The 70,247-nt window shown below is 37.1% G+C and overlaps 6 protein-coding genes across 8 annotated transcripts; 5 read left to right on the top strand and 1 right to left on the bottom strand.

The window, feature by feature from the left end:
- Positions 1–3,932: 3,932 nt before the first annotated feature.
- Positions 3,933–17,282, top strand: LOC116291180 (sushi, von Willebrand factor type A, EGF and pentraxin domain-containing protein 1-like). Its single transcript, XM_031698311.2, has 14 exons — positions 3,933–4,237; positions 7,417–7,534; positions 7,825–7,901; positions 8,394–8,597; positions 9,298–9,495; positions 10,017–10,268; positions 10,749–10,991; positions 11,451–11,696; positions 12,544–12,748; positions 13,283–13,403; positions 14,950–15,112; positions 16,109–16,270; positions 16,690–16,867; positions 17,172–17,282. The coding sequence occupies exons 1-13, from the start codon at positions 3,988–3,990 to the stop codon at positions 16,860–16,862; spliced, it is 2,412 nt and encodes an 803-aa protein (XP_031554171.1). The 5' UTR covers positions 3,933–3,987; the 3' UTR covers positions 16,863–16,867; positions 17,172–17,282.
- Positions 17,283–19,087: 1,805 nt separating this feature from the next.
- LOC116291189 (sushi, von Willebrand factor type A, EGF and pentraxin domain-containing protein 1) lies at positions 19,088–32,461 on the top strand. Its single transcript, XM_031698323.2, has 14 exons — positions 19,088–19,422; positions 22,311–22,428; positions 23,276–23,352; positions 24,283–24,486; positions 25,160–25,357; positions 25,583–25,834; positions 26,219–26,461; positions 27,143–27,379; positions 27,732–27,936; positions 28,392–28,512; positions 29,101–29,263; positions 31,066–31,227; positions 31,601–31,778; positions 32,336–32,461. The coding sequence occupies exons 1-13, from the start codon at positions 19,173–19,175 to the stop codon at positions 31,771–31,773; spliced, it is 2,403 nt and encodes an 800-aa protein (XP_031554183.1). The 5' UTR covers positions 19,088–19,172; the 3' UTR covers positions 31,774–31,778; positions 32,336–32,461.
- Positions 32,462–33,077: 616 nt separating this feature from the next.
- LOC116291195 (DBH-like monooxygenase protein 1) lies at positions 33,078–47,438 on the bottom strand. Of its 3 annotated transcripts, none has more exons than XM_031698350.2 (17): positions 47,366–47,438; positions 46,498–46,626; positions 46,170–46,293; positions 44,804–45,017; positions 43,500–43,646; positions 42,775–42,951; positions 41,817–41,900; positions 40,908–41,099; positions 40,620–40,722; positions 40,154–40,320; positions 39,692–39,764; positions 36,544–36,629; positions 35,445–35,483; positions 35,103–35,162; positions 34,612–34,745; positions 33,741–33,903; positions 33,078–33,405 (listed from the first exon to the last, which is right to left on the bottom strand). In XM_031698350.2, exons 4-17 carry the CDS (start codon positions 44,858–44,860, stop codon positions 33,241–33,243), a joined length of 1,647 nt encoding a protein of 548 aa, XP_031554210.1. In that variant the 5' UTR covers positions 44,861–45,017; positions 46,170–46,293; positions 46,498–46,626; positions 47,366–47,438; the 3' UTR covers positions 33,078–33,240. The 3 variants fall into 3 exon arrangements, with proteins under 3 accessions (XP_031554210.1, XP_031554202.1, XP_031554194.1); XM_031698342.2 differs by having other exon boundaries at positions 46,170–46,298; XM_031698334.2 differs by lacking the exons at positions 46,170–46,293; positions 46,498–46,626; positions 47,366–47,438 and having other exon boundaries at positions 44,804–45,226.
- Positions 47,439–50,161: 2,723 nt separating this feature from the next.
- LOC116291217 (protein Wnt-1) lies at positions 50,162–55,803 on the top strand. The gene is made up of 4 exons (XM_031698360.2): positions 50,162–50,438; positions 50,940–51,178; positions 53,892–54,157; positions 54,621–55,803. The coding sequence occupies exons 1-4, from the start codon at positions 50,368–50,370 to the stop codon at positions 55,107–55,109; spliced, it is 1,065 nt and encodes a 354-aa protein (XP_031554220.1). The 5' UTR covers positions 50,162–50,367; the 3' UTR covers positions 55,110–55,803.
- Positions 55,804–57,187: 1,384 nt separating this feature from the next.
- Positions 57,188–63,204, top strand: LOC116291227 (protein CNPPD1). The gene is made up of 9 exons (XM_031698372.1): positions 57,188–57,310; positions 57,386–57,500; positions 59,120–59,201; positions 59,507–59,627; positions 60,797–60,869; positions 61,255–61,310; positions 61,953–62,014; positions 62,195–62,312; positions 62,412–63,204. Exons 1-9 carry the CDS (start codon positions 57,260–57,262, stop codon positions 63,045–63,047), a joined length of 1,314 nt encoding a protein of 437 aa, XP_031554232.1. The 5' UTR covers positions 57,188–57,259; the 3' UTR covers positions 63,048–63,204.
- Positions 63,205–64,376: 1,172 nt separating this feature from the next.
- LOC116291238 (sperm-associated microtubule inner protein 10-like) lies at positions 64,377–67,367 on the top strand. The gene is made up of 4 exons (XM_031698383.1): positions 64,377–64,517; positions 65,066–65,159; positions 65,530–65,593; positions 66,806–67,367. The coding sequence occupies exons 1-4, from the start codon at positions 64,495–64,497 to the stop codon at positions 66,940–66,942; spliced, it is 318 nt and encodes a 105-aa protein (XP_031554243.1). The 5' UTR covers positions 64,377–64,494; the 3' UTR covers positions 66,943–67,367.
- The last annotated feature ends 2,880 nt before the right edge of the window (positions 67,368–70,247 follow it).

The raw sequence follows: 70,247 nt of genomic DNA on the forward strand, positions 1-70,247 counted from the left end.
TTCGCTTTCTTCATGTGAATCACGTAGAAGTTTAACATTTCTACGTATCTAACGAATCCAGGCTGTGACACGTATGCTTCTGCTTCCTCTCTGGTGCTGGCTATCTTTATGCTTACGCGCTTGCGGATGTTCTCCATTGTCTTACCAAATACGCTATTGTTCATTAGTTTAAACAGGTTCTTTTCGAAGTCATTCTTTGCCTGCGTACGCTTTTGTGTGTTAAAGTCAATGTAGGAGCGCATCCATGGTTCCTGCGTGAACTTCAAAACGCGGTGAATCTTCTTCACGCGTAAGCCGTGGCGCACATAGAACTGCAGGTTGCGGTAATGCACCACGTACTTTCGCTTGTCCATCAGGTTCATCGTTAGCTTCCTGTAGGGTTTGTAGCCAGGACACATTTCCCTCTGCAGCGGACTCAGCTGCTTAAATGGTATTTCTATTGCTTCTGGTGCTAATGGGAACTCATTGTGTGCGTCGTGCAAGTGCTCTGGGTATTCCAGGTCCACCTCCAGCACGTAACCTTTGTCGTCTTCTTTACCTACATTTAGGTAAAACTCTATGGGCTTTATGTTGTCCCATTCGAAGTCGCGTACAGGTAAGTACTGCGACATTGCCCAACCGTAGAGGTTGTTTGCGTCTAAGTAGAAGATGTATGTGGTTGGCTTCTCCGGGTCGTACTCCACCGTGGGATCGTTCGCTTTTGCGTATCGTCTGCTGGGTCCGCAAACACCGCCGCGGATACCGTCTTCCATAAAGCGGTACATGTCGTATTCCGTTAGGAGATCCAGTTGCGCGTTTGTCTTCTTTAGAAGCGCACTCCAACTAAGCCCAGGAGCCGTGTAGAAGTTCGCTGGATCCAACCCGTAGTATTCCATTGCCATCTTTCGAAAGCTTTGGAAAACACCTGCGAGCAGCACTACGTCTGAACGTAGGTAGATGTCGTGGTATTCTCCCATATTCTCACAGGAGTACTTTTCCCACACATCTAACGCATGCTGGTACTCCTCGTCCTTTATACCAGACTCGTTTAGGGTGCTGTAGAATCTCTCTTTGGGTGGTAGGGGCTCTTCGAATCGCTCCCAGGAGTCCATGTATTCGTATGGATAGACTCCTTTCCTTTCCGCGCCGTATTGACTGGAAATGGGGAACTCCGTGTTGTATTTAACCAAGTTTGCTAAGGAGTCCGCCATGAACTGCTGCGAGTCTAAGAACTTCAGCTTGCCTACGGTTACGGACATGTACCTTTCTTTGTTGTTGGGTATGCACTTTACTTCGGAGCCGTCCGTTCCTTGTAAGAGTAAGTGACTGTCGTAACCCCTTAAATTATGAAAGAATACGGGTATTTCCATTTCTGGATCTACTTTGAAGTTTATATTACATTTCCAATGAGCCGCACCTCTGTATTTACCCGTGATGTGGCAGTGATCTCTAACCTTATCCACATAGAAATCCTCAACAAATGCTTTGTGGCAGTGAATGCAATGCGTGGAGGGCTTTCCCGGCTTCTCACCCTTCTTAGCATACTTCCCGCATTTAAAATGAGCTTCTCCTAAATACTTTCCATCTTCATCCCACGCTTTCTTGGCTCGTCTTCCAAACTGGAGAAGCGTATGTTGACAAATGTGGCATTTCTTTGCCTTGGTAAAAGCCTCCTGGTTCTCTTTGGTAAATTCCATCTTCTTTGGACGTCTTAATTGTTCTCTTATCTCCCCCTCCTCTTCTCGCAATGCTTCTAGAAACTCATTAGCTGCGTTCTTACCTCGGTAAATCACAGGAGGGTTTGCTTTACCGTCTGATCTGACTACTATGTAACCAAAGGAGCAGATCTCGTGTAATCCCACCTTATTCGTGGCACCACTTTTCTGCTCTTCCTTAGTTATCAACGCTTCAAAGTCTGCATATATCACGTAAGGCACCTGCATCTGCTTTTGATGGTCTGAGTAGGATAGGTTCTTATCTGTAGGCATCTGGATCCGTTGCGCCACTTCTTCGACTCCGCGACATATTTCGTCGTGATCCTTTAGAGCTTTAACGCTGGTAAAGGATAATAAGCAGCAATCGCAGAAGTATTTCTTACCTTTGTGTTTGGTGTGTCTGTAAAATAGTCTGCTAATGTGTTTAACCCATGAGTAGTGTCCGCCGTGGTAGAAAAGGTGTATTCGTTCTCCTTTACTCTTTGACAACACTAGTGGTACTATCGTTTGGTCTCTGACTCCGTAAACGTTAATTGCTAAATCGTTTATTTCCTCAAATATGGGGATGTCTATCAACTGCATGGGAAATTCCACACCATCCCACTCTAAATCGTCTGTGGGATACTTACTTGTCCTAAAGGGATCCTTATCTACTGGATACAGTGCGGATCGTATTGCCCACATAAAGCATCGATTGTCATCATTTTTTACGTTGACTATGGCTTTCTTCCTTTCTACCCACGTTGGTAGGGGCACGTAACTTCCTCCTCGTATTGGTACGTACCTTGCCATGCTAACCTCCATACCTTCTACCTCCTCCACTGTCCAACCTGATCCTTCTTTCGTGTAGTTAGACAGCGATTCCATTATTGCTTCTAAGGCTTCGCTGAGTGACCTATCCAGATTCGTGGACTCTAATATCACTAACGACTTTGATCGCAGCATTGCTGTCGTCGTTGCCTCATCTTTTGATAAACTTACTTCTACCATTATACTCGCTTTCAGGGCTCCTAATTCTTCTATACCTTTTCGAAGCGTTCTCTTGACCTTCCTTTCTGACTGACGCCAAAACTGTCTAACATCAATCTCACCGTTACCGGGTATTGACACCGTTTCGAAATTGCTTTGGGATTCCATCTATATAATAGGAGATATCTTATACCTAATTCCAGACCCTTTTCAGATCGTCGTAGTCATACTCACAATCCTGACAATGCCAAAACAATTTAACCTTAGTCTCAAACTTCTTACCACATCCACAATCATAGCTGCTCATACATTTCGTCTTCATCTTTAAATGCTTCTTCAAGTCCACTTCTTTCTTAAAAATTCTCTTGCAATCTTCGCACTCCATATATAGACTAACATATCTCACATAAACACGGGATGCGGGTAATCGTGGTACGAATCGAGGGGGTACTTTAGACGGGTAATCCTCCGGTGGTCGTTGCGCTGGAACCCCCATCCCCTATACTACTTGATGATAATCATTATGATGAAGATGACACTGTTGATATCAATAATAAATTCTAAATGTTGATCTTGTTGGTTTGATTAGTACTGTTATATTTACTTGACAAAGATACTCAACTAAAGAATGAAAGTCTCTACTGAATTTTAATTCTTAGCCCTGAGAATCTAGGTTATCCTATCCACATATTTTCTTTCTGTTCTTTCTACAAGCCTCTTTCTTCGAATTTATTTTTTTAACTTTATTGACTCTTTACTTTATTTCATTTTTGTTTATTATAATATTCTTCACAATCTAAATTATAGACTTTAAAAGTGTTCATTGACGATATTTTTGTTTTCATCCCCAGATTGGGAATTATTAATTCAAAAGGGGTCTATAAGTGAGCAACATGGTACGTCTGCACAAAGAACAAACACCAAAATCCTCTTTCCCTCATATAGACTTTGCGCCATCATGTGATAGCTTTTTCGTCTGGGAAATTGAATTGAAATAAGGCGATGAGGGAGAGGAAATAAATGTCATGAATATGGTGAAATGTTGAAGAAAATAAGAACAAATAATTTGCTCAACTGTGAAGCAGTTTGAAGCAGCTGATGTAACATTACGCTGAGCAGGGACACCGGGTGTGAGGGAGAAGTTCTCAATTACACTTTTCCATCAATCTTTTCTGGAAAGAGTAAACATCAATTTTCAACAAACAACTAAAACCAACGTAATCAAATCCGTTTTGTTAGTTCACATAATATACCTCAAAGACTGTGAAGTGAAGGACTAACGGGGTCAGTCAGTTTGATTCACGGAAGCCAAACGGACCCCAAAATGGCGATGTTAGGCTGTTTGTTGTCCCTCATAGTCTTAGTTCAGCTTTTCCACGATGCGTTCTCCTGTCCATGCTCGTGGACAACCTGCCGTCACCAATGGCGAAATGATTGGAATCCATCCTACGCACCACAAGGAACATGTGTCTACCAATCAAGGGGAGCTCATTTTATCTATACTAGACATAGTGGTAGAGTACGTTGCCCAAGTTCCCAGGGATGCAGACCCGCGTATCAGCGGCAAAAGATTTGTAAGTTTGTGTTGACTTGAAAAAATATATAAATTGTAAATGAACTTTTATCATGTAATTCAAACTCACTGGATGGCGTGTTAAAATTAGTAATTGAAGAAAGCAATAAGTTTCAAAAATCGCAAAGATATTAATTTTCAAAAATCGAAATTTTGTATCAAAACATTCCTTGCAGGCATCTCATGAACCACTAGAAACTGGGAAATAGCTCAAAATTGCAAAGTTACGGCACTTCAAAAGCCGTAAATGAAAATTAGGCGCTGTCTTATATACTTCGTTATGTACTTGATCACATAAAGCATAAGTTTTTTGAAAACTGAAAAACAGTCGGCGAAGCAATTCTAAAAATCATAAGAGACATTGTCTTCTGTCATACAGCGCTAACTAGTCCTAATTACTCCAAAACATCTTTCATGCCATCTTTTATGACAAAGGCATAAACGGATATGTTTTATCTGCAGTTTTTCCAATTTTGTAAATAATAAAAACCAAGTACTATGTTTGTTTAGTCTTAACGACCAATAGTTTACACAGCACAAAAAAAAGTGACATTAGTCAACATCAGACTATTTTAAAGATACGAATCTTAAAATCGACACATGTTTTATCGGAAATGTAAAAACTGACTGAATTGTTTCTATAGGTTTATTCCTAGACGGGGTTTTTTAAATATCAGAATTCATTTTGCGTTGTTTAGTGCTTCATTTTCAGAGAACAACAATTCGCATAGCACAAGTATATAATAATGATGATGATGATGATGATAATAATAATAATAATGCTTTAATGGCGCTTTACAAGATCAATGGAAGACTTTACGGGCTGCATATTAAGTAGCAGCCGGTTAGTATGATTTGTTAGTATGTTAGTATTATGCCTCCACATTGGGATAGGCTGTTGAACTGGGAAGGGTTGGGAGGCATGGCCTACGGTTTTAAGTCCTTATCCGAGAAGACTTGAAGATTTACCATTTGCAGATATTATTATTACAAAGGTAGCACCTTCCCCTCAGTAATCTTAAGACCCTAAGTGTTGGTCCGACGCTATTACCAACTGAGCTACCGTGTGGCGTTGTATATACATCACACGTTATTTTCCGACAATCATTCTTATGAAAGAAGATCTTGGTAGAAAAGATATTTTGAGCAAAAGTCAAATGATATTTTTAGGATATAATCATAAAGATTAACAAAAAGACGGAAAAGATGAAAAGAAAACCGTAAATGTTTGCTCAGGTGGAAGAGGGTTAATTGAATGCAAACAACAGGCTTTTGATTACTTGAGTATTGTGGCAAAATAGTAGCCTTTAACTTTAGTTGAAAGCAAACATCATCAATGCATGGGGAAAAAATGGGTAACGTCTCGATAAGAAAATGGCATGATCGAACGACAACAATGATGACGATGATTACACTGTTGAAGATAATAACGACGACGATGGTGACAGTCAGGAGCCATGACAATGATAACAGTAAATAGACGATGACGATGACAATAATGATGAGTATAATGTTGGTAGTGATGATGAAATGATGACCACAAGGAAGCCGAGTCACAATGTCAATGATGAAAGTGATGATAAGCAATGATGAAGGCAATAAAGATGGCAGTATGATGATAGTGATTACTATAGTAATAAAGATAGTAATAATGAAGACAATAATGATGATGATGACAGTGATGACGATAACAGTGATGATAACCATGATGACAGTGATGATGATAATGACAGTGATAACCAAGATGACAGTGAAAATGATGATGACAGTGATAACCATGACAGTGATAATGATGATGACAATGATGACAGTGATGATGATGATGACAGTGATGACGATATCAGTGATGATGATGACAGTGATAACCATGATGACAGTGATGATAACCATGATGACAGTGGTAATGATGATGAAAGTGATAACCATGACAGTGATAATGATGATGACAATGAAGACAGTGATGATGATGATGACAGTGATAACCATGATGACAGTGATGATGATGATGACAATGATGACGATAACAGTGATGATAACCATGATAACAGTGATGATGATGATGACATTGTCGATGTCAGTAATGAATTCCAATGAGGAAAATTAAAAAAAATTCAAACGAAACCCAACACCATAAAGTCAATTATTTCTAAGCTGTTTTTCTTGGTAGTTTAATTTGTGTTGTTTTGTTTACTCGACGGAGATAGTTGGATGTATATTAAAAGTCTCTGTTTTTTTTTGTTTTGTTGTTGTTGTTGTTTTTTTTTGTTGTTTTTTGTTTTTAACTTGAAAGTCTAATATCTCAGGGATTATTCTATTTAACAAAAGAATGGAATGCCAATACGATATGATCTGATTTAACAAACTGTTTTGTTGATTTTTTAAAGAGTGCTTATTTTTAAATTCAAAAATATCCTTTCTGCGGGGTTAAACCAACATATTCTTTACTTTTTGTTACGTCTACGAGTTTCACATTACTTTGCTTTGTCTTGCTTTAATTATTTTATTCTACTTTATTTTTAGTATATATTGTACATATTTTATATCATCGTTTCTTTTTATTTCATTTTCTTTTAACTTTTCTTTGTCATTTCACTTATTTTATTGTTCACAACCTTAACCATATACGTTTTGAAGCAAGTAAGATACAAAGACTAATTTAAAAGGTTTTTTTAAAAAAATAAAATGAGTTCACCACCATTCAATTTGTCCCATTGATATCTATGCATTTGCTTGTACCCCTAATGTCAATTTATGCAAATAAAACAATAATGCAAACGAACTTGTTTCTCCTGTGAAGACTGAATTATTTCTTATGTAAATCAGATTGGATCAGATTTAAGTGCTCCTGTCATAGCTGCCATCACGTGATGGCACAAGGACAGGATAATTGCCTCTCATTCAATTCCCCTCGAGCAACAGACAAAATTGTGCATCAGAAAAAGGTTTTCATTTCTCGGCTCATGCCGTTTAATTCTCAAGAAAATTGTGCTTATGTGATTATGGGAATTAGTACAAGGGCCTAAAGTGTGCAAGATTGCATGTCTGTCTATAAAAGACAAATTTCCCAATCCTGCACCGTCCCCTATACCTGCTTCTCTTTCAATTCCCCTCTACAAATGAATTTGTTACTCAAGGCTTCCAATCGATTTTTTCTTCTTTTTTCTTTTTTTACATTTCCAGGTTCATGCCGTCAAGTCTACTCCTGCCCCTACAACCACTGGACCCAATGGTCTGGGAGTGTTCCCACTGGGACGTGTAGGCAGCAGTCTCGTTCAAGAAGCTACAAAGAAGCCGTCAGGTAACTCCCCTCTCCTCTTCTGCCCTCTCCCCTTTCTTCTCTTCTGTTTCCATTGTTCTCGTACTTTTTCCTCCTCTTCCTCCTCCTTTTGGGGGGGGGGGGGGGGGGGGGGGGCTGGGGGCTGGGGGAAGGGGGGGGGGGGGGGGGCATTTAATATGGTTGAAAGGTCTTGAACCTAAAACCAAGAATCTTACTCTTAAGAAATTGACAGCTAACTATTTTGAAATGGAAACTCTACTTTACTATACAGTGGAAAATGTCTATTATACGATGATCGCTGTTTGTCACAGGTATATCAATAGACATCATTCCTGTGGTGGAATACGAAGCACATGTGGAGCCACACAGTACAACTACAGAACATTTTGTGAGTATATATGTCAGGAGACTTGTATATAGGGCTTACTTCAAGGTCCAGTCATTTATTTTCATGTATTTGTATTTGAATAAAGTATTATTATTATTATATAATAATATGCGACTTTCACAACAACCGTAAGGGGAATTAGCTGGAATTTTTCAAGAATGTAATTCGAAAATGAATTAATGAGCTTTTTTTAGGAGGGAGAGAGAGCTAGTTAATGGGCGAATAAGGAAATGAAAGAGGAAGGGGGAGGGGGAGGGGGAGGGGAGGAGAAAAATAAGGAGCATGTAAGAAAGGGGAAGACGACCTAGGTAGTTGGGTGAGCAAGGTGAGGAGAGAGGGAGTGAGAAAGAAAGACGGAGGGCCGAGAAAACACATGCATGAAAAAGAAAAGTAAATGGACGAAAGAACGAGGGACTATGACTAAAGTAATGCAACATAGGTTTTTTGAATATCAAAATAAAAGAACCAATCTTGATACTGATTTCTCCCCAGGTTCCTGTAGTTATGCAGTATGTAACCTAGGTCAGTGGAGTTCCTGGACAGATCTTCCCAAACCCGTCAGTAATGATCATTGTGCGTCGCAAAAAAGGCGGCGTAGCTATAGCAGGACCTGGGCTTACATGCCCAGAAGAGACAACTGTTATGGTGTACAACCGCAAAATTGTCCCGCAGATCAGGAAGAAACAAGAGAAAAAGGTACGACTTTGTTTTACTTTACCTGTGAAAGCCCATGACAGTTAGGGAAAATAGACCTTTACATTTCATTGATACCCTAAAACAACACTTTGGGCTGATCGATGTCAGGAAATGCTTACTTAAAAATTTACCAACTTTAATTGGTTTTGACGTGATTTACTTTTCGTCCACCAAACTAGCAAGATGTTATTACAACAGCGCGAGTAATCATTTATTTTATCGAAGGTAGCCAAAAGCCTAGACATCGACCCAGTGTCGAGGTGGCAGAAATATAAAAAGCGCTAAGGAACAAGTCATTATGGATCACCTAGTGTAGTGGGGGGGGGGGGGGGGGGGGCTTGACTAAGGGTTTTTATTGCATATAGATTATAACTGATTCTCCCAAAAAAGCGCCATATTTTATGTTCCATGCTTATTAGTAGTCGCACTACTGAGTGATCCCTTCTTTGATCCCTCAATGTTTAGCTGATCCCCGTTTTGTTGGCTAAAAACCATGTGACCCCCTCCCCCTAAATCCTCCGGCCCCTGACCCCCAGGCGATGATGACCGATCCCCTAGGAAGGAAATGTGCAACAAACGAACTCAAACATAACCACCGCCTCCAATGATCAAAGTTTTGCAGATACATCCATTACTATTAGACGGATCTTATTAAATTCAATAAATTAGAACTCGATTTCATTTTTCTTTAATCAATCAGTCATTACATGTTCGCCGCTACCAAGGCCCCCTCACGGAAAGTGGGAACCTGAAGACTGTAGCGTCAACAGTCGAGTGTGCACAAGTTATTGCAGACTACAGTGCAATATCAGAAATGGTTATGAAATATCAGGGCCCGCTGCCAGACAGTGTCAAGCCAATGGAGAATGGTCTACACCTTGGAACTCCTCTTGTAAAGGTTAGCGAGAGTTATAAGAAAAATTTCCATGAATGAAGCCCTTGTGTGCGAGCGTGTATACCATTTATTTGTTATAAAAAGACGTGGAAGCAATGTATGTTGCTTGGCGGCCACATTTCAAGCTACTTCGTTCATCATGTAGTTAACTTAATCGCCCTATTTCACTATGACGTCTCTGCTTGTTTATGTAGGGGATATAATCGCCAAAAGCAATAGAAAATTACACAAAATTTGCTCCTAGCGAAACAGTTTAATCTAATATGGCCTGGTTTTCAGATATAATATGTGTTGATATGTACTAACAAATATTCTGAGCGTTTGCTGGCTATTCTACTTCTCTTCATGGATTGATACGGGTTTTAGAACAATTTTCGCTGAATTTGCGTTGATTTGACCCCCTCCGACGGCCATGATCCTTTGTGTTTAAACAATAGATTGTTTTGATGTGACGTCATAGTTAAATAGGGCAATTGACTCTTGAAAATCATTTCCATTCCAAACATTCGTTCTTGTATTACTAGACGTTCAAGCGCCTAATATAGTTTGCCCGTCCCCTCGCGTGGTGGGCAATGACATAGGTAGGAACACAACTCGCATCACTCTACCAACAGTGGTGGCAACAGACAACGACGGCAAAGTACCCAGGGTGACTCACGATGTTGGTGCAGCGGTTAAAGACTTTGAAATCAAAGACACGTACCATATTGTCAAGTATACAGCCATTGATGAAACTGGTAACAATGCATCCTGCTTTTGGCAGGTCACGGTTAAAGGTAAAGATGATTAAGGGCTCGTTGCGCCATAGTAATAAGCTCATGCTCAGATAAGGACACTAAACGGTAGGCCCGTCAGCCTCTCCTCTAACCGGTGGTATAAGGTGGCCGTTGTGGACTCACTGTAAGGATGTTAGTCCTTAGTAAAAACCTCATTGTCATTGACTGACTACATATTCTATGGGGACATTAATAAAAAAAGCACATCAATCCCCAAGCCGGACTGTAAACAGTATGGAAGCTCTAAGTACCATGAAAATTAATCCGTCTATAAAAAAAAAAAAGGTTGTTTGGAAGAATATAGAATTTTTCAAACACTTTGACTCTTCTTGTGAAATAATACGCAAAATGTGAAACTTGAACTGCAGGAAACTTGAACTGCAGGAGAGGCCCCGGGCGCATCTGTCTTTCCACTCCTTACACCACTGTGTGTAATAAAAAGTAGTCTCCAGGCGATAAAAAATCAAATTTAATTTTCAGATACAGAGCGTCCAACAGCTGTGACTTGCCCAGATGACATCAAAGTCGAAACAAGCCAGAACCAAGTTCGCGTAAATTGGAAAAACCCAACATTTGTAGACAACTACGACAAGCCCCCGCTTCGAATCAAAAGCAACAAAAACCCTGAAGTGTTGTTTCCATGGGGAAAACATAAAGTCATCTATACTGCATTTGACCGGGCTAATAACAATGCCAGCTGTGAATTCTTTGTTGAAGTAGGCCGTAAGTATCCGAGAGGAAGAGAGGAGAAAAAGCCAAGGGCAATTTCTAATATTGATTGAATGTGATTGGATGAAGCGCGAGGATACAGTGAAAAGACATTTATCACACATGAGTACGATTACCTCAGTACCGAGTCCTCAATATTCTTTAGTATTGGCCAGCTGCGATACACTCCAACTCCAATCTGCAGTTAATATCAAAATTCGAAGAATTGTTGTGCCTGTAGTTCAGTGGCGCACTCGAGAGTTTAAGATTAAGATTTAAGATTACCAGTAACTAAAAAGATCTGTAGATGGTGATGGGTTGGCAGTAGTTCCGGTTAGTGGTTGGTGGTTGGATTGCTATAGATTGTTAGACAGGTATGAAGGTAGGTTCTTAGCTGTTAAATGTCCATCTTTCCAATACCGATTAATGCACTGTTAGCTCAATACACAAAAAGTAACATCCTTCTCTTTTTAGCTGTTAAATGTCCATTGTTCGACCCACCGCAATACGGAATACGCGCGTGTAACAAAAAGGTTCAGTCACCAAACTCTGTGGACTACGAAATGTTCTGCAACGTGCAGTGCAAGAAAGGATACGCCTTTGCTAAATCGACGCCTCAACTGTATATGTGTAAATCGAATGGAATCTGGAATAAAATGGTCGACGGAGTTGCAATTCCCCTAGGTAACATCGAAAACAAGCCTTGGCCTGACTGTGCACGTAAGTCTAGGTTCACTAAAAAGTTTCCTTCTAAACAGATTGATCAAAACCGTATAAACTAGTTTAGTCTAAACCTACTAATGGTCTTTCCCAAATCCTGCGCCCTGATTGGTTGACCTACTACTAGTGATCTATTAGTGAAGACCACTATAGTAGCAAAATGTAACGGTTTTGAAAACCAATGGCAGCTAACTCGCGTTTTATACCTAATGTCAAAATTGCTTGAAACCATATATTTGACCAATCAGTAGCTTTAGACTAAAACAAATAGCTAGGGCCTTTCAACCTCATTATTTACGAATCATTTACGGCCCATTTTGCCTTTGGTCTTATGAGCTACTTACCCATAGATCATTCAGCCTTTGCATCTAATTGTTAAAAATGCTTTTTTTATTACTATCACACTCTGAAAGGGGATATTCAGTGAGGTATGCTCCACATGCACTACTACTACATTCACCATTTACTACACTCAACTCACATGTTACAACTGCCTTCACCACTACACGCTAATCTAGACAGCAAAATCAGGCAACAGACTATCGTCAATCAAACAAATTGATAGCAGTGTATTGCCCAATTTTCCTGTCCTGATTGCTGTCTTGTGATCAGTGCATAGCAAATAAAACAGGGTAATTTTAACTGAGGGAGAGAAACCAGAGAGCCCTGAGATAAACCCTTAAGGCAAAGGGAAAGAACAAAACATCAGAAACTCAATTCATGCAGTTCAATTGTCGAGTGTCAAACCTGTGACCTCGGGCATGAACTACACATTGGAGTGACAGTGGTATAGCAGTGCGTGCAACCCACAGTGACTAATAATCTTCAACTTTTTCATTACTTGCAGCCGAGCAGGCAGCTAGCGCAGCCATGAAAGAGTTCACGTTTTACACAGGAGCTTGCATAGGGGATGAAGGAGAAGCCTTAAATCAGATTCGAAATAACTTCCTCTATGCAATCAAAAAGATTCCATTGGCTAAATTCTTACTTTGTAAAATTAGCCAAGGTCTAGACTGTGTGGTCAGCAATGTTAAAGCGTACTGTGGATCGAGGTAAGTAAGCACGCAATCTATTCTCACATACAATAGCTTTGACTCTATTGGTGCCTTCTACTTTGAACTGCACAGTGGAGCTACAAGGGTGAGTCCTGGGGGAACTACTGTGGGGACTTCAAAGGTCCAGGGGGGTAGGGGAGTAGGGGGGTTATACTAGATCATCACAAACCACCTCTTCATATTATCATTCTTCCATGATTATTAATATTTTTACAATGGAAACTTTTAGCTGAAACTTTTGTTTGTTGCGAGACAAGTTTCATGAGGGTTTTACGCGGTGCAATTTTGTTCTGAAACTTGTTTGGGACACACTTTCTCCGTCATGACAAAAGTTTCACAAAGCCTAAATTGTGCCCTGTAACACCCCCATAAAAATGTTTCAAATAAAAGTTTAAACATGTAACAGGGCTTTAATGACAGACTATTGATTTGGTATACGTTTTTCCACTCTCCCCTTTAAAATCCAATATCACCATACATCAGTATCAGGAATTCCTTTGAAAAGTCAAATTTTGTATGCTTTATTATTAGATCTAAGCGGAGTGGAGGGTCAGAGACGCAGAGAATCATCACTTTAGATTTTATCGTGAACAACACACATCCAAGCACTGACCGTAAACTTTTGGCTAAAAAGCTTCACAAAATGCTCAAGGTGAATTGTAGATTTGAATTCATAACATTTTTTAAAATGTTTAAAAACCTACTTTTTTTCGTTATAGTTTCTGCTGTGGTGGTTCTTGTTATTGTCAGTAATAAATGTTGTTACTGTAATTTTATTCCACATAATTTTCTAAATATGTGGAATAAAATTATCATATTTTAGGGACAAAAGAAAGACACTAATAGCAGTTGCGTAGGAGACTAACTGGTCTAGTAAATATGTTAAATAATCTTCGATATACTGAAGTATTCAAAGCAGAACATAATATAACTTATTATCATAATCAACTTTTTCAATATTATCCAAAATGTTTTTTATTATGCTCCAACATCCAAAGCAAGGCAAAAGCTTTTAACAGTTTTGCATTATAATATAGTCAAGTAAATCCGCGCGATCTGATTGGTTGAAAAGCATGAACCATTTGCCCATGGGTTGCACGCTCACGTCAGCTTTTTTTGCTTCGGCGAAAAAAAAAACTTTTTGCTGACAATTTATCTAGAAAAGATAACTGAAAATGATTGAAAAAACGTCACTCCAAAAAGACAAAGCAAACCACAAACTGTCGGTGTCTAAATTCAAAGGGTTTTTAGCAATGATTAAACAAATACAAAAATATTATTATCGTGTATTTATTCAACAAAAGTACTTCCAAAGTAATTAACTATAAATATCTTGCTCACCATCTACTTCGCAGCTTCACAACTGCAGTGAAGTCCTTTCTGAAGCTTTACATGGGAGTGAAAGCCGACATACTACCCAGAGAAAATTAATCCAGTTCAGTCAGTTAGTTTTGATCCGTGTACAAGAAGCTTTCCATTGCTAAGTCATTGTAAGATAACAAACTTGAACATTGTCAACAACAACAAAGACAGCCACTGTGTTTTTCACTGATTTTCTCGGGCATTACTGTACTAAGATATGTCAACATTTGAAATGTACTTCTTACAGTTGAAAATCATTTTCTCCTTAGTTTTGGACATTTTTGATTCACTTGTAAGCTAAATTTTTTGCCATTATTTTAGTCATAACAGTCTTCAGTGTAAAGCTGCCATTTTCAAAACGACTGTTTTCTGTTTTTAGCGCCTTTGTGCTTTTCATACACGCAAGGTGCGTAAGGAGAATTTAGGGCATGATCAACAAATACAGTCTATAATTTGTATTTATTTCTTGTTTGTTGACTTGACTATATTATAAAAGCAATGGATCATAAGTAGCTGTGCGTCCATCGAGTTATGGATGCACTTGGGAGGTTGAGTTAAGCACTCAAAAAAGCTAGAGTTGCTTACGCTTACGCTCTTACGCTTACGCTCTTACGCTTTTCTTCGTGCTTAGCAACCTCCCGCGTGTATCCATAACTCGATGGACGCACAGCTACTTATGGTCCCTTGCTTAATTTTAAACTAATGATGCATCCGATAATTAAGGCTGAAGGCACATATTCATATAGGGAATATGTAAGGAATATATATATACTCCCGCACCATAACCTATCCCTCATTATCACCATCATCAACTTTTTCAATATTATCTATAATAGGAACTTGGTGATCTGGAGGCTTACCTGAAGAAAAAGCTTCCATCACTCTCTGACATGCCAAACCTTACAGTAGAGGCTAAACAGGCCACAGCATTTTGTCCAGCACCAAAAGTGAAGAGGATTTTGGATGGTCAGGGCTCTGAGATTGAAAGATCAATTTGTGGTAAGCACTTGATATCAATGCATGGTGGGTTTAGAATTTTGAATTGGGAAAAAGAATTGACCAATCAGGATGTAAGATAATTTCTTCCTTCTTGGATACAACTTCTGTTTGCGTGACCACATAGGACACACAAATTATGTAACCACACCAAATTCTTATTTTTACTGGTATCCATCAATTGAAATTGGGGTTTGTTCAAGATTCAATACTGAATCACCATAGCTTCGCCTACAGCCTCTAGATTTACCACAAACTTTCCCAAAGAAATTCACTTGAGTGAACAGAAAAAAAGTCGACGTTGGACTTGAAAATAAAGTTAATTTGTATGAACACACTAAGTCCAACCTCGACTTGGAACACTATCCTACTGTATCAGACACAATTGATTCCCTTACATGTAAATATTTTTCCCTTGAGGTTACAACTGATGAATGAGATTCAGCTATTTAGATGCAGCTTTTTTTGTGTTTATATTGGCAAACAAGTACAATAACGCCAAGACAAGGCTTCATGGTCTGAATTAGGAAAGCAGTTCTTGGGTTCACAGCTTAGCTCTTGCTTTTCACATATTTTATTATAGAAAAGTTTGCTGTATACACCTACTTGCAAGAACGTTGTCATACGATATTAGAACATTAGTAATTTAGTGAGAAAGGAATACATTAAAAGACAAAAGAAAAAGTGCAGCTTCAGTGATCTTAATGTAATTCCTATCACACTAAATCACTAATGCTCTATTTTCGTATGACAACGTTCTTACAAGTAGGTGTATATTTACTTCGGCTACTCTGGGCATTAAATCCTATTTAACGTTTTTTTAGTTTTTGTTTTTTTGTTTTTTTGTTTGTTTGTTTGTTTGTTTGGTTTTTTTTGTGTGTGTACGTGTAAATGATTGAAAAGAAGCTTGTTATCTAAAATTCCATGGGTGCATATTTAAACATATAACAAAACCTCACGTTTAAATTGACTGCAAACTCCATTTTCCAATTTCTCTAGTCGAATGCCCAATAGGGACACACTACAGCAACAACACACAATCCTGTAATCTCTGTGAAGTTGGGAGCTACCAGGATAACATTGGCCAGATCTCTTGTAAGCCTTGTCCACCAGGAAAACTTTCGATAGAACAAGGAGCCACGAACGTTACTCAGTGTTATGGTAAGTTCTACGGATTTCTGTCAAGGGATTTACGTAATCATGCATATGTCATGTTTTGATGCCGTATCAAATTTCTAAGGTTGGACATGTAAAATTGTAATGTTCTTGATTGGTTAGTAAGTGACAAGACATTCTACAAAAAAACTTTACAATGTTACAATTGTTATAACGGTGAGCAAAACGTAGGCTGGGTATATGGGATTTAGTCAAAATCGGGGCTGGGAAATGGATTTAGGACCCCACCCTTCAGAACCCTCTACATTGTGTACCTTGTCATCAACCCCAGAGACCTGTTGAAACGTTCGGTACTGGGTGTCAGTACATTTCTTTCTGCGAATTAACTTTATATTTTAGAGAATTGGTGAGAAACTATTTAGGATTACTCATAATATGTAGTATCAATAACCGTTGCTTTTTAGATGCGTGCAAGCCAGGGGAATATGCACACGTTACAACAGGAGGTGCCATTACTTGCCTAGCATGTCCAATAGGAAGCTACCAACCGAAAGCACTTTCCAAATCTTGTCTCAAGTGTCCTCAAGGAAAAACAACTAGTCGGGTTGGGGCGGTTGCTCTGGAGGACTGCAAATAAACAAGGTATGATTGTCAACTGATGGTTTTGCTTTCAGTTAGTAAAAAAATTTGAACTGCATGCGAACTTTTATGTACAACTGACCAATTTCCCATGCATAAGATATACTGGAAAAGTAATTACGCGTCGAAAGAATAAAGCAGTTTAATTTTCAGGTGATTGGGGAAGTAGCAACGTAGGGTTAAATGCAATCTCCTCCATCTTACTTATTTTTTGCTGCTAGTATTGAGCTCCCCTAGATCAGTAATGAAATGATGGACTCTATATAGCACTCTTTATAATTCCTGGAACTCTTCTTTTTCTTTACAGAAAGATGTGGATTTAACGCCTCAAGTACATCAGAGACTAAAAACAAATTAGAATGATTAGACACGTATTATCTGGACCGTTTATTCAATAAAATATGGACGCAGCTATTAACATGTATTAAAAGCCTCTACGTTTTGATTTTACTGACACTACAAGTGTACTCAAATCGCTAAAACTATATACAGCCACGACTGCCCTCGTCCGAAATAGCGTTACCGCTTTCATTGTAACCAGTATCAAGGTAAATCCTCGGTACTTATCCCATTTCAAACCTGTCGTCCGAATCCCAAACTTTTTCTTTCAAATCTCTTTTCCCGTTCCCATTTGTTATTGCTTGTTTGTTTATTTTTGGGATTTTTTTTCATTCCCAGTGTGGCGTAAATTCAATTTTTTCTAGGGTGAACATGATAGACAAATCCTTGTTCGCTTTTTAACCCCTCAGGACACTAAGAAAGGATGTAACGAACTATCGAACAAAGAAAGGATGGAAGAAAGGAAGGAGGAAACGAATAAACAAATGAACAACAAAACAAAGGATCAGGAATTAACGTGGGAATGAAGGCGGCGAGGGGAGGAGGGGGGGGGGGGGGGGGGTGTGTGCGGGAATATGCAATGGAGACCTTCGGAATATATATATTATATATTATATATCATATGTTATATATTATATATCATATATTATATATTATATATTATATATCATATATTATATATTATATATCATATACTATATATTATATATCATATATTATATATTATATATCATATATTATATATTATATATTATATAGAGGATATTACATGGGCGCGCGGAGATACGAAATTTATCTTCGAGTGTTGAAAAGTTCTCTCACGAGTGAGCGCAGCGAACGAGTGAGAGATTTTCAACACGAGAAGGTAAATTTTGTATCTCCAAGCGGCCATGTAATATTCTTTTTATTATATAATTATCCATAAAATCAACTTAATAAGCTTTTTATTATTATAAAAAGTTTTTATTTATAAACTGATAGCTTAAATAAACAGATTGAACGATATTTTCACATGTGAAAATAACATGTTATTTTCACATGTGAAAATATCAGTTTTTCGAAAAGGCGAAATATAGGTATTTTACGGATAATTATATGATAAAATAATTTCTTAAATTAATTTATTAAACATTTACTAATTGTCGCTTAGTGTTTTGTTTTCAGTACTTCACACTTCGTGTCAACAAAACTTCAAATATTCGTTCTACTTTGAGTAAGGGACGGACCATTAGATAGTTGATGGGGGAATTGCGTAAATCCCCCAAAAAATATCGAGCAAGCACTTAAACCTCAAAAAAATATCATGCAACCTCTTCTGCTAGAAAAAAAATGTCTAACTGTACGCAGAAAATAACGTGCAAGAGTTGAGCCAAAAAAATAAATATCATGCAACCAAGATTCGTGCAACCACCCCCCTCCCCCCCTGCCCATCAATCATTTAATGGTCCATCCCTAAAACAATCGTCTTTACTTTAAATAATATAGCTTTTCGTATGGAATACAATTTTACCATGCTTTTGGTACGAAATTATCAAAAATCAGAGTAGTAAACATTTACTGAAGAACTTTGTGTTTGGTAAATTTTCATGAGTAATATTAACTATCTTCCTAGCAGCAAATTCAAAATAATCGACCAGCCACATATTCATTGCTTCCTTAAGAATTATCAAATTTATGAGTACATGGTCAGTAGTACTACAAGTCAGTATATAATAAATGCTGCAATTAGAACGAAAAATTAAAAATATATATTTGTTCAACTGTGACTGAGATAAAATGGTTGAAAGTTTGAGGCAGCTGATTTAACATAAAGCTGAGTAAACAGAAATCTTCAGCAAATAACTGAAACCAATGTAATCAACTCTTAAACGAGACTTTTGTTAGTTCACATAATATACCTCAAAGACTGTGAAAGTGAAGGACTAACGGGGTCATTCAGTTTGATCCACAGTAGCCAACGAACAACTAAATGGCGATGTTAGGCTGTTTGGTCTCCCTCATAGTCTTAGTTCAGCTTTTCCAAGTTGCATTCTCATGTCCATGCTCGTGGACAACCTGCCGTCACCAATGGCGAAATGATTGGAGGCCATCCAACCCACCACAAGGAGCATGTGTCAACCAAAGAAGGGACGCCCATTTTATCTATACTAGGCATAAAAGTACAGGAAGCTGCCCAAGTTCCCGGGGATGCAGTCACTCGAGTCAGTGGAAAAAGCTTTGTAAGTTTGTGTTCATATGTTCCTTGCACGGTTTCTCATATTTGAAATAAAAAATGAAAAACAAAATGCGATGACTTTAAAGCATTCCTCCTTCCACAAAAATCAATTCCTAAATTTTGGAGGACGCTTATGAGCCTGTGGCACGGGTTGCTAAGCAATGCGTTATCGACCAAAATTCAAGTTGCATTGTAAAAGTTACTAAAAAAATAGGCGTTATTCTATATAGTTTAGTATATCACTTCATCACATCCATAAGAGAACATTGCTTATTTTTAAGTAAGATTCTGGAAAACTGGATAAACAGTCGTGAAGCAATTAAAAAACATTTTCTGTCATTAAGGAGGTTTTACTACTTTACCAGTATTCAGTATTGCTCCTAAAAACCTTTCTTCTCAGTGACAAAGGCATAAAGTTCACCATATTTTATTTCCCAAAAGTACCTTTTAATTTACTCCTAGCTAAGCTTTGGTTTTCTGATTTCGTAAAAATTAAAAACCAAGTATTTACACAGCCATAACACTGGCAAGTGGAATTAGTCAACATCATAATCACACCATTTAAAGAAATGAAATTTTAGATGGAAAATTGTAAAGAAATTGTCTGATGTAAATTGTAAAGAAATTCTCTTGTTTTTATTGGTTTATTCCCATGGCCTTCTTTTTTCCTTTACTTTAACAATTATTCGCCGAAGGCGAATTGAATATCGGGGAATATTTACCGAGACGCAAGTCTTCGAGCGGCGAGGTAAACATTTTCCGATATTCACTGAGGCTGAGGCAAATAATTGTTTTAGTATAAATACACAGGTGTTCTTTCAAAAAAAGAAGAAAAAAAAAAAAAAAAAGAAGATAAAAGACACATTTAAAATTAGAAAATTGTAAAAAAATTAGAAAATTGATTAGAAAATTAAAAATTTGAATTGAAGTGACAAACGCGGCTTTCAATTACAACACAGGCGAACTCCGACTTTAGGAATCAAAACAGTTTTTTTGAGCTTATTTGTTATTTGATTGTTTCAAGTCCTTTTTTAACTTTGAACAAAGTTAGTGCAAATTTGTTAGCCTCTTTAGTCTTTTTGGGGACAGCATTTTCTTTCATTATTTCTAATTCCTTTCCGGGTAACAGCAGCAATGCGGCTGGCCGCCATTTTGGATTATCGCTGGAGGTGATTATCGTGTGATAGTGTGAGTTTCTCGACCAATCAGCGCGCGAGATTTTCAATAATCACCTGTGTATTTTTACTAAATTTATTTATTCTTGAGAGATCAACAATTCGCATAGCGCAAAGAACTTTAAATCGACAAATTATGTCCAACGATTAATTTTGTCGAAAAAGATTTTTTTGTACATGAAAAAGTTGTTTGAGTCAAGTAATAGCCAAGAGATTTTTTTATGATATGATTATAAAGATTAACAAAAAAAGATAGAAAATGAAAAAAAAGACCGTAAATGTTTGCTCAGTTGGAAGTGGGTTGATTGAAAGCAAAGGCAGGTGCGCAAACAACATTTTTTCGATACTTGAGTTTGTCGGCAAATCGTGCGAGCAGCGAGCGTCATGGATATCAGTAAAAATAGGAAATACTTGTCGATAATAAAACTTGATGACGACAACAATGGCGGTGAAAATAATTACAGTGTTGAAGATAATGACGACAATGATGCAACATGACAATAATGACAATGTCGATCACAATGATGATGATGATAGTAATGATAACAATGAATGATGACGACAATAACGATGACAATGACGATGCCAATAATGATGACCATGATGAGAGTGACGATGATGATGACAACGTTGTTGTCAGTAATAAATTCCAGAGAGGAAAATTAAATATAAGAAAACCCAAGACAGTCAATTGCTTCTTTTTCTTGGTGGTTTGATTTGTGTTACGTTCGTTTTGTTTATTCGACAAGATGCTTAGTTGAAGACTGAAAACCTCTGTTTGTTCATTGAAATGTTTTGTTAATTTTAACTACATTTCTGAGCTTATCAACATAAAGGATAAGGCGAGTTATAACTTACGGATCTAGCAAAAGTTTATTACTTGCCCCATTTAATCGCAAGACCAGGAAAACAATGGGGGACAGGTAATTTGCTGTGCGGCACCCGTTCTCTGGAATGCACTTCCCGCAGACCTTCGCGCCATTAAAGATGTTAGTTTGTTTAAGTGCCATCTTAAAACCCACCTTTTTAAATCAGCATTTTGATAGTTTTGTTTCAGTATATATCAATATATATTTATTCATTTTATTTGTAAATAGTTACATAGTTACATATATTATTATTGTCATGCGCGCATGATCATTGTATGGAATGCGCGCACAATAAGTGATTAAATTATTATCATTATCATTATCATTATTATTATTATTATTATTATTTTATTATTTCTATTTATTTTTAATTCAAAAGTGAATAAAATATTATTTCTACTGGGCTTAACCTCGTTGTTTTCTTCCTTATTTGTCTACGAATTCCTTTCCTCTAAGTTAAACTTGCTTTTTTTAATCATATTTTATCATATTTAAAGACAAATTTAAAAGAAGATTTACCACCGTTATATTTGTCGCTTTGATCATATCCATTTCTACCGTGAAGTTCACAGCCTTATGCGATAAGACACCTGGTGAACGAAGATTACCCTTTAGATCCCAAGCGGACCTAATCACTACCTACAATGAAGAATATCAACAATTAAAAAATATTTCGATTTTCAACCCTCAAGAAAATTATGGGTTTTTATTTTTATTTTTAACCCTTTAATTGGGAAGTAGTAAAAGGGGTCTGTAGTGGACAAGATGTCTGTCTGTCTAGAAAAAGACAAATACCCCAATGAATTTGTTACATCAACTTTGCAATCTTTTTTTTTTTCCATTTCCAGGTTCATGCCGTGAAGTCTACTCCTGCCCCTACAACCACTGGACACGATGGACTGGGAATGTCCCCAGTGGGACGTGTAGAAAGCAGTCTCGTTTAAGAAGCTACAATGAAGCTGTCAGGTAACTGGATTTTGCCCTACCCTCTACTCTCCTGTTGTTGTTTTTTTCTACTTAGTTTCAGCTTGGTCTTCCTTTTTTTTTTTTGCTTTTGGGGGGAGGCCCGAGGGGGATTTGATTTGGTTGGTTGTTTGAAATGAAATATGTGGTGTCATGATCTTTTTTTAACAGTTATTCCACTCACTCTCGTCGTATATGAGCTCATAGCCAACGAGGCCTCCTGGCAGGGGCTATGAGCTCATGTACGACGAGAGCGAGTGGAATAACTGATTTATTATGCAGACAATCAATGGATCATTAGAAAATGGAATTCAACCATGTTGTAGTTTTGTAACTGAGCCATCTTGTTGTCGACCGATGTGTTAAGTTGCTTTAGACAGGTATTTTTAAATTCGATTTAGTCATCTTAGCTATGGATTTGCCAAACTTTGAAATGCTTTTCAGCTGGTCTAAAAACAAAAAAAGGGGTTATTAATTTTTAAAAATATGATTTGTTTTATTGGTGTTTTCGTTTTTGTTTGTTCGTCTTTTCACGATTTTCGTTTCGCGAGAAAAGTAGAAATTTCTCTAGTAAAATAAAAAAACATTAGCCTTTACCACCAAATACTATTAAGCTATTATAAGTTCCCTTCGTGTGTGTGTGATTTTTTTCTTTCCTTTTCTTTCTTTCTTTTCTTTTTTTTTTTTTTTTGGTGGTGTTTTTTCTCACAGAAGGTTGAGAAATTGGTCGGTGAACAATTTAACATTTTCTCTACTACTGGTATGAGCCGATAGCCTAGTACCGAGTGCGCGATTGTTCATGTCCAGTGGTTGTCCATATAATAATATATGATTATCCTTTTTGTCGCAGGTATGTCATTAGACAGAATTCCTGTGGTGGAATAAAAAGCAGATGTGGAGCTGCACAGTATGACTACAGAACATTCTGTGAGTATAATATGCGACGTTTACCACAACCGTAAGGGGAAGATTCACAGGAATGTATCTGAAAATATCTAAATTGAATTTCCAAATAATATCCCTAAAACATAGGTAAGATATTACGCGCTCTCATATTGGTTGATTAGCTTAATGTGCACGCACATCGTGGGCTCAAATAATGGCGTCGTCGTTGCGTCGGAGTGTGCGCAGTAGCTTCATCTTTCTATATTACCCACCTTAAGCGTAAAAAAAGGAACAATAACCAAGAAAAAAAATAACACGAGATCTGAATTGGGGGGGGGGATCGCATAGGTTTATTAAACACACATATCATAGAAAACGAACAAATAAATCAATTAATTTCCTAACCTTTTCTCACTTGAATATCATGGGCTCTCATCTCGATCCCTCTTTCCTGTAATTCTCTGCAAGCTTGATGATAATATACTGACTACTGACTTGTAGTTTCATTCACTATTAAAAGCAAATCCTTTTTGAAGCTCACCGCAATCGTAGTAGTTCTTTACGTCCCGCAAACATAAATGTTGCGTGCCTAATGGAACAAAATTCTTGTTATATTAAGATAAAACCTTTCAAAACATTTAATTAAAGAAAGAAATTAAAGAATGAGTTACATAGGAAAGATGAGTAATAGAGAGGTATTGGTTAAGCGAGTGAGGAAATAAATAAGGAAGGAGGAGAGAGGAGGAGAAAGAGGGCACTGTTAAGGGAGCAAGGAAGAAAGGAATTGAATTAGTAGTTGGCTGAGAGAGGAATTGAGGGGGGGGGGGGGGGGGGGGGAGGCCCGAGAAAACGCATGTATGGACGAAGGAACGAAGGACTATGAAAGAAAGAAGGACTATGACTAAAGTAATGCAACATGGACTTCTTGAATATCAAAATAAATGAAAAATCTTGATAATGATTTCCCCCCAGGTGCCTGTCGTTTTGCAGTATGTAGCCTAGGTCAGTGGAGTTCCTGGACAGATCTTTCCAAACCCGTCAGTAATGATCATTGTGCATCGCAAAAGAGGCGACGTAGCTATACTTTTACTTGGGCTTACATGCCCAGAAGAGACAACTGTAATGGCGTTGAACCGCAAAGTTGTCCCAGAGATCAGGAAGAAACGAGAGAAAAAGGTGAGACTTGTTTTACTTTATCCAATGATCTTTTTTTAAATATGCCCAGGAAGGTAAGGGGAAATAAACTTTCTAATTTTATGGATACCCGGCTGAAAATTATAATTTTGCGTGTCAGTTACGTTTTGCGGAGGGAAGAATCAAGAGAAAAACCGAGAATTAGGGAGACTCAACAACCTTTATTCACGTGTGATGCCAAGTCCAGGAATCGAAACCGACACCCCACTGGTGAGGGGCAAATGCATTACCGCTACGCCACCCTTTATTCGCTATAAAATACTAGCTTATGATCTAAACCAGCCTCACTGAAAAAAAAGGAGAGTAAGTTGTAGCGCTTATAGCAAAGGAATGTTCAACAAACCGACTTGACCGACCGGTAACCGACCGACCCAATCTATAACTATCAGACGGATACTGTGGGATTGTCTCCCGGTTCAACAGCCTATTCCAATTTGGAGGCATAATGCTAATCTACTAACAATTCACACTCATGATTGTAAGCTGCAATATAGTATAATAAGCCTTAATATGCAGCCCGTAAAGTCCTCCACTGGTCATGAATGTAAAGCTCATTGAGATATTTGAAATGCGCTATATAAGAAACTCCCATTATTATTATTATTATACTAAATTTATTCTATTTGACTGAATTTCATTTTGCTTAATCAATCAGTCGTTACGTGTTCGCCGCTACCAAGGCCCCCTAACGGAAAGTGGGACCGCGAAGACTGTGTCGTCAACAGTCAAGTGTGCACAAGTTATTGCAGACTACAGTGCAATATCAGAAATGGTTATGAAATATCAGGAACCGATGCCAGACGATGTCAAACCAATGGTCAATGGTCTACGCCTTGGAACTCCTACTGTAAAGGTTTGAGAGATTTATTAGTAATTGCCATGAATGAGGCCTTTGCGTGCGTGCGTGCGTGCGTGCGTGCGTGCGTGGTTTTTTTCCCCACTAGAAAAAAGGTCAAATTTTTAAAAAATGTGGAAGAAAAACATATTGCATGATACTCTCTACTCCGTTCATCATGTAGTTAACTTAAATGATATAATAAATCTTTGCCATTCCAAACTTTCGTTCTTGTATCACCAGACGTTCAAGCACCTACAATAGTTTGCCCGTCCCCTCGGGTGGTCGGCAACGACATAGGCAAAAACAAAGCTCGAATCACTCTACCAACAGTGGTGGCAACAGACAACGACGGCAAAGTACCAAGGGTGACTAACGATGTTGGTGCAGCGGTTAAAGACTTTGAAATCAAAGACACGTACCACATTGTCAAATATACAGCCATTGATGAAACTGGTAACAATGCATCCTGCTTTTGGCAAGTCACGGTTAAAGGTAAAGATGATGAAGGGCTTGTTGCGCATTAGTTAGTATAAGTATATATAAGTAAGTTCTCTCTCATACTCGGTTAATGACACTTTATACACTTTAAGCACTCTTTGCTTTCCCTTTAACCCGCACTATAAGGTGGACTCGCTAAGGACGCCTGGCCCTAGTAACCAGCACCAGCCTCAACAAAAGGCGTGGGAGCCGTAAGCGCCATCAAATTAATTTAGAACTTCCGCAATATACACTAACACTTTGAGGGTCAAAAGTAATACACAAAATGGAAACCAGAATTGCAAGCCGGAGAAGGCGCGTCTGTTCCCCCCTTCCTTATACAACACTGCGTACAATGAAATGACGCCTCCAAGTGATAACATTGAATTCCATTTACAGATACGGAGCGTCCAACAGCTGTGACTTGCCCAGATGACATCAAAGTCGAAACAAACCAGAACCTAATACGCGTAAATTGGAAATACCCAACATTTGTAGACAACTACGACAAACCACCGCTTCGAATCTCAAGTAACAAAAACCCTGGGGTATTGTTTCCATGGGGAAAACATAAAGTCATCTATACAGCATTTGACCGGGCTAATAACAATGGTAGTTGTGAATTCTTTGTTGAAGTAGGCCGTAAGTATCCGCAGGGTGCAGAGGGGGATAGGTTTACTCAAGCTAAACACCAATTCATAGATAATTCCAATTCTTGTATCGATGTAGATAGGTTAGCTTTGTCGAGATATACTATTGTTGTTTCTGTGGTTCAGTGGATGATTTATGAAACTAGTGGTGCACTCGTGTGTTGTAGTTCGCCCCTAAGTTTAAAAGATCAGTAGACGGCTGGGTGTGAGGCTTGTTAATAGGTACGTGGGTACGTTAGTAGATACGGTTGTTGCTGGTTGGAATTGGTATAGATTGTTAAACGGATGAGAAGGTAGGTTTTATTATAGCTGCTAAATTAGAGTTTTACTATTTATTTGATCTATGTATTGCTGGGTTAATAATTAGTGAGGTAACTTTGTTATCAAACTTGTTTGTTAAAAGCTTTCTGATGCGCTGATACAGCATTTGCATTGTAGACATTATGGCGTCATAAACCATGAATTTTAATTTAAGAAATCGCAAAGCATTATGGCATAATAAAATAACGCCATCATGCAAAAGTTCTATTAATGCACTGTTACTTTCCACAAAAAAATAATAGCATTCTCTTCTTAGCTGTTAAATGTCTATTCCATTCGTTTGGCCCACCGCTACACCGAACAGGCGCGTGTAACAACGTTTAATGAGAAAAATAACAACCTTCTTTTTTAGCTGTTAAGTGTCCATTGTTCGACCCACCGCAACATGGAACACGAGCGTGTAACAAAAACGTTCAGTCATCGAACTATGAAATGTTCTGCAACGTGCAGTGCAAGAAAGGATATGCCTTTGCTGATTCGACACCTCAACTGTATATGTGTGAATCAAATGGAATTTGGAAAACAATGACTAATGGAGTTGCAACTCCTCTGGCTAACAGCGAAAAGAAACCTTGGCCTGACTGCGCACGTAAGTCTAGTCTCAGTTCGAAGTCTAGTCTCCTTCCTAAACCCGTATATATAATTACTTGGCATATACCAATTCGTGTACTTCCTAAGAACGCGCGCGCTCATTGGTTAATTGGAGGTGAATATTGTACGATATTCACCTCTGAATCTCGAAATATTGAGTCGGCAACAAAATGGCATCTGCCGGCAATCGTTTTGCTACAATTTCCGATCAGGAAATCGAAAAAATGAAAGTAAATGCCATTCCTGTCAATACTAAAAAGGCAACGAAGTATGCAAACCGCGGCAGAGTAGCAAGACATGCCACCCATATCACCCACCGTGACTAATATTCATTACTTTCTCATTACCAGCCGAGGAGGCAGCGAGCGCAGCTAAGAAGGAGTTCACGTTTTACACAGGAGCTTGCATAGGGGACGAAGGCCAAGCCTTGAATCAGATTCGAAATAACTTCCTCATTGCAATTAGAAATACTCCATTGGCTAAATTCTTACTTTGTGATATTAGCCAAGGTCTAGATTGTGTGGTCAACAATGTTAAAGTGTACTGTGGATCGCGGTAAGGAGGCCAGCATTCTATTCCAACATATGATAGATTTCACTCTGTTGGGTTATAACCTTACAGAGGGTCTAATGGCACTAACAAATAATGAGCGGGAATAATATCAATAATGATCCAAACGTGATGAACCAAATGATAAAGGACGGGACATGAACGAGGACCAGGAGCACTCGTTATACAATGTTGCCAAACCACCTTGCTCAAATTAAGCATTTTTAGTGCCAAAATAATAACCCAAGTGTGGGCATCAAGGATCCAGAGGGAAGTTCTACAAGAACATCACACACACCCTCTTAATTCTCCTCTTATAATAATTATTCATGTTTTACAACGGCATATCGATTCAGTATATATATCTACACTCTCTCGTTTGAAACCCTATGACAGTCACATCAGGATCAGGATTTTCTTTGAAAACTTAAATCTTTGGTATTTTTTTATGATATCATTAGATCTAAGCGGAGTGGAGGGTCAGAGACGCAGAGAATCATCACTTTTGATTTTATCATGAGCGACACACATCCAAGCGCTGACCATCAAATTTTGGTTGAAAAGCTACAAAAAATGCTGAAGGTAGATTGTCATGAAGTTGTAACATTTTGATCTTCCTTTTATTGCTATAAAGGCTTTGCACCATAACGAATCAGGTCCGTAATCTGGTTTCAGTTTCTTAGGGAAAACGACTCTTTTGTTGTGTTTCCTGTCATCAGGGCTGCCATCACGTGATGATGCAAATCCTCTATAGTATCTTCTGTAGTGGTGGTTGTTATTAAAATAAATGTTATTGCGATGCATATGATTTTATTCTACACTGATTTTCAATCAATCAACCAACCAATCAACCAATCCTTGATCATAATGTAAATCCAGGGACTAAAGAAAGAGAGAGCCTGCGGACCATATCCACCCCTTTCTGTTTTGTTATAATTTATATTAGTCTAGTGTTTTCATATCAAAGTCTACACAGTATTTGAAATCTCCATTATAACCCAACATCCAAAGCAAGGCAATAGCTTCTAACAATTTTGCATGTTTGGCTGACGATGCATCCCAAGGCTGAAGGCATATATTCATTCGCGGAAGACATATTCACTCCACCATGACCTATCCCTCATTATCACCATCATCAACTTTTTTCGACATTATTGATCTAAACTATAGGAGCTTGGGGATCTAGAGATCTACCTGAAGACAAAACTTCCATCACTCTCCAATATGCCAAGCCTTACAGTAGAGGCTAAACAGGCCACAGCATTTTGTCCAGCACCAAAAGTGAAGAGGATTTTGGATGGTCAGGGCTCTGAGATTGAAAGATCAATTTGTGGTAAGCACACTTGGTGTCAGTCTTATATATATGGCGGATCTAATTTGACTAAAAATTGTAAATTTTCCATTTTTCCTATTTTGTTGGGCTACCTGTGGATTTGGCAGAAATGTTCGCGCCAAAACGCGAGTGCTCGCCTCTCCAACTCTGCATCATTAGCTTTATATAATTTACATTATCTGTATATTATCTTTATATAATTTATATTGTCTTTATATTATCTTAATATATAGCAGTGGTGTAGTGAGAATACCGTGTACTGTCGCTACGCCACTGCAATTATATAAAGATAAGATGAAAGTTAATAAAAACTAAAACCAGCTTTGCGAGCTTTCATGCACGTTGACTATTTCGTTCGTTCAATTATCACTTTAATATTATATCTATTTTGAAATATATTTAAAAAAGTCTTTTTGATAAAGAAAACCGTGTTAAATACATGCCATACAATCAGAAAGACAAGCAGTCGTTTCGACAAGCCGTCAGGAGGAGGACTAGTAATTTTGTGATGATCAAGCCATTGTAATTTTTTAAAACAAACATTTTCGCCTCAAAACTATTTATAACCGCCTATTTAAACGAACTAGTAGCTTTGAACTAATCTAAAAACAAATTACTTACGCATAGCTTACATTTAATCACACTTTAAAAAATAGCTGTCCAAAAAGGTTTGAGCTGTAAACGAACAGTCGTCAAGAAGCCAACATGGAAAGATGCCGAATCTTATTTTCCCTCGGTTTTTCGCATAAATATCTTCAACTTACTTGAGCAGCTAGTAGCAAAAAGTATTTTTAATAACTTCAACTGCTGTTTTAAATCTAATCGACGCTAGAATTGATCCAGAAACTCTTTCAAAAATTTTTGATGGCTGCTTTTTTTTTTTTTCAAGAAACGGCGAGTTCAAAAAGTTGAACACTTAAATGGATTCCTTGTTGTGAATTGCTAGAAAATTACATGTTTCTCTTGCGATTGGTTCAAATTAGATGATTTGCAAAATGGCGTAGCTAAAAAGCTGAAAAAAGCTTAAGGTCCCAATGACCGTCCACCTCAATGTCACAAAGAAAAAAATATGAAGCGTTGTTTATAAAACTGCTTTTCGTTTTAGACTCGTAAGTCATTTGCCGTTGAGGTCACATGAAAAAAGCTAAAAAGCTAAAAAGGTTGGGGGGGGGGGGGGGGGGGGCAGCACTATGAAATCAGTGCTGTAGGAAACTAACAAAATGCAAGAAAAGGGCATGTCCCTGAAGGCTTGTGTGAGGCCCTAAAAGCGGTTGCTTAGGAGACTACTAGTAAACACGATAAATATCAAGGGAAAATTATGTGGTTTGAATACATGTTATTACAGTTGAGCCCACAAGTGAGCTATCGTTTTTGTTTTAAGAATCATACAAGTGAGGCTATCGAGCCAATACAATACTCGTTGTCTCATTTGCATGCATCCATAATATCTGCTACAGTATTAGGAAAGCGCTTTTTGGATTTTAACTTCGTTGTTTGATATTAAATTCTACAAAGAGCCGACAGACCACCATGTTGCACTAAATCCCTGGTTGAACTCAGAACACGAAGAAGCCCACCAGCTCTTGCTTCTAAAATTTCGTGTAATTTGTATGAAATATTTCTCAAACTTTATCGAAGTAAATTTACTCCAACTAATCCATGAGTATATTTTAAAAATTTGTTGTGTAAAAAACTTTAAAGCCGGGGTCGTGGAAGATATATATTGTTATCTATATATATAGTATATTGTTCTAAAAAGAACAAAACCATTGACTGCAGACTCCATTTTTCAATTTCTCTAGTCGAATGCCCAATAGGGACACACTACAGCAACAACACACAATCCTGTAATCTGTGTGAAGTTGGGAACTACCAGGATAACATAGGCCAAACCTCTTGTAAGCCTTGTCCACCAGGAAAACTTTCGATAGAACAAGGAGCCACGAATGTTACTCAGTGTTATGGTAAGTTCTACGGATTTCTGTCAAGGGATTTACGTAATCATCGTAAAAATCGTAACGTTTTTGATTGGTTAATAAGTGACAAGTCATTCTACTAAAACTTTACAATGTTATGACCGTTATAACGGTGAGCAAAACGTAGGCTGGATATGTGGGAATTAGTCAAAATCGGGGCTGGGAAATGGATTTAGTACCCCACCCTTCAGGACCCTCTACATTGTGTACCTTGTCATCAACCCCATAGACCTGTTGAAACGTTAGGTACTGGGTGTCAGTACATCTCTTTCTGCGAAATAAATTTTTTTTTTTAGAGAATTAGTTAGAAAATATTTAGGATTACTGATAATATGTACTATCCATAACTGTTGCTTTGAAGATGCGTGCAAGCCAGGGGAATATGCACACGTTACAACAGGAGGTGCCGTTACTTGTCTAGCATGTCCAATAGGAAGCTACCAACCGAAAGCACTTTCCAAATCTTGTCTCAAGTGTCCTCAAGGAAAAACAACCAGTCGGGTTGGGGCGTCTGCTTTGGAGGACTGCTCATAAACAAGGTAAGATAGCCAAAGGTCTTGTCGTCGGCTAACACAGAACTGTATGACAAATGCACCCTTTTCTTATCAACTGATGTCTTGAGCATAAAAATAATAAAAGGAAAGCAGTAGAGGGGAGCAGTGGAACTTGGTTAGTACGAAATGCTGTAAGAGTATAAAATGGTTTCCCATTAGTCTTAGCTACGTTTACCATACAACTAGCACGGACTAAATATCGCCGCAAGCTAAAACTGCAATCTCTGTTTTGCCAACTGATTTTTCTTTTAAAAAATGCATAAAGTATTACTAGTATTGGAGCCCCTTAAAGGAAGAAATCGAATTTCGCGCAAAGCAACAACAACGTAAGGGACAGATTTGAATGTACAATTATGGACTCCTGGGCCCAGTTGCATAAAGCTTTCTTAAGATAAAAAAGCTTAAAAACACTCGTAAGTATTGTCTTAGTACAATGGCCTATTGTTTTGGAACAATACTTACGGATGCTCTTATCTTAAGAGAGCTTTATGCAACCGGGCCCAGGAATCTTTCTGAATTCCGAAGAATATTTTTTCCCCCAGGAAGATGTGGATTCAACTCTTCAAGTATACCATTAGAAGACTGATAAAATGACTAGACTATATTGTTAAATCCCTGATTGTACTTGACCCTTTATACCAATAAAGTATATGTACGCAGCTCTAGAAGGTCTCCAGGTAGTAATTTTTACTGACAGCGCAAGTGATCTCAACCTTGTAATATATTGTAATGTAAACTTTAGTTAACCAGGGTGACCAGATTCCTTTCCAAGTTGATTTACCGCCTAAAACTACTCAACTTCAATAATGATATTTTTTAAACTATTCATAATAAATTCAGGTCCATACCTCCAGACATCGCGTGCTGGAACGCCGTATGCCAGCGCAAAGCATTTGCGAGTATGCAGGAGTTTTTCCCCCCTTAGACTAAGGTCAAATGTCGAACCCCACGAGTCGAACCTAATGACATAGAAGAAGACCGCCTTTTTATCCATTGAATTGTTTTCAATTCGTACCGCTTATGTGAAGTTCGACGTTTGACCTAAGCCTAACACTGCTCATCAAATAGCAGTTATTATGGATGCATGCAAATGAGATGCAAATGAGACAAGCATTAAATTAGCCCGATAGCCTCACTTGTATGATTCTTAAAACAAAAGAATTATTCATTGAGGGTTCAACTGTGATAACAGCTATTGAAAGAAATTAACTTGCCTAGAAGAGAAGAAAGAAAGAGGACAAGAGAGGAATTGAAAATTAAGTACCACGTAATAATAAAAAAATCCTAGGTAAAAAAAAAACTTTAATCACAATTTAACAACAAAAAACAAAAAACAAAAATCAAAATCAAAAACCAAAAATGAAAAGTCAAGTTCGTCTCAGTAATTTTTCGTACGATGTAACATGGTGTTACATATGTAACATGGTGTTACATGTGTAACGCCGGATTACCACTGAGTGAGGATGATGAAGGTGACGGTCAGTATCTGGTACAACAAGTAGCCAGAGGTACATACTGCAGAGCTATAGACATCACATTGGTCCTTTGGTGCGGGTAACGGAGTCGTTATTTTTACTTTAGGACCTTGATAATCCGCGTCATTCAGCGAATCCTAAATTTAAAAAATTCAGTCAGCGCCAGAATTTGGATAATCTTTGTGGGTAGAATTGGAGAAATTAGCTGGGATCGTTTTCTTGGGGAAAAGGGGTCAAAGGAACAAATATCATTGGATAAGAGAAGAAGAAAAAGAAAGGACAAAAAAGAAAAGAAAGAAAAAAAGAAAAGAGAAAAAAAAAAAAAAAAAAAAAAAGAAAAGAAAAGAAAAGAAAAGAAAGGGAGGAACGAAGAATCAACGAGCAAAGGCGTCAATATCTCCTTACCAATGATTTTGCATTCAGAAGATTTATTTTAGCTGATCATGAACCCACAAATAAAAGGAATACTCACGCGAAGTGTATTATTGAATACGGTTTTCATAGAACAAAAGGGTCTAAACAACTGGTTATCATCGGCAATCAGTTGTTTGTATTCATCGGTCATTTTTGGCGTCCAGATTACGTGGCTTCTTTTGATAGGGTTGTATACTAGCGATGCATTTTTCCCATCCTCGCTTTCAAGGAAAAATCAAATCAAATCAAAATAATCTAGTAAGATTTTTAAGATTCCCCCAAGTTAAATAATCAATTAATACCAATCGCTAATTCAGCCATATTCAGTAGCCATCTGAAGGTCGGTAATCTTGAAATTAAATAGCCAGAACATGGCTAACTAATTATTGTATATGCGCGTTCACAAAGAATAGAATATCGAAAATAACATAAGGATTTTTGGTATTCTAAAACAACTTCTTTTCGATTTAAAGTTGTTGTATGATGACATAATTGACGTTGTGAGTGAGCGTGAGGTGGAATTCAAGTAAGACATACATATAGAGGCTTTCCACCTTCACGTGCCGGCGCCCATAATACAGCTCGGATAGCCTGTGGTTAGACGTTATAACAATAAAATCCCTTTGCTCTCGGAAATTGAATGTAAAACGATTGTATTGTTATTGCCATCCTCGTGGCTGTCGTTACGCGATGGTGCAAAGCCTCTATTGGAGTAGACCTCTCTTTTGTTTTAAGGGTTTTTTCTTGAGTTTCCGTCCGGCGCAAAACTTCTAAAATCCAATTCCATTTGGCGTTGAGTGCTTCAAACTAGGCTCAGGCAACAAAGCAATTACTCCCTTAAGCTCGTGGCGTAATCAGTAAACGCAAAAAAGGTCCAAACTTAACTTCTTTTTTTATCTTTGTATCAAATGGACAATAATGTTACTTACGCTGGGTAATGTTTATCCATCATGGCCACTCCTGCCTTCAGGTCTAAAGCGGTACAAATACGCGGTAACTTTGGTAGGAATGGGTAGTAAAACACGAAGTTCAGACACATCTCATCTCTCGTCGAGTCTCCGCCCTAAAAAAACGGAACCTCCGTGTTCATAAATTATCTTATTTAGTCCTCTTCATTCAAGCTCCCCTCTGATCCTCCCTATGCTACGATTCTAAATTGTTGCTGCCTGCATTAGAGGAAATATTTTGAACTGGATTTTACTTCCGCCGAAAATCTAGACTGCGAAAAGTCCCACTTGCCCAATCTCCGCGCGTCAACAGGAATCCTGAAACTCGATATTCTAAAAAATCGTCTTTACTGAATCTAGAGGGAAAGTCTACCAACAATCGGGATATTAATCTTCTTCTCCAAATACGTCGGATATTTCTTATTAATTCTTCCAATGATAAGATTCGGAAGCATTACCCAACTATCACTTACAAATGTCAGCTTGGTGCGATCCATTGTGTTGTACACGCAGTTATGGATGATTTCGTCTCCCTAGAATTTGAGCAAATGTCAAAGTAAGCCAGTTATAACTAATGCATATAATCATAGGTCTGTTGCGTAAATGAATTTGTACTGATCTTCTTCAAAAGCGACATCCTTAATAATCGATCAAGGACACAGCTAATGACAAAATTGTAAATTGTATGTTGTTACCATATATTGATATTTGGATAATATTATACGCGAGGAAGTGTGACGTAGATTTTCGACACATACATACATACACACCCTTGATTCCCACAATATTTTTTGTCGTATTAACTTTTCACTTACTGGTTTTAAATGCACTTCATTTCGCAAGAACTGGATGTCCTACAAGTAAATGATACAAATATTGCTCATTCTCAGCGGTTTTAGTCTTACATATATCGCTAGTGAGCAGTGGGTCGCAATCAAACCAAGTTTAAAACTCTTTAGTAAAAACGTGAACATTGTTTGCATGACGCTTGCACTTTCATGACTTCCATGGTATGGAAGTGCTGACTTCCATTATATTTCCATGGTTTTTTTAACTTCCATAGTATGGAAATATGTTGGAAGTCGAAACTTCCAACATATTTCCAACATCTCAAATCGATAAATTTTTCCAGTGATCAGACTGTGTGTTTTAACCCCAAAGGAAAGTTACCCTTTTCAAGAATTATACTTCTCCGTCTCCTTTTCCTTCTGGTTTTGTTTCTTTCCTTTTCTTTCCTTTCTTTCCTCTCTATTCTAATCTAAATTTCACTTTGTCCTCTTTTTTTTTTGAGTCAAAAATTTGCTTTTTTTTGCAAAACTCGACCTAAATTGTGAGTTTTCGAACATTTCGTGACCCCATTTTTTGTTTCGCATATTGACTTACAAGACCATAAAGCATCCACCTACGAAATATGGAAAAAATGATATTTCCCGAAGGTATATATTTATTGGTAAGAATAGCTGAAAGATTCGATCTCAGGACGACTCTCTAGAGCGCACGTAGTTCCATATTTCAACTATAAGGCATTTGTACAATATAACTTAAACATAATTAAATGCTTAGCTTAGCTAGTGTAATTAAGATTACCTTTAAAAGGTTGCTTAAAACACGTACATTTTGCATTGCATTTGGAATTGTGCTATTTTTATTTGACCTCGGATTACTGTCATATCCGTAATCGAGGCCGTCTTTTGTCACATCTTGAGATCAGGTAGCATGAAAACGAGAATGGTCACCTCCCGTTTTTTATTGCGCACTTGAAATGTCCATGATGCGTTGAACGACTATACAAAGTTTAGGGAAAATAGCATTTTTCCTTCTATTTTTTACCTCCGTACGGTAAAAAGGTACAATACAGTACATTGTCGTATTCCCAAGAGGTTTACTCTATCTACAGTTTCGTACGTTACATACCTGGAAGTTAAAGTCATAGTTGTCGTCACGTGCTATCTCAGGAAGTTCTTTACCATCCCTAGTGTGTTGAGTCCATGCTGCACGACCTGCATCAACAAGGAATCGATGTTATTCAACAGAGTAACGCTCGGTCACACCGCGGAACTGTTATGTGCTCTGTTGCTGATAACAGAAAACGTGAGTGATATGTCGTCCCAGCCGCCATATTGGTGTACCAGCTTTGGCAATAATTTTGTTAGTTTCTTTTGTTAGGAACACACATATGGCTCTATCTTGAGACTGAGTTAAAACGCTCTATGCACCACGTCGCAGATTTCTTGAAAACAGTATATTATACAGAAGCGTCAAATTTAATTGGCAGGTGTTTAACGCGTGCACAACGTAATTTAAGAACTAAAATTCGCAGCCTGAAGTAGCTCCGTACTTTATTTCTCTTAGCTCGTTCTTTTAGTTGTTTAGAGCAACAATTCGAGCAACGCGGTAATTTATTCAATTTTGCATTCAATGTTGTGCGCAACAGTAGAACAGTGTGCTCTCTAACTGTTTTTCGTACTCTGAGACATCTGGCTATCACCACCAGTCTCAGACGCATTCTTTTAAAGAAACACCCATTTCAATAAATAGCTCTTATTAACCGAGTGCGAGGTCCGTACCGTAAGTTATGGACCGAGTTTTTTCCACTGCCTTATGGCCCAAGCGCGTAGCGCGCGGGCCATAAAAAAGTGAAAAAAACGAGGATCCATAACTTACGGTACGGACCGAGCAAACGAGGTTAATAAGATATTTATTATATGGCAAGGCATTGAGATCAAAAAGAGGCGAAGCAACAAAAAGTAAAGTTGACAGCGCATGTCAAACAAGAACTGCATTGGAAGGGCTTCCTGTAACGTGCCAAAAGTCATGTAGTGTTTGAGTCGCTCAAAAGGCGAAGTTTTAGTTTACTTTGAAAGAATTTAGCTAAAGTTTAAAGTTTTCTGAAATACTAGTTAACAAAAGTGAGGCTTTCTTTTGCAAAACATGGAAATGCAAAGCAAAAAAGGCCTCAAAAGAAGACCTCAAGAACTCAACATGAGATTGAGAAGAAAACTGTCGTACTTCAAACTTCAAGATATTCACAACCAAGATGAAAAATACTACCGTCATCTTCCGTTTGTTTTCCTGCCTTTTATTGGGGGAAAAACTCAAAAACTGTCTCCAGAAATGAATGAGAAGCTTTGGAAAATTACGGCTGGCTGAACATGGATAGTTTTCGTCAATTTTCAACGTTTTGACTGTTTGAAGCAGGCCGCCATATGTACAATGGCTGAAGTCATAAAGAAGGCACACTTTCGACTCAATTAAAAAAGGTACTGCCAACTCTCCTGTCTAAAAATACATTCAAATTCAAGTGGGGGTGAAATATTACTGAAATATGGAAATACTTCAAGAACACTTTAAGAATACTTAAAACGTTTACGAAAGAAACTACTGGCTTCTTCACCCGATCGATTCAGATAAGTTCAAACTGGACGTTGTTAACTCACTGAAATAACAAATTTACGTTAATTCTACTTGTAAACCTATCTTTATTTCATTTACTGAATTAGCCGCTGTTCACCACCCTTTAGTTCGTAGTTTGACATAGTTTTAGCTTTAATATAGTTAGTTTTTCTAGTTTTTTTCTAGTCGTACAAAATCACTCAACTAGTGCCGTGTAGAGCCTTGATCGAAAGAGTTTCGCTTGTATGAAAGAGTTGTCGCTTGTTTGATAAGTTTTACATTAAATGCCAGTGACTTTCAGTTATCTTTAATTATTTATTGAAGGTTTTCCGACGATTTTTATCCAGAAATATATTTTTTTGATAAAGATTTGAATGTTTTAAAAGATCATAAGTACGTACACTCAGTGAACCATTTCATTTTTCGGTCCGTACCGTAAGTTATGGACAGCAAATTGACCAATCATAGCGCGTGAAATTACCTTACCATATAATAAAAAGCAGAAACATAAGTCAGTAAATGAAATAAAGATAGGTTTACAAGTAGAATTAACGTAAATTTGTTATTTCAGTGAGTTAACAACGTCCAGTTTGAACTTATCTGAATCGATCGGGTGAAGAAGCCAGTAGTTTCTTTCGTAAACGTTTTAAGCAGTGTTCTAGGCTCATCCGCTCTTGAAGTATTTCCATATTTCAGTAATATTTCACCCCCACTTGAATTTGAATGTATTTTTAGACAGGAGAGTTGGCAGTACCTTTTTTAATTGAGTCGAAAGTGTGCCTTCTTCATGACTTCAGCCATTGTACATATGGCGGCCTGCTTCAAACAGTCAAAACGTTGAAAATTGACGAAAACTATCCATGTTCAGCCAGCCGTAATTTTCCAAAGCTTCTCATTCATTTCTGGAGACAGTTTTTGAGTTTTTCCCCCAATAAAAGGCAGGAAAACAAACGGAAGATGACGGTAGTATTTTTCATCTTGGTTGTGAATATCTTGAAGTTTGAAGTACGACAGTTTTCTTCTCAATCTCATGTTGAGTTCTTGAGGTCTTCTTTTGAGGCCTTTTTTGCTTTGCATTTCCATGTTTTGCAAAAGAAAGCCTCACTTTTGTTAACTAGTATTTCAGAAAACTTTAAACTTTAGCTAAATTCTTTCAAAGTAAACTAAAACTTCGCCTTTTGAGCGACTCAAACACTACATGACTTTTGGCACGTTACAGGAAGCCCTTCCAATGCAGTTCTTGTTTGACATGCGCTGTCAACTTTACTTTTTGTTGCTTCGCCTCTTTTTGATCTCAATGCCTTGCCATATAATAAATATCTTATTAACCTCGTTTGCTCGGTCCGTACCGTAAGTTATGGATCCTCGTTTTTTTCACTTTTTTATGGCCCGCGCGCTACGCGCTTGGGCCATAAGGCAGTGGAAAAAACTCGGTCCATAACTTACGGTACGGACCTCGCACTCGGTTAATAAGAGCTATTTATTCTCGTTAAGAACACGGACCTTAGTGTTGAGACTGATTCGATGCCTTTGTATTTAACGAAACCATTACCATGTCGGAATGGCCTATCGCCTATCGCCTTTGACGATGACGACGTTTTTTGAAATAGGTGTATGAATAAAGTATGTTAAACCCTATTAAACTTGACCATTTTACTACTTCACTTACCGCTCAGATGTGTGTGCAGAAACGCGGAAAAGATCTTAATGCCTGTTTCAGGCAAAGAAGAATTCTTAAGATGCTGAAAGCAATCATATTGAAACCAGTTGAAGTTGATTGATCACATTTAAAATATATTGCGCGCTCTTGTTTTAAAATTATTTTTAAAATGCATCTTATTTGGATGATTAGGCACTGATTTTCGGCAAGAGTGCATTGCGGGGGTATTACATGTTAATAATCAGTTAAAGGTAGCGAATGAATCTTATTACTATAGAATGAATGAATCTTATTACTAGAATGAATGGAAAAGAACCGCCTTCCATAAAATGCCCAATCAGCAGATGTATTCTGAGCTGGTAAAAATTCGACAATTGGCCCGAAAATGTTGCCTATTGATTATATATAACCTATTGCGCGAAATCGGAGAAGCGTTCAAGAAAGATGCCAGACGTTCAAGTTTCTTTTTACCTTTTCTGTGCAGCTTCTGGAACAAGAACTTGTAGTCAGCCACTTCCTTTGCTTAGGTGGGACCATGAGCCAAGGAGAGACAGAGCTGCCTACTGTAAATACACCAGCATCGTATTTACGTAGGTTAGGAGTGTAGAAAAATCGTACGCCTGAGTTATCTATAATGCCTGGAAAAAAAGACGCAAAGAAGACTTTGATGTAAAACGAAATCAAGAGACTATAATGATGAAGAGATGATGTAAACGGTATACGAATAAGGGCAATAGCGATTTTATTTGTTACTTAAACTTTTAGGTTTAAAACTGTACGTAGGTAATTTTTAAAATTAAAAAGGTTTCCTATATTTAACTTCGCGCCATTATCTTGTTAATTGAGAGACCTTTAGTACTACTTTTTGCTAGGTACCGCAAACCTCAGACTGCAGTTCGATGTCAGAATGAGAACAGAATTGACTTCCTTTTAATACCTGATTTGTGGTCTGGGTTGTCATAGTGTACTTCCATTACAAAGTACCTCCCAATGTGCTCTGCATCGATAGGGAATCCAACGTGTTGTGGATAAACGAATGGCTGAAGTAAAAGAAAATAAACTTTGTAAAACACTAACACTTGGCATGTATTGACTAGAGATGAGCAGAACGAAAATACAAACACAATATAGAAATAAAAAAATAGAAAAAGAAAACATTCTGCCCAAGGTAGAGAGGTCTGAGTCAATGTGCAGAACCAAATCAACAATCAAGTAACATACATACCCCACCCCCGACACCCCAAGCGGCAGCCAAGACCCCCAATCCACGGCACTTCATAACCTCAGCAGGCATATTGGCATAGTCATCGCAGTCAACACTGGCATTAAGATGTACACCTGGGAAATCCTTGTCACAGGCCATAACTATGAAGTGATGGACAACGCCTTCGTTTCCTTGCTGGACTACAGGATCAAACTGGAGATGTAAAATAAACAGGTAAGATTTGTGCTATATACTTAGGTTTGGGAGGTGAAAGTTCTGCTTGACTTGAGTTAGGAGGAAAAGCGCGTTCTAGCCGGGCCAGAAAACTCCCGACGCTGAAATCCACATATAACAGTATAAGCCACGACAAGAAGTATTTAGTATTATAATGTAACCGCATTCTCATATCCAGACCCTTCTCAGCTTTCTTTCTTTCTTTTTTGTTTGTTAATAATGATGTTTATTGATAATGAAAAAACTGTTACAAAACTCGCTTTCTATTTGGATGGCGGTGCATGCTTTATGAGAACACACAGCACGTGCGTACACATTCTATTTCGTCATTCGTCTATCCAAAGTAACGGCTGTTCTAAATTGAACTTAATAAAATATATTTTAAAAAACTTGCTTGTAGCGCTGTGTGGAGTTGTAAAGCATTTGGGAATTGACAAAATACTCAAGAAGTGTTGAGAAGTACGTTATATGCGTCTTGCTTCACCTAACATTTCTTTCGCGTTCTGCCACTCCCCGCATGCTTCGCAACTGGACACATGATCACGCACGCGTTTTCTTTCTTTTCAACCAAAGGCCCCCTTAATAGCACCCAGAACGAGAAGTTCCCCACTGACAACAAATTGAATAAAAATTTTTATTTATTTTTACGTATTTTGATGCATTAGGAAAGAACATATAAGAATATTTTACACTTACTCGAATGACATGGTTCTTTTTTGGGAAGTCAGGAATCTTATGCACGGAGCAGTGGTAAGTGGTGTGCTTGGAAGGAACCTCGTACTGTGAAGAAATTATAAAAGTTCTGTTTAATATTTATTATGAGCAATAAAAAGAAGACCCAAATTCGCATTAAAGTGGAATAATGTTGCGCAAATATGTTCTTGTGAAACGTGGCGCACGGTCATAATCTATAACGATGTTTTGTTGCTGCAAGATGTTGCAGGTTTTTTGAACGACCTTCAAAACTTACAACATTGTTGCATACATTAAAAACCCGCTTATAAGACCTAGATTTTTCCAAGCTGGACGTTAAAACGTTCTTATATAAATGGCGTTTGCTGCAAGGTTTGGCTTTTTGGGTTCTTAAACAGGTTCTTATTTTCTTAAGGAAAAAGCGACTGGTTTTTGGCAGGCGTGGTCTATTAATGATAAACATTATGCAAGAGCTTCTTTAAATGACTGCAATCTAAGCCAATAGAGGTTTTGCACCATCACGTGCCGGCGCCCATAATCCAGCTTGGACTGCCTGTGGTTAGATAGTAGAACAATAAAATCCCTTTGCTCTCGGGAATTGAGTTCTTTCTCATGTAAAACGATTGTCACTTGTTCCTGCCATCTAACATGGCTGCCGTCACGTGGTGACTCTATACAAACCCTATTTGCAGTTTAAACCTCATTATAAGTAATTTACAACTTACCGTGTGTACAATCTTTGTACAGTTTATTTTTTGATTTATATGTTTTTTAGTTTAGTTTTGACTCTATTTGATAAAATATGAACCTGCTTTAAAACTTTAGCCTAAAACAGGTTCTTATGTAAAGGGGGACTAAATGGAAAATCTTAGCATAACAGGTTCTTGAATTAGACGAGGTCAACTTTTGACACAAAAAAGTTGCGCTAAAAATCGTCTAGTGTAACATCGCCTTAACGTACATTTTTGTTGAGTATATTAAATGATGACCAGGATGGATCGGGTTTGTCCCTGTTTCCTTGAGAGTTCAGCAACAAGATGCTACGCGCATTTCTGTCGCTGGGTGTGTGTCCCTTCATCTGCGTGGGAGACACTGGATCCTCGTCGTTCAGTGCAAAGATCACTTTGGTGGTTCCTTCCTATAGTGAGGAAAATATTGGGAATAAGTTATCGTAATTATATCATTAAATATAATCCTATATAACATCACGGTATCACATGTTACTTTAGTAGGGATGGTTTCTTTCTCTTCATAAAACCCAACACCCTAAATACCATTTCAAAATATCATTTAACCGTGGAACCGTACCTTGAAATTTAAGGTTCCACTAAACAAATTTCGAACAGAAAAGCCGGGTTTTTCTTTCAAGTCCCGTTTACACTGGTGATTTTTGCGGCGATTTTTGTGGCAATTTTCGGAAATATGAAATCTTTTGTCTCATCCTTCAAAAGAGACATTCGTCTAGGAAAATATTGGTATCCTGAAAAAAACTTTACAAGTAAATTCTTTTCCATTATTTGTTATGGACAAAATCACAAAAAAATCGCTGTTGTAAACGGGGCTTCAGAGGAAGAAAAGAAAGAAGAAAAAGAAAAAGAAACAAACAAACAAAAAACAAAACAAAACAAAACAAAACAAAAAACAAAAAAAAACACAGATAAACAAAAATAATTTGTTTGCTGTTACCGTCAACTTTATATCTTTTTTATCACATGTATCGATTTTTCTGTAAAACTTGAGAATGGTTTTGCCATTTTTCTCTTCACCAAAAGTCAAATGGTAGTCGTTGTGTTCGTCTATTTCTGGCATCCATTGTCCTTCGGCGTAGCGATCCTGTGAATAAGGAAAGGAAGGGGATCATACTAATAATCCAAAATAGGAGCCCAATTTTATTGATTTTATCATATGTTTTGTTTCAAGTTTATTATAGCTAAGGTTGCGAATATCTTGAAGTGCGTCCTGTCATTTTGTTTATCAAAAGTGATGACACATAAAAACAAGCTTTAATAGAAATTTTGAATTCTTCCACTAGAGTTCAGGGGGGTCCTCTGACACACATGTGACTTTAGTAATTTGAACTTTATTGACATTGTCAAGTAACCTGACCCAAGGTAATTTAATAAGTGAATGGTGGCGAAAGGCGTCCAGAAAACTCAGGAGTCTGGAAAAATATACCCTACCAGCTAGGATCCAGGGTAAATTTAGCTGATTTCATGTTATTATTATTATTATTATATTATTATTTAGCCGGTCTCATGTTATTTCTTTTTTTCTCGGTAGCGCCTTGTTTCATCTTTTTATCGTTGGCGCATCAAGGGCCAGTAGTTGTACGGTGTCATGTTGCGCTTGGGCTGTACTGATCAAACTGCATACGGCGATTATTTAGTGGGTAAAGCGGTGCTACAAACGTTACTTTCTGGGATTTTATCAAAGAATTCACCACCACTGAGCTTCTTTGATTTGAGCACATTCAAAACGCGAAATCTATGTAAATACTAGTTAATTAAAAAATATAACTTTTTGGGGGTAATTTCATTAACAAAGCTCTATTTAAAGAACATTTATCAAAATTGGCGTAAATTTCGTGGAGCGTTTTAAAATTCCCTATAATAATAACCAAGAATCTTGAGAGAATCTTGAGGAATTCGTAGCTTTCAAAACATTTCTTGCTCACCTGGGGTATTCAGGAATGTGAGTCAGCACAAATGTGTTCCGTCTCACTTAACTTATAAGTTGAGTCAAATCAGGAATTCAAGAACGATAGAAGTAGTAGAAGCTGCAAAGTATGACCTTCTATTTACAGTTCAATATAATGTACCTTTGATACATATAGAAATAAAAACTCTTCATTGCAGAACTTCACAAATTTTTAACCGTTGTCGTACAACTGGAGTTTCGGTTGATGCTGATATTTTAAAAGCACATTGAGCAAGATCATTTTGTGACTAGTCATTCAGTGATTATCTTTTCATTAGATTTATGAATCTTACCGTCAAGAAAGGTTTGTCATCCTTTACCCATCCTATGACTATGTCTGCCCCAGTCATCCGACCCGACCCAGAAGATATTCCAAAACCAACCCAGCCTGTCGTAGCAGCCTCAAGAGCGAAGGAAACGCTCTGGTTCGACTGATGGATGGTCCAGTACAGCTTAACTTTTTCTGCAGGATCTAGGGCAGCGAAGTGGGCATAGTCATCAGACAGACTTGCAGAGGAAACAGAAAACAACGAGAGAATAGTTAAGAGGAGCATTGGCGCCATTTTGCTTTCCAGCAAAGATCAATTGCACTTTGTGCTTGTACAGCGTAATCCACTCAAAATAAACCGGGTGCACCTGACAGCTGTCAATGTTGTGAGTAATATAACACTGTTGCACTCTCTCTTTTAAGCAGCTGCTGAGCAAAAAGTCAACAGCGATACTTCATGTGACGTAATTAGCCTTTGTTTTGCATGCAGACCTAGCAACTCGCACAAAGTGACACAAAGCAACTCGCATTGTGAAAAGCTTTTTTCGTAGAAATTCGAATCCCATCGCAGATTAATCCCATCGCAATCTGCCTTGCCAGGGCTGGAAAGGATAACCTACTGGAATTCGTCATTATTTTAAAAAGAATCATGTTAACTATAATGCGCTGTTGTACCCCAAAAACAATGCAATGCAATACGCCATTTTGTGTAGGCGAACGAAAATAATATTAGAAAACAAAAACAAAAGCTTGATCACTATCCTGACATCTTCACACAAATCGAATATTTGGCCAACTGGGATGAAGTTAATCGAATAAATTATGATCGAGTGAAAATTTTTATCCTACTGTCAAGATATAACTTCGACGATGGAGATAAATTTATTTTAGCATAACCAAAATACAAAGATCACTCGGACTTTCTATTCAGTGCAGTGCGACAAATCGGTTATTTGAATCAATTTTTTTTCAGTGCCGATGAAACACTGACACCACTGAGCAAGTCTGACCAAGTGTCATCTGCATTACTTCAGTCGGCAGCATCGAAATGTATTTTATTTTATTACTAATGAAAAAATACTTCATTTATTCTACAGAAGAAAATAATAAAAATAAAGCTAACTAAGTGTACTTCAGTTATTTCAAGAGGGCAGCATTCTAGCAGTGCTTAGAGGTTGTTGTCAAACCTCATTCTATAATCAAAATGGAAATCAAAAAAGAACCAACAAAAATTTCTGCTTACAGAAGCTTGGCAGCGCATATCTATCCCGTGCTTAACTGGCTACTGGTTTCCAGACATGCCGAATGAGCCATCAGTGTTATAAAGGTATCTCGCCCTTTCTCTGCAACTTTGTCTGCACTATAACAGTATGCACTTGTTGTGATTTTACCTTTAATAGAAGCTAACCATGTTGTCTTGTATTCGCCTTCGCTTGCTAAGTCGAAATCAGAAACGAGTTTCGTCTATTTTCTCCACAATCTTATCTTTTTTTTCGTAAATTCTTGATGGCACAACTGTACTGCAAAAAAAAAAAAAAAAAAAAAAAAAAAAAAATCCAAATATTTAAGAACGGAAAACAACAATATTTCCACTGAAAAAAATAACGAAGTTAAGAATATTTGTTGTTCTCAAGAATGGCAAGAATAATTTAGGTAGGACTCAATCGATTTTTTCGGTTCTAAATAAGATAAAATATTAAAGAAAGGATAGCTATTTACCTTCAAAATACAATACTACCCAGGTGAACGATCCAGTCATGAAAAAACAACATTATCATCTATTATTGGCCGGCACCTTGAGCTGTTTTCTCGGTTTGCAGGAGGAATTAATCTTTCCAGTTCTCACAACTACAAAACAGAATAGGAATGAGAATTGAATAAAGTTAGAAACTACAGTTCGCAAACTGCCACTCACTGTAAACGAACGGAAGCGAACGGAAGCGAACGGAAGCGAACGGAAACGAAATTGATTGTTCTTATGGATCAGTGACAGAACTTCTCTTGCAACATGAATATTTTTCCCTAACACTCATGATAAACTATCCAGCCATAAAGAATATAACATATTTATTTTTCATTTTCTTAATGCACCCTTCTTAAACTTGTGTTGAATACGAGTTTAACATGGAAATACAAAAGAATTCCGTCGAGAAAGAGTGTGATTTGTTTTATATTTTCATGTTTGTCTCGTATCCACGATACTACTAAGAATGGTCCATTGCCAAATAAGACACTTTACTTCAGTTTTCCGGCACAAGATACATATCACGAATTCACATTTTAGTTTGAAGAAACAAAGAAACTATTTCACTAACTGCTCACTGAAACAACCCGCCCTCCTATATATAGAGAAGAACACTTTTAAAATTCAAATTTGCTCATTGGCAGTTTAATTTTCTTTCGCTTGTCTTGACTTCCCGTATGATGTCTAGTAAATGCATGTTTCGAAGTTCTTTTAGCCTGGCTTTTGCTTATCAATAAGAAGAACCTTCTACATAGTATTTTCATATTCGCAAGACAAGCCCTTTTTCCCCAGTATATTTATAATTAATATTAACTATGGTTTATTTAAATAGCACTAAAGTACCTGCCCTTTACTGCTGCTCAGTTCTTCAATATGCATGACTGCAGTATCTAGTCTTCACGACGATCTGCAAATAAAATGAAACAGTAGATTCATGTTTAGGTTCAGTTAGTTGAATAAAAAAGGCATTCACTTTTTTCCCATGTACTCTTTGCTTTATATTCAGAATGGGAAAATTCTACAACAGATTTTTTACTGAAAAGTAGTAATGGCCCAGAGCTAAGCATAATTTTTCGGTAAAAAAATAAGCAAATAAAAGAAAGAAAGAAAGGAAAAGAGAAAACATACTGGCTACGTTCAAACATAGCTTATCTAGGCCCTAATTGAGTTGTCTTTCCGAGATCAGACTGAGCTCTCTACGCTGTAAATACTGAGTTGAGATTGAAGGTAAAAATAGAAGAAGCTTTTGTATGGATACACTAAATGAGATAAACTGCTTTGCTACATAACTAAACATGCTGAGCTATGCTGAGTTGAAACTAGTTTTGGCTTCACAAAGCTGTTAGTAAAGTTCGAGCTATACGGTTGGAGTCGTTATTCAATGTTCAGTATCAGTTCGGAAGACAGCGTTGTCTTAAATAAATCCATGCAAGTGTAACTGTTAATAGTTGTTTCAGAAAGTTCAATCTTTCATGTAAAGTGAATCTAAAAAAAATCTTTATTTGTAAACCAAAAGAAAAATACGATGCAAAACAACATTAAAAAAAGTTTAGTATCTGAGCTGTAGCATGAATGCATTTGTTGTCTCTGGTGCAAATAGGATTTTTTTTGGGATTTGAAGAATCGTGTCGCTCAAAGGATCCACACCGGACTATTTGAAGAGCTAAGGTATAGTGTAAACAACGAAGGAGTTGCATGTATTGATATAAGGATCAATAACTTCAATAAAAAAAAAAAAAGAAAAAAAAAAAAAAGAAGAATGAAAGTCAACTAAGTTATATTTTCAAGAAGGATACAAAGACCTCGATCCATTGTATGCCTCTTTGACACCTCCAAAATTGATAAACAAAGAAGTCAAAGCTTATGCTGAAAAAAAGTCTTCCAGAAAACCCTAGTTCGGTTAAAAGTGTGAGTCCAAAACGATTTTGATAAGAACGGGAAAAAAGAAAAGAGTTATACACCCTAAAACCATTCCTTTTCTATATCTTCCCCGAAAATCTAAGACTTTTTTATTCAAGACACGTCCCTCGTGAGTTTTTTCGTGAAACAAAAGCACGATACACCCAGTTAATTACCTCTTACTTGCCGCGTAAAGCCGAGAACAACGACGTTGCCCTCGGGGAATACGAGTGTAATATCCTAAACGCGGCTTAAAACTGAGCGGTAAATAGTTTAACACTAAGCTGACTCGTGCACTGCGTCAGAGAGACAAGCCTCAGCTGCATGGGACAAAAACTTTTAACCAATGAGAAACCGCATATTATTTCCTCAATTTCACAAAACTTCAATTAATCTGAAGCTTTTAAAAATCTTTACATTGATATTGGAAACCATAGCCCAAAAAGTAGGGATTCTATTGCTGAAAGAAGAAGGGCATTTATAAATAACGCTGTCGTTATTGATTTTGGTATCTTTAATTAATCTATCTTTCCAGTCGTCGTAATTCTATTTTAATTCGCTTAGTCATCAAATCATTCAAGTTAATTTGTCTTGAAAGCTTATTCGAAGGTTCGTGTTTATCAAATAACTAAAAAGTCCCAAAAACAAAAGCATCGCAAGGATACTTCGAATATTTCCTGACATGATAGGAAAACCTTGAATCCATGTTGTCATAGTACATGGATGAAATATTATCTTTAATACTCGACTTATTATCTGCCTCTTAAAGATTAATTAATTCTAACCCTATTTTCTTATTTCAAGTAATCACGTTTAAGTCTTATTAGATCATGTTCAAGACTTACTCAAGTTGTGTCCAGTGAAGAGGCATTCCAAAATTCGTGTTCCAAGGATCCTTTCATATCAATACTTTATTTTTTGGGGTCTTTCCTTAGTTAATTGGCTAAAGAATGCGACGTCCATCAGCGTGTTAGCGGCTCCAGGTCCAAGAGACACCGTTAATTTCTTTTTCATCTCATTCAGGCTAATAATAAGTTGATTTGTTTGGGTTTGTCAGGGAATTATTGAAGTTACTCTCTGCTATATCATTGTCCTCTATTCCAAATCAATCGCCCATATCCAGAAAGCCTCAACCATTTCCTATCTACAATAACAATACGCCTGATAAAACTTCCAACTCTTTTTAGTGAAGACTAGAACGTATTTTTTGTGAATTAAAAGTTTACTTTTAGTACCTAATCCAAATTAGAGTCCTGCGAGTTGCTAAATTTTTAGGCTATTTTGAGTTCTTGGTGCCGAGAACAAAACACTCTACGGTTTTGTTTATAAGAAACACGAAAGGTTCTCATTGATCGGACGGTGTCTTTGAGTGAAAAAGGCTCGATTTAATTGCTTGATTACCACTAGCAATTGTTACGGTATAATACATCTGAATAGCGAGGTGTTATCCTTAGAAAACATGTGCGTGATTGGATATCCCTTGTCCTAACGGTAAAACACCAAACTTGCTTACTCATGTACCCACCTTGGCCAATATTTACCGTTGACTTTGTTGAAGTACGTAAGGTTCTTAGAACATGGTACATTAGGGATGCTGCATCATAAGATACGGATGATTTAAGGCTTGAAGGCACACCGACTCAGTGGGTGTAGACTTAATTTGAGGAATGTGAATCACTCTTTCGGGTAATTATAAGCAATTAGTTAACACTTTAGCTGCTTTTGTTCCTAGATGCTTTTTATGCAGACCTGCTGCCTGCCTGAACGTTCACATCTTTTAAGTGGTTCTTACTCAAATTGGCTCATAATCCATTGTTTTGTACTCATAATAATCACATCGTGGGTAGGTTATTTAGTGGTCAGGCAGTCTCAATGAGGAGTTAGAACGGCACTAAGTCTCGTGCAGTGCATTACAGTGCAGTATAACACAAGGTACCTTCCGAAGAATGATCACGATGACGATACTTTTTTCCTTCAGTCTATTTGTTGGACTTCTTTCGCAGGCCAGTGGCTGGTGGTAAGTTTTCGATTTTTTTTGTTCAGATATAGTTGAAACTACGCTTTCTCTGACATTGCTCCAAGAGTCATTTGCTAAAGTGAACCAACTATCTCCATTGATAGATATAATGGCAACTTTTTGATACGTTTTGACGTTTTCACGTCTGACATCAACATTGCTTTATGAGGTCGTCACGTTTCGTTAATCTTGTCTTTTCGGTTGCAAGCTTTTTCCAAGTCTTCACACAGAACTATTAAACGTTTGAAACGTCAACTTAGAGTTTTCGTTGTTTGCCAGTGCGAATATAGTTCAAACAGTTTGAATTCTTTGAATCTTCATTGAGTATAAGAGAGCATTTGTTGTTTGATTTATATGTCTTTTATGCTGAAGAAACAAGTAGAGTTTCATGGTTAACATCAGTAGCTAGGTCAGCAGCACCATTCCATACTTAACGAAAATTTTCTTAGAGAATTGCATGTTTTTCTTCAAGATTTTGTTTTAACATTTTTTTTACTTTAGGAGTCTTGGCTTTGACTACAGCTCGCCGGACCATAACATCCAACTATCCCCACCAAACCAAGTGAAAGCTCTGACTCAAAGACAAGTCAGAATATCAAAAAGATACCCTGAACTCATCCCATACATTGCTGCCGGAGCAAGAAAATCTATACTTGAATGTCAACATCAGTTTAGAGCCAGACGATGGAACTGTTCAGCACATAGCCCTGAAAACGTATTTGGGAAAATTTTGAAAGTTGGTATGTAGTAAAAGTTTCTTTAAAATCTATACTTAACCGTAAAGTTTGCTGCAATTTTACAATGATGAATATTACACTCATGTAAGAATGATGCGAGTATTTCACGGTTCGTTGTGTCTCCAATCTTCAAAGACGAAAATCATACTTGAAGAAGAATAAGAGAGAGTAAGAGTTTTTCGCTAATAAAGGTGGTAGATAAGGAAGAAAAGTAAGAGAAATTTTCAGTCGTAACATCGAAGGATAGCCTGTACATAACCAGATAGATCAGATCTTTCTTGTACGAATGACGCGTTTCCATTTCTGTATATCTGTTTGCCAAAGGCTTAGCTAAGATAAGAAAAATATTTGTTCGATATAGAAATGTTGACATTCTTGGTCAATTATACGTTAGCTATAGGCATTTCAAGAACCCGCTATTGAAGTAGTTATAAGGTTTTAAGTTTTAAGCTTAAAAATTTGGTCAAATCGTGTATGTGTTAGTTTAAGTAGTAAAATATCTTCAAAGGCCTCCACCGTTTCCACCTTGCTGAAGTAGATTCTTATTTTTAGTAAAGGGAACCACAAAAAAAAAAAAAAAAAAAAAAAAAAAAAAAGCGATTGTGTTGACTAAAGTCAAGGTTCAAAAACGTACAAACTTATTATATTGTTAAGTTTCCACAGAATTAAGCCATTTTCGTAATTTAAAATCTTCAAAATCTGCGGGAACTGACGTCGCAAGCAACTCGTACGTGATGAGGGAAACTACAAAATATATTAAGTTGTGTTAAGAAACAAAAAAAGATACATTAAAAATAAGAAACTGTGCGAAACCTAGAACGTACCAAAACCAAACAATGCACGAAATGATACGGTTCTCATTTTTAACGAAATCGTAAAACTATTTTCCACAGAGCCGAAACGAATTTTCATATCCGTTTCTGTACCACAAAGATCGAAGTTCGGTTCGGTTCGTTCAAGAGTGACAGGGAAGTCGACTTTCAAACAAATCTTTTTAAAGTGGAAAAAAAAAATTCTTTACCGAGAATTTTCTTGTTTTCTATCACAATCATCAGAAAAAAAACAAAAAAAACAAAAACAAAAAAAAACAAACAAAAAAAACACGTTAACTTTCAAGGTAACTTCCTTGAAAAGAATATTTCAACTGAGTTTACAATTAAGTGCAGTGTTGCAAATGAACTACTGGCAGAAAACTTCATTCGAAAATTTGAATGTCAAGAAAACTGTAGACACGTTTCTGATATATTTTCATTTTTGATTTCGAAACGTCTAAAAATAAAACTTAAAATTATGATATTAGAAGACAAAAACTTAATTCTATTCCTGAACAAACTAATAACGAATTAATATACCTGTGAAATACTTTTTGGAAATTCCGAAATTCTTAACTATTTAGAACACGTCCGAAAAAGGATGAGTAACAATATCCGTATTATCCAATGTTATTTAATAACTTTTCAAGTAGAAAAGGAAGGCATTTATTTTATAGATTTACAGGAACTTGTTTATTAAATGAAGGCGACGCCTTCAAATACCTGGGTGGTTTGAAAACAACCGATTATAATGTTGACTGTTCGGACGTGTGAAAAATAACGGACGACCCACGCAAATTTGTTTGTCCTGTCTGAGCTACGAAAGACTGAAAACGGAATAAGAGGATAATAACGGTTAGCAATTCCTGATTTTTTTTTCTTGAAGCATGCAAAGTAAGCATTATATTTGGAAAGTGGCTTGATTTTGATTGGTTTATGAAGATGGATTAGCAATATTTTCATAATCTTTTGAGGTATATTTGTCGCCTTATTGGCCGACTTCGGATGCTTCACTGAAAACACAATTACCAAAAAGAAAAAAACACGACAAAATTTATTTTCGTTCGTTATAAATATAACGCATTATTTTTCAATAATATGGACTAGATGCATGAATGTACGTGTATAGCAACAACAATTCTTATTTACGAATCTAATAAACGATGAATTCCGCGTATAGTGAGCTACAGTGTCGAGCAGGCATGAATCTCTCCGGTGGTATTGGAGAATATGAAGTACTAGGGTTTTTCATTGTTTCTCAAAGAAATTGCTCAATTTCGAAATTGCAAATAACATGTATAAGGCTATGCTTTAAAAATAAGAAAATTATTTTATTGCCATAAATATATTGATTAATATAGTATTGATTGATTTTACTTAATTCAATTCGGTTATATTTTAATTTGCTCTGCAGCTTATCTTGAATATAGGAAGAAACTGAGTCGTATTGTTAGTTATTCGAGGATTTTACGAGGTTCTTTCTCCGTTTAGACCTTTTTTTTACTTAATTCATTCCTCAGTTATAGGCTGCTTGCTTTATTAATTTAACTCAAGATTCACTTCACATGTTACCCATACTTACCCATACAGTGACTGAACTTTTCTTCTTCTTTTTCCTCCTCCTCTTCTTCTTTTTTGTTATACTTTTTCTCCTTATTCTTCTACTATTCCTACTTTTTCTCCTTCTTACTCTCAATCAGGATCATCTTCTTCATTATCGTCACCATCGGCATCGTCTTCTTCCCCTGTTCAGTTCATGTTGTTGTGTGGTTTTCGTCATGTTCTATTATCTTTAACTTTTCTCTCTCTCTTTGTGTTTTCTATGAAGAGCAACATTTACTTTTCAGAACTATAACGTCGAGAGACCATGGTCTTTTATAACATATATGTCTATTTTTTCCCAGCGTGCAGAGAAACTTCATTTACCTACGCCATTACATCAGCTGGTGTATCACACTCTATTGCGCGTGCTTGCAGCGAAGGAAAGCTGTCCGCATGCTCATGTGATCGCAGATACCGTGGAGTAAGCAAGGAAGGATGGCAGTGGGGCGGATGCAGCGACAACATCCATTTCGCTGACAATTTTTCGCGCAGATTCGTGGATGCTCGTGAGAAAGCCAGAGATTTCAGGGCACAGATTAACATGCATAACAATGAGGCTGGAAGGGCGGTGAGTACAAATATTGAGTAGATTGTGAATCCTCCCCCGGCCCCAGTTTCGCTCGGACCCTTGGGCGCCAGGAGGCTGCTTGGCCTTCTCTTTTGGCCAATTAAAAAAAAAAAAATTTTCGGACCGTGCATGCTTAAACCAATTTCTATAACTCAATTACTATTGTAGATGCATCCTTTCAAAAATAACCCTCATCTTCAGTGGCTTGAGTCCTCAATTCGAATGTCTATCTATTATCGACAAATTTGCATTGACATTTATCTTATCCAATAATAAACCTCAAGTATTGAGAGCAGGAACATATACTTTTTGGTTGCATGATGTAAACGTCCCAAACAACGAAAGATCCTCTTCAAAGATGTTCAAATCATAAGGACATAAGAATATCAGTTTTCTTCTGTGAAATGAAGCCAAATTAAAATCCATAATTTTGACTTTTTTCCTCATTTCTTTCGTACTCTAGGCTGTTCGCCAAAACATGATTCTCGAGTGTAAATGTCACGGCCTATCTGAAGCATGCACTGTTAAAACATGCTGGAAAAGGCTGCCCGACTTCCGCCACATTGGAGACGTATTAAAAACCAAATTTGACAACGCTTCGATGGTCGAATTTCAGCAAAACAATAACCGTAATGATAAACGCAAATCACCTGCGATCTTCGTCCCTGTAAAGGCATTCTTACGACGCCCCACGATCCATGATTTGGTGTATTACGAGGAGTCGCCGAACTTCTGCCGAAGGAGTCCCGACACTGGTTCCCTTGGAACAACTGGAAGAGAATGCAACAGTACATCTTTGGGCACTGATGGCTGCGATTTGATGTGCTGTGAAAGAGGATACACAACTAGTGTGCAGGAAAGAATAGAAAATTGTCTGTGTAAATTCTTCTGGTGCTGCGAGGTCAAGTGTGAGAAGTGTAAAACCAAAAGAATCGTAAATAGCTGCTTATAGGACTTTGTTGCTGCCCTGTTTAATAATAGGGATTTGGAATGCTTATCGATTTGATCAAATTATTTTGATGAAGCGTCAATATACGTTTTAGCCTTCTAGGAGGCAATATTTTTAATGCAGTATTTTTAGTGGTTTTGATAGAATCTGGATGACAATTCAGTTACAAAGTCAAACTGAATTACGTCGTTCACACCCAGAAAATCTCAAAATTGCAGATATGTTGGGAGGGTTTTTTATTATATGTTTTTATTACTGAGTAAGCCGCCTTTTTCATGAAGGTATATTATAGGGTATACTCTACTGCCCTCATGAATACATCATAATGATCTCATGATTAATTGTTGATTGTAGTCATCCTTACAAGGATTCTCACAATGGGGAGGGAGAAATGTTAAACAGTACAAGAAAAGTAAGACGCTCGACTCTCAGTGGATTTACCAAGAATTCTATTAGTTTAAAACTGAGACTACGCTTTAGTTGGCTGATCAATTTTTAAAAATGGAATAACTGTAAAAGGAGGGTAAATTTAGTAATTCGCAGCTTCATGAAGATTATTCACAAGGTTACGTTTATACTCCACTTTTAGGAGACAAAGAAAAGGAAAAAAATAAAACACTTACTTTTCTTCCTTCCTTCCTTCCTTCCTTCCTTCCTTCCTTCCTTCCTTTCTTTCTTCCTTCCTTTCTTTCTTCCTTCCTTCCTTTCTTTCTTTCTTTCTTTCTTTCTTTCTTTCTTTCTTTCCTTTCTTTCTTTCTTCCTTTCTTTCTTCCTTTCTTTCTTCCTTTCTTTCTTTCTTTCTTTCTTTCTTTCTTTCCTCCTTCCTTCCTTCTTTTTCCTTCTGTCTTTCATTTCCTCTACAAAATTTCTAGCATAGTAATCGTTAGGGATAATAGTTTCAGAACTGCAGTCGTTAATAGATAAGCTATTAAAGATAAATAAGTCGAATTAAAACAAAGCTACCGTATTCCTGTAGGTAATGTCAATAGAATATGATATTCTCTTGGTAATGTAGATGTAAAAAGACAATAAAGCTAAATAATTAAAATATGTAAGAAAGTGGTTGATACACAACGTAAACACAATCAATTTAATCGGCAAATGCTGGGTTCATTGCAATTGAAAAGTCCTTGAATTTTCTCTAAATGGTCAAATGGTGCAGTGGTTACACATTGACCGCGATTTGCTGTCAACCAGAAATAATTCTATAGAACTTAGGATTCAGCAGATGAAAATTCCGCACGAGACAGGAAATGACGTCAAATGAAACATAGGAATTAGATAACTTTTCCCAAACAAAGGGACGTGTTTGCAACGTTTGGCACTCGTTCCCATGGACCAAAAGGACATATTGGATTATTATAAAACAATAGAGCGAGGCCGTAACATAATAGTATTAGATTCGTTTTTTTGTCTGACACTTAAAGATCCTGTTGGTCCATGTGAATGGGTGCTAAGCGTTTGCAAGTTGGGTTAGATGAAATGAGTGTGCGACATCCCCTCTGAGAGGAAAACAAAGAATGTGCACGCAGGGCAGTGCACGGCACGGCACGTAAAAGGGCATTGCCATCTTTTAAGTCAATCACGGCACGCGAGATCAAAGAAAAATACTCGGACACGGCAAAGTATGCTCGGCACGTCCGCACCAAGAGCGTTCCACAGTCGCACGAAAAGCGACCAAGCTCAAACTATTGTCCTCTTACAATGTTTTCATTAAAATTGCTCACAGTAGTGCTAAAATTCGATACTAATAATCAAGAAGATACAAAAAGAAAGATAGACGGGGAAAGGATTTTAACGGGGAAAGGATTTTAGCTGGAAAAGCATTATATTGTATTTCAGGTATTGTTTTTTTCAAACATCGCTGGTGCAAAAGTCAAATCAAGTAGGAATCTATTGGTTGCGGCTATATCTTTAAAAGCTTATGTCTAGAGTGCTTAGGGTGCTAGAGTGCTTAGTGCCAAATTTCCTAACTCCTGATGTAATTTGATCCATAATCCCAATTCCTTTAATCCAGATTCTGAAATCCTTTTAGTACGGGTAATAATACTGGGTACCCTGTGTAATATTCAAATGACCAGAATGTAAACGTCACAGTAGGCTTACCATCGTAGCAACCATCATTGCTCATCTTTATTTTTACAGCTGTAAAAATGTTCTACTGGCCTTTTACTAGCCTCAGGTCTCCTTGTAGCTCTACCGAGGTAAAGGGTTTTATTGTCATTGACTCCGATTTCGATTTGAGGAGAAGATATTAATCCTGATCGCTTCTTTTTCAGGCACTCGAGTTGGAATCCAAAATGGCGGATCAAGTCATGTTCGCTAAACGTGTGCGAAAATCGCTGTACTATGGTGAATATTCTGATGCTTCGCTCCCTTCTTTATCAGTGACAGGTACGATGTTAATCATTTCACTTCGTATTATTGATTCTTGCAGTTTTTACTGACGATCGGCTGTATTTGTTATGTAAAGTATGCCAACATTATGAATAATAAGCCAGGAGTGTCTTGTGCTTTCCATATTAATTTTGGCACTACGATTGGATTCTTAGAAAAGTAACAAATGTTAAGATAAATATTAGTATCACATAAAAAGACATTTTTTATTTATTGCTACATTACTTAGCATGAGTTGTAGAAATATAATTATTGAATGAACGAAAAAAGCTCTCATTTGCATAATCGACTTTCATCTCCAACCACAGGGAGCCAAATTTAGATAAAACTAAATTGTGAAAATATAATCAGAAAAATCGAATAATTGATTTTTTTAATTCGAATTTAAGATAATGTCCTTTGTAATACAAAAGAGTAAAAAACAGATATAAGATGCACACTTTCAACCACAATTTCATCATCTTTTAAACCTCGAACTCCACAAAACTTGATCAAAATGATCCCTATGATGAAGGGTTTCATTTTTTAAAAACTGTTTTGGCTCTTCCTTGAAGACTTCTATGACCAAAATTTTTGAACAGAAAATTTTTTGCTTGCATAAAAACTTTCTGCCGTCTTATGTCAACGTTACTACTTGTGCAGGACTTGGGCAAGAACGAATTTCAAACTTGCTACCTCCTGCTCAGGAATTTTGTAATGTGTACACAATCCACCACCAGCCCCCCTAGTTTTGTTCTTGAAAAATCCTTTCACGAAGTTCTCCATGGTTGACATTTTTATGCTTTTTTGGTTGGTTTCACTTGAAAAATGAAAGATAACTACAGATCTAGGTTTATTGTAATACAATGTTTTATAACTTAAGGTGGCTGCCTACTTTTGAACGTTCGATTTGAGCCCACGATGTGCGCACGCTCAAAAACCGCTGAAAAATCTACAAGATTTTATTGAAGAACCATACACGTTTTGAGCTTCAACAGGGCAAAACCCTCAAATTTTGCACGGAACTCTATATTTTTTGATAGCTCATTTGAAAAAAACTACAAAAAATCTTGGTTATATCAACATTTTAGGAAAAGTTTAAATCAGGAACACGTGAAAAAATAGATTTTTGTAGGGATTTTTGTTCGACTTTATGAGATTTTTTAAGAGCACCAAAACTACAAAATATGACAAATCAATGTATCTCTCTGTCTTTTTGTCGAAAATTTCCATGTATTATTGTAGAAGGATTGACTAGCCTTCGTTCGTGCAATCATATAGTCTGCAAATAACTATTATCTTATGAATCTTAATTTTTTTCTTATCACTTCCGGTGGCGCAATTTTTACTCCAAAAGCTCGTGTGTAGGCTTCCATTAAATGCCGATTATCTCAAAAACAAGCTCGGGACACCCTATTTTTCTTTCCAGATTTGGAATCAGCATTAAATTTCAATTTGGAAAATTGAAGTTTTAAAAAAAGCTTAAATCAATTTCCAAAAGTAGGCAGTCACCTTAAGCTAAAAGCATTCCATAAACATAATTTTTGTGGATATAAAGTTAATTTTGTCTAAGGACTCCACATATGTAAAAAACATCGTTTTCCCTCACTGCTATTGATACATTGCTTTAACCTTAGATGTTGCAGTTGAAGTTCTTAATAACACGGTGCCTTCAAGAAAACGACTCCTTGATAGGAAATATGCTCATTCTGTTGCAAGGTAATAAGATCACTTGGAAACCTCTACACAAATTGTTAAGCCCCTGTAAAAGCAATTATTTTGATTATTTTGTATGATTTCATGATATACGTGTAAGAGCAGAAAGTCCTTCTCATTAACATTATACTGACAACTGCCTAGTATACTATCTAGAAGATTTTTGAGTTTTTGAGTTTTATTCAGTCTGATAAAGCAGTCGAAAGTACTTCAAAGGATTTTAAAAATACAGGCAGGCATTAGTTAAACTCATTATTATTATTATTCTTATTCTTATGAAGAAGATGACTATGATGTTTTTATTCCAGGAGAGCAAAAATATCTCCTTGTACATTGATGATGGGTATGTTGTATGCTGAACGTCTTCGTCAAAGAAACCCCCAAAATACAATGACACTCAACTCCTCAGATGTCTTTTTGATATCTATTGTAAGTTCAGTACATATATATAGAGGTTATTATGCTGCGGGTTGTGTATTACAGTTGGCTAATTTTACCAGTGAAAGCTGTCATACTTTTTCTGCCCCACATTTCATTGTGAATCAAAATTGAAAGTTTTTTTAAGCTCTTAAATGGAATCAGAAGAGGTTTTTATTACCTAAGAATTCTTACCATATTCTGATTTCATGGTTATTGTTCTTATGAGAATGGAACCTTCTCGAAATTATCTTAAATGTGGGGCTAACAGGAAAAATACAAATGGAATAAGACTTTCCTCTTGGTGGAATTGGTGGCATTTCTTTCATATTGCCATGTTAGTCTCACATAGATGATCATTTTGAAAAAGAGTAGATGACGACTAGTTTGGGAACTAGTTTGGACTGCATTGGTGTTTTTAGTTGAATCAAATGTGTCGTAGTAGATAATTTTATCACCGTAGGTGCGAAAGATAGTAGACTGACGTTTCGGACGTTAGTCCTTCGTCGGAGTCAATGAGAAAGGTCATTTACCCAAGAATTGTGGTCATATTTAGCAAATATACAACTTATGCTCATTTAGAGCACAAACATTCGTGATTTCAACTTCCCTTAGTTACTATTTCTATGATCTACAAACTTAAGATTAAAGCTGAATATCTCAGAATTAGAAACTCTGATCAAGAATATTATTATATTTTTTGTCTAAATTTTACCTCCCACACTGACTGGTTTACTATTGCCTGAGTTTGGGAACATTTAAATGATTCTGTCTGTTTTTCTGCATCTGTAATTGCCCTAATTCACTATGACGTCACTGCTTGTTTAAGTGGGGGATAGATTTGCCAAATCCAATAGAAAATTCAACAAAATTTGCTCCTAGCGAAACATTTTAATCTAAAATGGCCTGGTTTTCAGATATAATATGTGTTAATATGTACGAAAAAATATTCGTACATTGTGGATTGATATGGATTTTAGAGCAATTTTCGGTGAATTTGCGTTGATTTGACCCCCTCCGACGACCATGATCCTTTGTGTTTAAACAATAGATTGTTTTGATGTGACGTTATAGTGAATTAGGGCAATTCTGTTGCTGAATGTATTGTGAAACAGCCTTTATAAGTAAGTAAGTAAGTAAGTGAATAAATAAATAAGCTTTCATAAATTCAAACGTTCTAGATGGTTGCATCCAAGTATTTGTATGACGAGGGGGAAGAAGAAGAGGTTTACAATGAAGACTGGGCAAGAGCAGGTAAAATTAAATAATAGAATATATGGCTTCCATAATGACCTCCATTGAAAAGGGTTATGAAATGGTCCAAATTCTCCTAGGCATAATGTTTTGTTTTATTTTATTTCAGACCATGTGTCATTCCTGAGAGCATCATTTCTTTGTTAAAAGTTGAATATGGATACAACTCAAAAAAAGAATCTTATTCTCAGGAATGGGAAACCATTAGGCCCAAACATTTAGTAAAATAGGCTGGCACAAAATAAAGACTTATATAAAGACTGCCATGAACTAAATTGCAATCAGCTTAATGCACCTTATGTCATTCTCAGTCATAAAATATAAGTCGGAATATTTGAAATTGTTGTTGTATGTTGTTAATTGATGTGTTGATCATTCCAAACAGGATGTAAGACAGTACAAGACATCAACAAACTGGAAATGGACTTTCTTCAGTTAATGGTAAGATTGCTACTCCATTCTCTGATGTTTTTCATTATTTTTTTTGCCCTGTCCTTCCTATGATCCATCCATTTTCTATATCCACCTTTCTTTGCTTTCTTTTTCTTCATTATTCTTCATCAAACTAACATACCCCTTCAGAGTTAACTGAAATTACCAAGTGCCCAAGTTCAAGGGATTAAAAATAATGTTATTGTTCAAGTTTTTTTACTAGTGAGCTCCATCAATGAGCTTTTGTTATTTACTAGGGCAAACTAAAGAATATACATACAGTACATTGGTGTCTAAATCATTAAACCAACTTGACCAGTTTCAAATCCCAAATAATATTACTGTTGTGTTCCTTGATTACAGACTCATTTATACAGGGTTTGTCTTGTATCATTGTTTAAATATTCACAAATACCAACGGTAAAGTAAAGAATGCACAACTTCTGTATAAACACTTTGAAACTTGACAGAACTTGACTGAAACACCTGAATATTCTTCACAAAATCAAGGTTAACCCTGAGCAAATGATCCCAGTAAATTGGAACTCGAAACTGATATATTTTGGAAATATTTTTTTTTGTAGAAAAACGTTATGTTTGTAGCTTTTAGAGCTGTTGATAATAGAATGGTATTTGATCTTGTTTTATTAGGACTGGAATTTGTTCATTAGCAAGGGCGAATTTTTGAACTTTGTCAGCCAAGTGGAGTCAAAGTAAGTGTATCAATTTCTCCTTCCTAAAGCTAAAAAAGTGATAATTGAGATTGTATAATACACAATAATTACAAAAAGATATCCCAAAATCTATGGTTTGAAGAAAATGAAGTTAAATAAATTATCATTGATTAAGACCATGCTTTTGATTTAATTTTTGTTTTTGTTTTTGTTTTCTAGGGTGGCCTTGAATAAAGGCTGTGCTCGAGGCTGGTTAACATACTCTGACATGTGCACTTTACTCAACAATAAAGCATTACTGGACTTGCTCCAAGTTATTCGACAACAGTTGCTAACGGTAAATTCAACTTTCTTTTTTAAATCCAGTATTATTTAAATTTGATTGTGGTGGTTCAAGTGTTGTCTATGTTTTCTGACTAAGCATTTTCTTCAATAGAATATATCAAAGTGTCTGACGGCATATTTATTTGGAGTCTCCCTTCTTCTTGGTTCATCTGCCCTTGCCTCTCTAACACACAATTCATCCAAACAAGACACGATATTCCATGGCACTCCAGTCCAACCCTCCTTCAACTGCCTCACTACAGAAGCATCCTGTGTCTTCTCTCGCGAGGGCATTGAGGTTGCCTCACCAGGTTTAGACCTGGTCTTTCGTCCCATCACTCAAAGAAGAAAACGTGTTCCAGGATCATTCCTTCAACGTCAGGGATTCCAAAATATGGCCTCTTCAAGAGAACAGAAAATGGATGCACGAGAAGTAAATCAATCTCCATCAGAAAACCATACTTTTCCTAGATCAATTGATATCAGCGTTCTTTTTAAAACATTAGGGAATTTTACATCTCAGAACCTTAACCTTAAGACAAGACTAGTAACTCATGGCCGCTACTCGAATGGCACAGACAGAGAGTTGTCAGTACAATCTTGGTCATCACTCTGTGTCCACAAAATGAATGTTGGTTTATTCGGACCACAGATTGTCAAAAAAAGGTGTTTTGAGAAATTTCCAAAAAGTTCTGTGTCTTCAACAGAATGGAACTGCTATTACAGGCAGCAATTGTGTGTATCATGATGGCTGAAATACTGTTTCTGACCCCCCCTCCCCTCCATCCCACCCCTACATCCCATCTCCATACCATCTCCATTTAGACTCTATGAAAAACCTTTCAATTTAAAGTATTTTGATAACATATTTTATGATGATGAATAAAGTTTTCCTATCTCACTCAGTCAGATTTTATGTCTTTGTTTTGTTATCGCAGTCTTTGTTGCCGGATATCAAAAGGATAAAAAAATTCCAAATTTCTCATATAGCTGCAAGTGAATTCCCCAACTAAATTCATATCACTAGACCCTTAAAAACATTTTAAACTTTTAAGTCAGAGGCAACTATTTTACAAAAAATGTATAGGCCATGAATTATAACTTGCCAACACATGCGAGTAGAGTTTGTCTAGTACCCTAACTGCAAATGCACCACTGAGCACTGAAATTCCCTTATGGGGTCCTCCCCTATCTTAACCTGAGTATCAGGCCTAGGGGGGTCTAAGACAGCCTGATACTCAGGTTACCCCTATTTTGTCAAGTCTTTTGAGCTCTCATGGTATACTGTCCTCCAGACTTGTTGTCTAATGTGTTTTACTAAAATTGGGCTAGCTCCACTATGACCTGGTCTTGTTCTTGTATCTTGGTCATAGTTTCATGTAAGTTGCATGTTTGTGCTCAGTTTATGTGAGCTTTGCACCCCCTAGGAACCAGTTAGTACAGGGAGGTGGGTGGGTTTTGGGAGTGAAATTTTTAATTTTTACTGGTCCATGCATCTATGAGTTGAATGTCAGTGGCTTACTCCATAAACGTTTTTGTGAAATGGCAGTTTCAAGTAACTCTATCTAGTGCTCATAACTTTGTCTTTCTATCCTTTTTGAAAGTTGGGGTCCACTTTCAACCCATCACCATTCTTAATGATCACATCTCGGGTCAGGATAGAGAATTCCTGTGAGCACAGGGTCGACGGAGCAGTTTTTTGATTGGGGGGGCTCTATAGTGACATTGTATGGCAAGGGGGGGCTGAGTTTAGTGAAAATGTATTAAAATTTCACAAAAAGTCCCCCCGGTTCTGCCGTCCCTGGAGCATATGTTTTGGTTTACTACTCTGCATAACCCATTGGAGCATTAATAAACCTAACTACTCTTCAAGCAGGAAGCCCTAGACAACCTTACAAGTAATTAGTAGTCCATCAAAACTACTTCCAAATCTTCTGTAAAGAAAGTAGGCTACCTTTCCTTTTTCCTTTTCCTTAAATATCGGCTTGATTCAAAACAACTTGCTAGACGTTTTTTATCCAGTCCCGCTTCCTTTTTGTCCATTCAATTTTTACGCATCACAGACTCATAAATTTTCATTGTTACCAACTCGCCGCGCCACAGCTCGTCCTTCGATACCATATTCGATCAAGCGTTAATGGTAGTTGTTAGTAACGGTAGAAAAACCTACAGATCAAGGTCTTTAAAATACCACAATGGAAAAGGAAAACATGCAGAGGTAGTACTAATAACCTATTAACACACTTTTTGCAGAATTTATAAAGCAATTAATTTTGAGAGGAATATTTTTACAAGTTTTAGTCTACGACGACAGTACTGTCAGAGCCGCGAATAGACAACTAAAAACTTGACAATATATCGTAAAATAAGGTTAATGATAAAGTTAATCAGTCTTTTTAACCCAAATCAAGTTAACGAAAAAAACCTTGTGTGTTTGTAGATTGAAAATTATCTATTTTTTTTTTCTTTGTGAATATTTCGAAGCTTTTCTAGGACTTTGTTGACTGAAGTTACTGGTATTGTTTACGTCTGTAAACACCTAAGCTTGATAACCTCAGGCATAAAGCGATTTTTTTCTTTTCGCACATTGACTTATAAAGCACTATGTTATTCAAGCAATAATGGTAACATAAAGATTTCACATTGATTTGTTCTTGAAAAGCAAGGAATTTTGATTAAAACCTTTCGGATCTATCAGACATTGAACTGTTTGTCACTGAGCTGCCTGACTTAAAAGTCACTAAAGGTTTCTTTGATTTGATTTAGCATTCCAGTTTGGTCGCGATACCATCCTGTGATACCCCAGAGATATGTACCCGCCTGGACTCAAGACATGGAAAACAGAACTCTAATCCTTGAGGTGAGAGAGCCCTTCATATTAATAGGGACTGTTCATTTATTATCTGGGAGGCTATGGGTTCAGATAGGATTTGCAAATGGTCTTTGTGTTTGCATAAAAAATGGCATCACCTTTGTTTTTCATTTGCTGTATTGCAAAAGTGGTGTGCTTTCATTGTGTGGCCCCCACTCTTGATCCTGATTTGTTTAATAACCCTCCAATTCCCACTGGTCCCCAATTCCTGGTTAAAAAAATGAAGTCCCTTGTTGCACAGAGATCTGAGCAGCATCACATGGCATAGAGAAAGATTTTTCCATTTTACAAAGTTTATCAGCTTCCATCACATCATTAATATCATTATTAATGCAATAGAATTTTTTCCATTTGCTAGAACACCAACGCGACAAAGTATCCTTGTGGGCCTCATGATACAAGTATCTATTTATGTCGCAGAGGTAAGAGGAGCTATAACCTGAGTTATTGGATGCCTGGTTGGATTTGTTGGATGTGTGGAGTGTTGTGGGTCTAGGCCCTGCATGGAATTAAAAACACTCAGGTCTTCAGATAATGGTGAAGGCTGAGTGCAATTACCTTTACTTGCTATGAAAGAATTTAGGCTTGGGCTAATGGGGGAGTCAAGATGATGTGGTGGTAAAACGCTCGCCTCACCTCTGAGGCCCGGGGTTTGAATCCCAGTCACCCCTAGGTGAGCTGAGTTGGTTGGTTCTCTTTCTGACTCCGAGGGTTTTTCCGGTCCACTTGTTTTTCCTCCCTCCTCTCAAATCAACCCTAACTAATTCAAACTGGTTAGAGCTGTGGTGAGGGGTCATACATGGACTGTATAGTGGCTGCCAGAGGCACCTCCATATGCTTTCATTTCGACCTCATTGAGCTGCGGCACTGCTGTACTGGCGGTGGTGATTAGCAATGACAAGTTTTTTTTTGTTTTTTGTTTTATGCCAAAGAGTCCAAGGAATGAAAGCATTACATGCATAGGTACTCAGAGACTCGCCTTTCATTGTAGTTGTTTCAAGTTCAAATTATTTCTTGTGTCACCTGACTGAAACATTATGAGTTGTTTTTCTTCCTTGCTTTGACGGTTTTTCTCTACACATCCTAGGTTTTCCTCCCTCTGCAAAGAAAAAATAATAAGAAATAAAATAAAAATCAAAACAAAAACAAACAAACAAACAAAAAAACAACAAACAAACAAAACAAAACAAAACAAACAAAACAAACAAACAAACAAAAAACAACACAAAAGTTTTTAAAAATCTTGGCTGTGTTCCTAGACATTAGTTATGTAATGGTGACAGCCTAGCGCATCTCATTACAAGCCTCCATCTTGACCTCTTTAAGTTGCTATATTTTTTTACAATCGGTACAAATTCCAATTTTATTGATTAGCGATTTATTTTAGGTCATCTTATGGACTATGTTTTATTTGCACATTCTGCTGCTACATTGTTGGTGGTATATATTTAATGATAGATTTCTCATTAGCCTCTTTTATCAAAACCACCAACACAGCCATCAAGTCTTAGTCTTTAGAGTCTTTTCGTATGGAATGATTGCAAGCCATATATATCAGTTTTGTTGCAGCTGCTTGTTTCCCTTTATTAAATATATATGTATATTATTAATAGATCATATATTATCATTAATAGAGCGATTGAACAATGTGGAGCCATCAGCTATGGTCAACAGCAAGTCCATAAAGGTCCCACGAGAAAGACTTTTACGACCGTGGTTTCACTCTCCACTTTCAAGATTCCAGAGTAGTTTGATGTTTAGAAAGGCTTAGTTGTGTGTGAGGGACAGTATACATTAGCAAGGAGAGGAATGGTTTGGGGATGGGCCATTGATTTCACTTTCAAGATTCCAGAGTAGTTTGATGTTTAAAAAGGATTAGCAGTTAGTGAAAAAATCAAGACATGCAGTAGCAAAAGGGAGGGGGGAGAGGCTACATTTATTTTAATTAAGTCGAATTTTTTCTGAGTCTTTCAATTTGCAGCTGCATTAGTTGCTTCATATACTGCGAGGATCAACTCAATTTAATACATTACAACCGCATTACAAATATTGATTTCATATATATTCTCTCATAACAACAACAAAACGTTCCAAACCTAACATTTGGTTTACAATTCAGATTCATTGCAAAGCTTCATGGAGATTATGAGCTTATTCAAAGATGTAATTGTGACCAATAAAAACTACTTTAGTGTGTGTTTGCATGATCATGATTTTTGGGATTTTGAAAACCCCAGGACTAAAAATTTTTGGCCAATCCAAAAACAAACTATAGATTTGTTGAATTAAAATTTTATTGACATTCAATTTTTGTTAAAGTAAACCTTCAAAAACAGTCATTAAATAGCAATTCTTTCCCCCCATATTTTGTGTTAGTAACTTGAGTAATTCTTATCTCTACACAAGACAGAGCCTATTTCTATTAACACATTTTAGTTGAACTAGTCCGAGGAATTGAAATACGTCAAAAAAATTCGATTTTGATTTTTTTATTGCGTTTTTTTGAAAGTACTTACAACCATTGTCATAATTAGTTGGCACCGGCTTGACAGATTTCAGTATTTTAGAGGGTACTTCGCAAAACACTACCTAGGGCTAAACCCCCTTCCTCCGTACAATGTTGGGATTCCTGCAAGTTGGCAGAGGGTTGGTGAGTGGTCTGATCAGGGGTACCAACCTTCTTTCAGGGAACGGCAACATTGTACAGGGGGAGGGGTTTAGCACGACAGAGGAAAGCCATTTTCTGTGTTAGCCAAAATGTGCCATCGTGCCAAGTATTTTGGCAATAATTGTAGTTAACAACCAATTTTAGAGGGAAAATATGTTTAAAATCTGACTATGGGATCAAATTGAAATTACGTATTTTGTGCATTAAGTTGGAATAGAAATTCCGTGAACGGGTTATCTCTACAAGTCTACACGGGAAGCCCAATAACATTTAACATCATCTGATTTTTAGCACAAATTTTGATAAAACTATTTAATTGGTAATTTTGTGTGCAGACCTTTTTAGTGTCGGCTCGTTCACTAAAAACGTCTGCACAGCAGGCCACATTTTATAGAGTTCTGTGATAAATGGGGAAAATCAATTTATTTATTTTCTCATTAAAATATGGCCTATTTTTGACAATTTTCCATGTTTTTGGCGTCCGCACGTTTTTACCATAAAAAAGGTCCAACTTCCAGCACTGACAGCTAAACGAAGTCCGTGACCCCCATTTTTATTTGCTTACTAAGTATTTTACCCTAGTATCGATCAATATTAGATCGTATAGATTTCACTAAATAAACGTCTTTGAATAATTCGAAATTATGTTCAAATATTGATCGTATACGTTCCATTTGCGCGTGCACATTATCACTTCAGGATATACTAATAATCAATAAGATAATGGGAAAAGAATAAATAGTCAGAAAAAAACATAGATGGGAAAAGGGTAAATCATAAAACATAGGTGGAAAACAAGACGAAATATGGTAGTTTAAGCATGCTGTTTAATTTATTATGCATCCAAAATTACCAATCGTATATACTGCGGTTTGCCAAAGATCTTTAGAAGTACCGCCTGTTTTTTAAGGTAAAGTATACTAAAAACATTTCAACTCAGTGGTATTCTTCACGTTCATTATCCATTTAACATGAGTAGTATAGGGAATGGGGGTTCCAGCGCAATCTCAACACGGGCAAGACCCGTGTCAAAAATCCACCTACGGGAACAACCCCACTCAAGTGTGGTTGGGGGCAACAGCGCAAATATGTTAGTCTATATATGGAGTGCGAAGAATGTAAAGAGTTTGTTTATGATTTCTGTGTAAAGTGCTTGAAACCCAAGTTTGTACCTACTAAACCAAATAAGTATATTTGTTGTGGTAAGAAAATGCAAATAGAAGACGACACGTCAGCACAGTGTTACGAATGTGGTAAGAATATTCGTAATGCCGTACCAAATGCTACCAAAGAGCAGTATTACGCTAATGGAGGCCGTAAGAAGACCCCATACAAAAGAATAAAATACTTCAGAGACTGGATGAGTCACATTCAAGGTCATCGGCCGGTATATTTAGACGACGAAGTAATGGAAAGAATTATGAACCATTTAGAAGAGCCAACCCCACAAAGTCTACGGAAGACATTGAAAAAATTAAAACTAGGGAAATATTACAAAGCTATTCCCTATCTTTTGTCTGAAATTACCGGTAAGTCTATTCCCGAGGTTTCTGATATGACAAAAGCCGAGTGGATGTTTTGTCGGCTGGATAAGGATATTCCTTATTACCCTGACGTAATCTACGAAATATTTCACGAAATCGACCCCAACCACCCCCTGTTAGGATGGATTCCAAGAAGATAGCGAATCTTATGGCATAAGATGAGAAATTACGCGTAATAATTCGCTAAATAAGGTCATGCAAATAATTTATATTACGCGTAATAATTCGCTAAATAATTTATATTACGCGTAATAATTTACTAAATAAGGTCATGCCGTGTATTATGGTATAAATCTTATGCCATAAGATTACGCGTAATTTCCAGACTGTCGTTCGATATGTAAACGAAATCCTGTCACGCTCTTTTCAAAGCAGATGTTTACTGAGCAAGCTTTCTTTGAAGCTCTTCTTTCGCTTCTTGGTAGATCTTTTTGCGAGATTCCTCGGAAAGATCTTTTACGACTGTTTTTTTATTCCTTATGCCCGACTTTAATTTCTCGTACTTTTCCTCTTCGGCTAAGATAAGCGAGAATTCTACGTCGTCTATCTTTCTGTCACGCAAAGCCTTTGAGACAAGGTCAGTGATCGTATTTACTTTAGCCCTTGACAGAGCTATTGTCGTGTCATGCTTGGATATCTTGCTTGACAACTGTTTCATAACGCCCGTTGTAACAGCCGAAATAATACCGCAGACGGCGCCGACGCTAGCCAAAGGAACTCCAACGATTATTCCCGGTCCAGTAAGCGAAGTAGCAACGCCAGAGCCCGTTAACACAACAGATATGGATCCTGAAGTTATCGCAATCTTATGTAGCGTACTCCGGGCTCTGACGTATTTTTTTCGGACTTTTTCGTAGTGTTTTG

Source organism: Actinia tenebrosa, unplaced genomic scaffold (genome assembly GCF_029948245.1).
Source record: "Actinia tenebrosa isolate PJP-AT-01 unplaced genomic scaffold, QUT_ActTen_1.0 PGA_scaffold4__44_contigs__length_22323623, whole genome shotgun sequence".
NCBI lineage: Eukaryota > Metazoa > Cnidaria > Anthozoa > Actiniaria > Actiniidae > Actinia > Actinia tenebrosa.

What these genes read in the sequence shown, in the direction of transcription:
- LOC116291180 (XM_031698311.2), top strand. Translation starts at nt 3,988, where the DNA reads ATGGCGATGTTAGGCTGTTTGTTGTCCCTCATAGTCTTAGTTCAGCTT. An exon ending in AGCTACAAAGAAGCCGTCAG is followed by an intron (nt 7,535 to 7,824) that starts GTAACTCCCCTC and finishes TGTTTGTCACAG; the next exon opens with GTATATCAATAGACATCATT. An exon ending in GGAAGAAACAAGAGAAAAAG is followed by an intron (nt 8,598 to 9,297) that starts GTACGACTTTGT and finishes TTAATCAATCAG; the next exon opens with TCATTACATGTTCGCCGCTA.
- LOC116291189 (XM_031698323.2), top strand. Translation starts at nt 19,173, where the DNA reads ATGGCGATGTTAGGCTGTTTGGTCTCCCTCATAGTCTTAGTTCAGCTT. An exon ending in AAAGTGTACTGTGGATCGCG is followed by an intron (nt 27,937 to 28,391) that starts GTAAGGAGGCCA and finishes TGATATCATTAG; the next exon opens with ATCTAAGCGGAGTGGAGGGT. An exon ending in GATTGAAAGATCAATTTGTG is followed by an intron (nt 29,264 to 31,065) that starts GTAAGCACACTT and finishes CAATTTCTCTAG; the next exon opens with TCGAATGCCCAATAGGGACA.
- LOC116291195 (XM_031698334.2), bottom strand. Translation starts at nt 45,073, where the DNA reads ATGGCGCCAATGCTCCTCTTAACTATTCTCTCGTTGTTTTCTGTTTCC. An exon ending in TTAATATACTCAACAAAAAT is followed by an intron (nt 41,901 to 42,774) that starts GTACGTTAAGGC and finishes ATTTCTTCACAG; the next exon opens with TACGAGGTTCCTTCCAAGCA. An exon ending in AAAAGAACCATGTCATTCGA is followed by an intron (nt 41,100 to 41,816) that starts GTAAGTGTAAAA and finishes TTACATCTCCAG; the next exon opens with TTTGATCCTGTAGTCCAGCA.
- LOC116291217 (XM_031698360.2), top strand. Translation starts at nt 50,368, where the DNA reads ATGATCACGATGACGATACTTTTTTCCTTCAGTCTATTTGTTGGACTT. An exon ending in TCGCAGGCCAGTGGCTGGTG is followed by an intron (nt 50,439 to 50,939) that starts GTAAGTTTTCGA and finishes TTTTTACTTTAG; the next exon opens with GAGTCTTGGCTTTGACTACA. An exon ending in ACAATGAGGCTGGAAGGGCG is followed by an intron (nt 54,158 to 54,620) that starts GTGAGTACAAAT and finishes TTCGTACTCTAG; the next exon opens with GCTGTTCGCCAAAACATGAT.
- LOC116291227 (XM_031698372.1), top strand. Translation starts at nt 57,260, where the DNA reads ATGTTCTACTGGCCTTTTACTAGCCTCAGGTCTCCTTGTAGCTCTACC. An exon ending in CTCCTTGTAGCTCTACCGAG is followed by an intron (nt 57,311 to 57,385) that starts GTAAAGGGTTTT and finishes CTTCTTTTTCAG; the next exon opens with GCACTCGAGTTGGAATCCAA. An exon ending in TGGACTTTCTTCAGTTAATG is followed by an intron (nt 61,311 to 61,952) that starts GTAAGATTGCTA and finishes TTGTTTTATTAG; the next exon opens with GACTGGAATTTGTTCATTAG.
- LOC116291238 (XM_031698383.1), top strand. Translation starts at nt 64,495, where the DNA reads ATGGAAAAGGAAAACATGCAGAG. An exon ending in GAAAAGGAAAACATGCAGAG is followed by an intron (nt 64,518 to 65,065) that starts GTAGTACTAATA and finishes GATTTGATTTAG; the next exon opens with CATTCCAGTTTGGTCGCGAT. An exon ending in ACAGAACTCTAATCCTTGAG is followed by an intron (nt 65,160 to 65,529) that starts GTGAGAGAGCCC and finishes TCCATTTGCTAG; the next exon opens with AACACCAACGCGACAAAGTA.